At 40.7% G+C, this 66,867-nt stretch overlaps 1 protein-coding gene across 1 annotated transcript; it reads left to right on the forward strand.

Moving 5' to 3' along the window:
- The first annotated feature begins 18,070 nt into the window (after positions 1-18,070).
- GATB (glutamyl-tRNA amidotransferase subunit B) lies at positions 18,071-60,488 on the forward strand. Its single transcript, XM_084204055.1, has 13 exons — positions 18,071-18,262; positions 20,185-20,335; positions 34,066-34,179; positions 37,264-37,462; positions 38,433-38,555; positions 41,504-41,617; positions 42,700-42,784; positions 43,131-43,175; positions 45,066-45,255; positions 51,706-51,839; positions 52,213-52,291; positions 57,644-57,778; positions 60,032-60,488. The coding sequence occupies exons 1-13, from the start codon at positions 18,096-18,098 to the stop codon at positions 60,158-60,160; spliced, it is 1,665 nt and encodes a 554-aa protein (XP_084060181.1). The 5' UTR covers positions 18,071-18,095; the 3' UTR covers positions 60,161-60,488.
- Positions 60,489-66,867: the final 6,379 nt, after the last annotated feature.

Raw genomic sequence — 66,867 nt, forward strand, 5'->3', positions numbered from 1 at the left:
CATACTTCTAATAGGCTACTGAAGAATGAGATTCTACAAGTGCCTAAATCACAGTTGATGGGACCTTGAAACTTGAAGTACCACCAATCAAAATAAAAAAAACAACAGCAAAAAAACCCCAACAAACAATAAAACAAAAAAAAACCCAAAACCTAAAAAACAAACAAAGGAAAAAACCCACCAAACAAACAAACAAAAAAAGACCGAAAAAAAAACCAAACAAAAAAGCCCCACACCAAAACCCATGAAACACCAGATAAGACTGGGAGCACATATCTCACCAGCATTCTTCACCACTGATATTACAAGAGAAAATGTGAACAAACAGAACAGCAATCCAGGAAAGTAACACCTGCTTCTGCTGGGGAAAGCAAGAATAACAAATTCTTGAAGTTAGTAGGAATGTTGCCACAGCCTGGTTTTCGTTCATTTCCCCTTGGCATATAAAGCCAGGTTGTTAGTGTCCTGAAGCTTGATCTGATGGTGAGTGACATACCTCCAAAAAAATAATTTCTTGCTTTCCTCATGAATGTCTTGGATGTCAGAACACTCTCAGGCACAGGAGCCATGCCCTATGGAGGTGGCTATGAAAGAACCTATTCAGAATATCTAGCCATTCCTGAACATGACAGAACGGGTCTGAAGAGAGGCCTCAAATACATTTGAGTATTTCCGAGCCTTCTTTCTCCTTCAACCATTTTTTATTTCCCTTGACTTACAGAGAGCTAAAAAAAGCCAAAATCAAAAACAAGCCCGGGCAAGTGAGCTAAAGATTTGATCATCACATAAAATAATACAGGCAGGTACTGAAATGCTGCCCAATACTACATTTCTATTATCCACTACAGTACAAATCATGCCCAAAGAACATCTTTATAAAGCAATGCAAAACACTTAGAAAACAATATGGATTTTTTTTTTTTTTTATTGCATGCAAGCTGAGAAGAGTTTTATTTTTTAAAATCTGTTTAAATTCCTGGCTACTTCAATGGTCACAGTATTATCAGTCAAGTATAATAAGAACTCCACAGAGCTTCATGAGTCACAGTATTGGATATAAAGCCGACTGATGTCAAGGTGAAATATTATCTTCTCATTGACTTTAAAGGGTTTTGACTCAAGCCTATAGCAAAAGACATGAAGTGAAGCAATGCAAAAACACTTGGAATAAGATAAACCACATCTTAAGATTAGAGACAAATTATTATATGATACAGAATCTCCAGCACTTACTGCTTATCCTTGTAGGATTTAATGCTATTTTCTATAGTTTCTATTCTGCAATGAACTTAGGTTATCGCCAATAAAGATTTCTGTAAGACATTTCACCCTGCTTTTGCAGATCCTTAACCTCTTCCACCGGATTTTGATATAGACTTCAATATCATCTATCCTTTTTAAAAGCATACTAATTTCAGAAACTATTGAAACAAGCTTTAGCATAAACAAGTCAAAGTGCAACTTGAGGGCAGAAAGCAGTGACATCCAAAATATTTTCAAAATAAAAGTGATAAGAGGGTTAGCTTTTGTGGCTGAAGGAAAGCTGTTGCAAGTAATACAATGGGGTTCAAATTATAAAGGTGAACAAATACCTTCTACTAAAATCCTTCCTTTTATAGGTCTCAGAGTTTACTGGCAGAATTTACTGGGGGAAGGGGAGAGAATCCAGTTATTCAGTCCCAATAACCAAGTTCTCACTGACCAGCACTACCCAATGTGAATTCTAACTAGTGTCAACAAAGTATCTTAAAAGTTGTTTTCAATTGGTTGGTGATAGGCTCTGGGCGAATACTACAAGAGCTTTTTTAATTAATTTTTTTTAATGCATTCTTTGTGAATTAGAAAATCTATCCAAACTGGAAGAAACTTTTTCAAAGCTCATATCAACACTCATCTTCTGTTAATTGCTAAATAATTCCACTACATTAACATATGACAGAAATACTGTTGTAACTAATACTTCAGGTTAGTTAGTGCCCAGCAGTAATAAGTGAGGTATCAATAGAGGCAAGCATTGCTCTTCTAAGAAAAAACACAGCAAATGTCAAAACTGAAAACTACTGAGATCTGGGATTATCAGAGATAATATTGTCATGTGCCCTACTGTAACACACACTAATTCCAAGTTCTGCTCTGACCACACCATGCCCCTATTTTCTAATCACACTTTCCAGCCTGGCACTTCAGTGCATGTGAAATAATGCATTGAAGTGCAACAGGATGCCAGATTGACTGCCAAGTCCTGCCACTGCACAGCAACACAGTAAAATTAACATTTTTGGTTTGCTTTCCCCATGTGGTAGTCTCTGTCTTCCCAGTGACAGGCTTCCTGAGGGGGCACATGATAATTTAAGGTGCTGGAAGGTTTAGCTGACAGCAAAACATATACTTCTCACTACCACAGGAAGGACAGCTACTGACTGCAAAACTCACTCTAAACCATGCCCTTTAAAAATAACAGGCCAAATGCTAACAACTCCTCTGAATTCTCTGGAATAGAACTTATTTCCCCCTACGCTGCTACCACCCTTTAAGGTTCTGTTTGTAAAAATGGCACAGAGTAAGCAATTTAATTTATGCTGATATGGGCCCAATAAAGGAGTGACAGCTAGCAGAAGGAGCTAAGAGGAGAAAGGTGTACAAATTAATATGGATTACTTGACATCAGCCTTCACTAATGTATTCAGGGGACTCAAGACTTACTCCTAAAAGATTAAAGCTTGAGGGGGGGTTTGTTTGTTTCGGGGGGATTTAGTGGAGAGGGGTGTTATTTGTGCCTGATTACTCTATTGTTGGTTTTTTTGAGTTAAGATTCAGTAACACAGAGCAGTCAGCTTTGAAGGTCACTAGATAAGGACATGACACTAGAGTGTTTTTCTTCCTGCTGTTTTCCCTGTACAGTGCACCTAAAATAACAACATCATCATATGCTACTTAGTGGAATTGAATCAATTATATCAGATGCTGTGTTGTGCTCAAATACATGAAGCCAAATAATGAGCATTTGGCTTATTGTTCATCCTTTTCAGGAAACTTGGTCTTGTGGGAAATTGACAACCAAAACAAAACACCACGTTATAGCCTGTGGGGAGTGCTTCTGCTCCAAAAATATGATAAATACCATTGTCTTTCATTGTGGAGGTATCCCCCACTAGCACAGGCTACTGCTGATGGCAGGGAAGCATAGAATGAGCCACCTGTATGCCACACAACAGATTTCTGAACAATATCACTTTTAGAGAGCCAGAAGGATCAGGCCACAGATGGTGCTTTAAAAATCATTACTAGGGCAATTTGTTGCATCTCACCTCAATCTTTATTTTTGCAATTATGCAATAATATATGCAAATCTGTCACTGAATTTTACAACAGCTATCATTCTTTTTCACAAAATCCATGGCATCACAATCATAATAGTAAAAGATTAATAATCCACATAATTGTCTCTTGAGCCTGCAACACCTCCTCAGATCAGAGATCAGCTGGACACCGCAAGTCAATATGTCAGACATCTTGGTCCCTACAGAGGTCTCAAAATAACATCTTTTATTGATGAAATATGCTGATGGAAACACCCAAGTTACTGAGAGAGGAAAAGTGCTTTAGGTTTTGGACAGTTCCTGGACTCTTGGGACTACTGGGACCACTTCAGGCTTTTCTCTTCAGTGTTGCTGTCTGCTTGTGGTGCTGAGGGTTTTTTTGGGGTGGTTTTTTTTTTTGGCTTTTTGTTTGTTTGTTTTTGGTTTTGTTTGTTTTTTTTTAATTCCCTGCTTAAAGGATTTAAAAATTTGCTGCTGCTCTTTTTAAAGTCAAGGGTCTGAACAAAATCTATGTATGCTCTGAGCTGAGAGGAGGTCATATTCTTTCCATTAAATCAACCAAGATTGCACTGTAATGGTTTCCCAAGCACTTTGGGCACAGAAGGCCTTACAATCTATTTTTCATGTCAGTTCAAGCGCCCCAGCCAGGTGGGCAACAAAAACTTTGTAATCATTTTGCTAATCATTTTCATCCCTCTCTTGTTTTCCATAAAAGAATTTATTCTCTCTAAAACCAGCTTTTTAAATACACACGTTTTCTAACACTCAAATCTACACTTGTATTTTAATCCTATAAGGGAACATTCTGAAAATGAAATGGCAGAAAAAAAATGAGTTGAAAAGGTCATCACATCCCTAAAATTCTATTTGCTTCTGAAATTCTAACAGACAGTTTTGGACCTGACAGGACAAACCATATTGTGGTTGCTCCAGGAATTTTTGCAGTCACCACTGCTGCCTGTGAGCCCATTGTAAGCTTGCACGGATTTTCAAAACAAGTCTCCTCTTTCAACTGTTTCAGAGTATTGGGGGTAAAAAAAATAAAAAACACACTACTCAAAAGAGAAAGTCTAATGTGCTACTGAAAAGTCCATTCAACCTAAATACCAGAAAAATTCCCTAGAGAAGGCTGACTCGCCATCTATTTTTTAATTGCCATCATTAAAATTATATGTGTACTGCAAGTATTTCTCTTACTTGGAAATTAATAGAATCTGCCTTCTCTCAAGCAGAACAATTAGTCCATTCAGAAAACCTACATAATTTCTAATAGCAATTTGAAAGTGTTTATACTGCAGATTTATACACTTAGATAGGAATAATTAACTGCTCACAGCAAACAGTGGAGGACATCTTGCTAGGTATTACTACTGTTGGGAGATCCTGGTAGTTACATTGGATGACAAATATTAATTTAATAATAGTTTTAATACCATAAAATAAGCATAGATGTTTATGCTACTTATAGCCATAAATATTAGCTGTAAGAAAAGTGAAGGATCTCTATTCAGCACCAGTTAAGCCAGAATTTCCATCAAGGTGTGACATTTCAAGAAAAATCTAGGCCACATAGAGAGAGTTCAGAGAAGAACAGAGATCAGGAACCTGGAAATACCAGATATGAAGGAAGACAGACACAGGACTATTCAGCTCAAAGAGATCAATGGAAATGTACTAGTGAGAGTCTTACTGGATTATACAGGACTGCTGCAAAGAGGAAGGGATTCATTTATTCTGCCTACCCACCGTGGACAGGACAACAAGAATGTGTCTTAATCATGGGGGAAGAAAAAAAAAGAAAAAAAAAGAGTTTGGGGTAAACAAAAATTTACATTAGGAATATAGTGCAGGACTAAAAAAGGTAGGAAATACCTACTACCAGTGGCCCTTGAGAACAAGCTAGACAAACACCTGTCAGGAGCACCATCAGACTACAAGCCAAGACACAGATGACTTCACGTAATTCAACAGTATCTCTTGATTTTCTGCCTACTCTTTTTCCTATTTAAAATGTTTTGCAGAATGTATCTGTTATCATTTTAGCCCATTGTCACTTTTTGGCCTGGGGTAGTACCAGCGCTCATTCACTCACTGAAAGCTGTAGCAAGGAGAACCACTAGGCTTGAGGACTAAAACAAAAATGTCTAGTTTTAGTTGAAAAAAAGTCTATTGGATTTAAAAAAAATATAGGAAGTACCTGAATTTGGGAGGTGGAAAAAAGTAATACAAAAAAAGAAAGAAGTAATAACCTAGGGAGTACAATCCACTGTGAGATTTCTTGAGGGCTAGTACAGGCCTGAGAATATTCTTGCTAAAGCAAACATATGCATACTGTGGCTGCAAAGCAATACATCAGACTTGCCAACTTATGCAGCATACTGCATTTTATTTCTCTTTCAAAAAACTTGAAAAGCTATGTAAATTCTAGAAAGAAACATACAGCATCTGGCACCTGACACTTACATACACTTACTAATTGTACATAGGGACTGAAATAGAGGGAGTTAAGAAAGAAATTTCAAAAGTGACAAAGCAAGAACACAGCATTATTTGTATGCCCTATCCTTCTCTGGGTCCATTTTTCAAATAAGTCACTACATCCAGCAGATAATCTGACTCCCTTCTCAAAGCATTTAAGAATTTGTTGATGCCTTACACATGATTTAGCAGCTCTAGTATTTATTCATGGAAGGAGGAGGTGGCAGAGAAGCAGGAGTGAAGTAAAAGCTTTATCAATGGATAGCACAGTTGCACTAATAAGTTGGGGGCAGATGGTGCAAATACTTTGGTAATAAACAGTAATTATTTGAAATGCTGCACACAGACAAGAAGTCTCTGGGGGTCTCTATAAAAAAAAGCTCCTGCACCACTGCACTGATTAACCTCTTACTTCAATTATGTTATCTACCTTTCAGTAAGAAATAAAAAACTACAGGATCCTACAGGCTCCAGCAGGATGAATGCTACAAAGTTTCAGGCAACTACACACAACAAACCTAGCAAGTTTATGTTAAATCTTGCTGCATTTTAAGCACAGTTTTGTTGAATGTTTCAAGATACATGTGTCCACTTGATTAAATAGTCTGTGAAATCCTAACAGACTCTGTGCAAAGAAATCATCCAGGGCAGAAAAGACTGAAGATTTGATCCAAAAATATTTTTTCCTCCATTTTTGAGATAAAATGCGGAATAAGGTAACAATCCTAGTCCAATACTATTGTCAGCATATGAAACTTCATCTACTTTTGTGAAGGACAGTGTCAAATGACACATTCATAAAGAGTAGTAATTTACACCTCAGTCTCAGTGATTTAAAGGATGAGAGTGAGGCACAGAAAAAGTGAATAGCTTAATTCTACTGCTGGAGCAGATGCAGAAGCAGCACAACTGGAATGCCAGACAGGACGGCAAAACCACAACTATCTCAGCCAGCCCCAGCACATTAGCACAAAGCTGCCCTCTGTCATGGCTTGTGCCAATGCAGCACAGACACACATCCCGTGCCCTGCTGCAGGGAAGTGGTGTCTACACCTGGCACACAGGTGGAGAACAGGGCTCCTACAGCAAAGGCCACCTCCCCAGCGGCTGTGGCACAGGTGACAATGTTTCTGTTACCTACACCAGACTCATCTGGTGGCTGTATTCAGACTGGGTCAGACTGTGGGTCTGACTACTTATTTTTCTCTTGCATGAAAAGGGAAGAAGAGACAGGACCCTCAGTTCCTCTTTCATAAGGAATTTCCCTAAAGGCCCATATATATAAAAATACATATACATGTACACACACACAGATATATATGTATGTATACACATTTCAATAAGCCACATTTCCTCTGCTGACTATATTTTCTCTCTATTTCCATTCCAACCTAGTTGAATGGGTTGTCAGTCACTGTTTGGCAAATGCTGATACTTGTCCCAATATGGAAATCAGACTCCCCTCCCCCCTACTTTAATTCCCTAGAGTGGTATTTTTCCTGTATTTAAATAGTTTTGCTACTTATAACTTGGACAATGAATCCAGGTCTGGGTGTTTCCCCATGCTAATAAATATATAACAATGAAATGAAGATTTCTTATGCTAGCACAGTGACATGAGCTAAGAAGTACAATGAGAGTTCTAAGGTTTACTAATGATGTACTTATGAAACGTGTGGGCAAACTGTGAAACTGAAGGTTAAAACATCTTTGAATCTTGACCAAAACAAAAACATGCAATACCCAATTACTGTACTATACCCGTAGTAATTGCTGAGGCAAGCCCAAGCAGGATCAGCCCAAGCCATAGGACATCAGGCACTGCATTCACCAGTTTACTTCCAGGCAGCAGAGCAGATACAGTCCCTCTACCCAATAAACAAACTTTCTGGACTGAATCCCAACCCTGACTACATTCACCTAGCTTCAATTGCACCACAGGTCTGTTTACTGCCACTGATTATGGGAAGAAAACATGCAGCCACATCCACACTTCACTAGCACATAGAACTGTAGAGAAGCAGCATCAGTTCCATTTCTGCATTAGGACTTGACCAGTTTCTCTGAAATCCAGGATTATCAACACTTAAAGGAAGAACAGTGATGCTTTATTTCTTCAGTCAAAACCCATACCACCTCTTTAGCTTTTCACACCAACTTTGTCACAATCTGCTTACAACTGCAGTATCTGAACGGGCTTCCCTAACTGGAAAATCCTCATAGATTTAGTGCTTTTCTGAAGGACCCACTGCAGGGCCCCAGCATATTTCTTTTGCATTGTTAATGAAATCAACAATACTGTTTCCAGTGGCCTCTGAAATCAAGGCCACTGGAAACAATACAAGCCTGAGCCCAGACCTTGTGTAACTGTGCCAAAAAAAAAAAAAGTAGAAACAATTCCATAACACCTGGGTGGAAGATTTATATTACTATTATCCTCCAGATAATTCCACAGTGGGATATGAAAGCCTATATAAAGTGATTTTCAGCTATCTCTTACAGAATTAATCTCAGAGAAATAGCCCAATGGACAAATACTGAAGTTTTTTTGGGTTTTTTTTTTGTTAAATAAGCAGGTAGATTAATAGCATTAGACAAGCCTTGTTTAGGAAATCTAAGTAAGTCAACAGTACTTAAAAAAGCAGAGTGCTGGATAGACAGACTCAGATAACTTAGAGGAGACAGCATTTCTTGGCATCCTGAACCACTTGGTAAGTTATAGCAGAGGGACTTCTCCAGAGTGCAGAGTTTTTGAGACAGCTACACAGAGTCTGGGAAGAACTCCTGCTGTTTACAGACTGCATGTTGGGTGGGAGTGGCAGTAATGAAGATTGGTGATGGAAATCTGCTGGGCTCATCCATCCATCCTAAAAATCCAAGTAACATTAAGAGCTTTCAATTTTCTATCCCAGTAAGTATTTTTCTGGCCTAGCTTCGCCTGCCCTCCATCTAATGTTAGTGACTTCCAGCGATTGCAGGGGAAGTCCAGTGCAATTATTCCAGGTTTTTATCATTACTGTGATGGTTCTGCTTCTCTCTATCCCCCCTCAGATGGATTTAGAATAGCAACCTACAGATTTCTGTGCAGCAGCAAAGAACTATAAAGGTGCAGCTATGTTCTGACCTAGTTCCATTACTACTAGAGACATTTCTGTGCAAGTGAAAAACAGGATGGATGGCAGAGAAGAAACACTGTGCCACCACTATCATACAACTTGTTAAATTTGCCTCACTAATATCAGGGCAGATTGTGTAAATCACCTGCCTAGTAAATTTGGTCCCTCGAGTTTACAGTTTGGTATAAACTCCAGCTTGATTAATCATGTGGCAGTTCCCTGATCCTGCTCTGTTCACTCAGAGGATAAGCATTCGATATTAATTTAAGGTTCTCTTTTTACAAGCTTCTAGAGGCCCACGTCCACCTTTAATGCACTTTATTAGTTCATTCTTAAAATCCAAACATCTGACCAATTGAAGCAGGTTACAGATGCACTTGAACCCTTTGAGTAATCACAGTATGCTCCTGACTTGGTTTATTTCCACTTCTGTCAAGAGCATTAAATCAACAGCTTCCATTATCAACTGAAAATACCTAGTGCCAACCTGAGATCTCAAAGATTCAATTCTCTATACCCTCATTACACTTACTTTGTAACACTCATAAGAGTTAGTTCAGTATCTTGTAATTCTCAGATACCTTTTGATATTTGGTATTTCATTTTATGAAAGTCCCAGCTTTGAGACTTTAGCTGGGAGTTTGGTAGCTTCGTGAGAAATCACACACCTAAATTTGAATTTATATTGTGAATTAAAGTTAGTTTAAATAAAAACTGAGACTCTAAATCTTAGCAGTTTTGAAAAAATAGAAGCCAAGTAATTAACACTTGCTACTACTTAAAAAAGAAAGGAAAAAGAAAAAACATAGCCCTTACATCCCTCTTGATTTAAAGCCAGGCTTGTGATGAGATTTGGGGGAATTAAAACTCCAACACTTAGAACTGCCCTTTCAATGAATTCACATCCCATGAATTTGGATCCATGTTTAAATACACAATAGAAATTCAAGCCTGAACAGCTAAGTGAATACAGCAACACTGTGAAGAGATAAGCTATGAATGAATAGCTTAATTGGACACTTGCAAAATTAACTTGTCAAAAGTAATTACTCTATACATGATCCAACTGGAAATGTTTTATATCATCAACAAGTTGAAAGAGTATTTATGCTATTCCTTGGCCTTTAAAAGATACATTTACAATACGGTGATTATTTACTAAGCTGCTATCATGCATTTGCAAACCTTTCGAGCATTCTGGTAAAAAGAGACAATAAATTCATTTCTGTTCAGTTCTGAAGAGGTTAGCAGATACACTGACTATATTTTTAATGAAAATTCTCATACTTTCTTCTTCTTCTTACATGAGAGTAAAAACATCCTGGCTAGAGGTATATGTTTGTTTTCTGTGTGTAACAATAAAAATGGATTTAAAATTAAACAGATGGATACTGGGAAAGAGCAAGTAAACATAATCACACAAGCAAGTGTCCATATTTCAAAAGACTGTAAGGAAAAAAAAAAATCAACAAAACACAAAATTAGACATGCTTTGAGAAAGAGTCCAAGAGGAAGTAAAAAAATCTCTCCCTCACAGGACCTAAAAGAAACAGCAAGCTTTGCATAACCCATATAGAAGTAAATAAAATTCTTCCTGAACTAGACAGTTCCTATCTAATACCATGAGACAGGAGATCATAATTGGAAAAATAGAATGTGCTGATACACAGATATATGTCTTTCAGCCATGCATAAGGCAGCTGCACAGCTATTCAAAATAAGGTGCCGTTGAATTTCCACCTCAGTAACACAGGAAGCTGCAATCCAAAGTGGGCCTTTGAGGCCATGTAACCTTCAGATACAGCTGCTACTGCAGGCCTGGCCCACCAGAAAGATTCTTCTTTAGATGCAGTAACAACACAAGAATTGTCTCGTGCCTTGGCAGAGAATCTCTTCTCCTACAGATACCACCCTGATGGAAAAGGCTTCCTGTGCCATCACTCATCCACTGCCTTAATCTACATGGTAGCAGCAAACAACAGAAGAGAGATCAAAAGCATTGTTAGAACAAAAGGCAGCAATGGATTCTTATGCCATTACCATTACTTTTGGCCACCACTGTGAGCATCAGCAGAAAGAGAATACTTCTAAAGAGAAAGCTATGCTACCAGATTATAAATGCTAATATCTGGAAAGGAAAGGGAAGGACATATGGCAAAGCTGGAAAGGTTGGTCTCTAAAGTCCCTTTGGCAAAGTTGTTATTGCAGTTATCTAACACACGCTACCTCCTTTGGGTTTGCTTTAGCAATGGTTTGGGGAGTCACACCCAAACTCTTACTCATTCCCCCAGAGCTCTCTTTGAACAAGTCCTGTAGAAGCAGCCCTTTGACACAGTCTAAGTATCCTGCGCTGCTGTGAATTCCCTGCACGTGCTGCTATCCTGGACAAAGCAAAGAGGAAATACAAACTTCAAAGATTATCCAGTGTATTAAAACTTAATGAGCCATTGCCCCAATATGTGCAAAGCACACAACACCTCTTACATTCTGGCTTCAGACTGCAATTTACTAATCAGCTACTGAAGCTGAAGCACCTCAGTCCCAAAGCAGTTACTGACTGATTGGTTAAAAGAAGCTCCTACAGAGAGAATTTCACTTCCATAATGGAAGGATTTCATCTAATCTGAGATGATGAAATCACTTGCTGAAGCACTTCAGTCCCAAAGCAGTTACTGATTGACCAGTTAATAAAAGTTTCCATAGAGAAAATTTCACTTCCACAATGGAAGAATCTAATCTCATCGAAGGTGATGTTTAAAAAAAAAAAAAAAAAAAGGAAAACCACACACACAAAAAAAACCCTCAATGCCCCCAAACAAAAAAAAACCAACCCAACCCTACATACAGGAGAAACTTCACATAAAATCAAAAGATCCCAAGCCCCAACTTCTTTCCCCTCCCCACCACCACCAAAACCCCTTGAACAACAAAACCAAAACAAATAGCAGCACTTAATAATTGTCTTTTCATTTAAAGTAATACTAAAATAGGTATTCTGTTATCAATGTAATTTATACACTGCAACAAGACTTTAAAATGCCAGCTGTCGACAAGACTGCACAATTATTCATACTTCTTTTCAAATGATAAGTTGGAAAACAAACTCTGTGATATAATATGTGCGAAACACCAGGAGTCTTCAATGGGCCAAGTCATCCCATGAGCAAGGGATAACTCAGGTCAATTTCAACAGAAGGGAGAACTCCCAGGTGAAGTTCATAATGAAATAAAAAGGCTCTGGTTAGTTACCAGCCTGTTTCACATCAGCTGTGGTTACTGGTGGGCAGCAGTTCACACCAGTCAGCATGAACTGATGGCACCACAGAAAGCCCAAGGACAGAACAAATGACTCACAAGGAAACCCTTGACTGAAATTTTTTGGCAGTACTGTCTATTAAGACACTAGATACACAAGCAACTAAACAGAATATATGTTTGTACTGCTTCTGTGTGTTCTGGCCTATTTTATACCCAAAGGCTCTCATTTCTCCAGGTTGTCACAATCTGTCTCCACCTGCAAGCTCCCAGTTAATGCCTGTGACTAACACACTATCTTTACCAGTTCCATGGAGAAATCATAATCTGGATACAAAAGCAATGAGTCTGAAGGAAAAAAAAAAACAAAAACACAAACATAAAAACCCCCAAACCAACCCTAAACTGCATCAAATTAGATGGATGCTTAATTTCAAGGGCACTGCCATCCTCTTTTCATTCTCATGAAGAAGTGATGATTACATTTTTTTATTTCACTGTAAGAAAAGTTATCAAACACATAGGTATGGCATAAATACAGTACAGAGGGGGGAAAAAAGCTGAAGACACATCATAAACATTCTTGTCACTTATTACTAAAAAGCAGAACAAAAACCAGATTTTGCTTTGAATGCCACAGGCACTGTGTGAAGATGAAGACAGAAATGCAACTACACAATTAAAGAAAGAAAAGTTGATGTTCCAGAGTGAAAACATATCCAGCAGGACAAAGGTTTCAACATCAGGTGTTCTTCAAGCCTGCCTGGGTTAAACATAACACAATGTATAGGTGTATACATTTGAAGACAAGGAATATACCAAAAGTTTTGAGAATAACTAGCTAACTCCTAAATCAATCCTAAATAAGTAAAAAGAATCCTAAATAAGTAAAACAGAAGTCTGTGTTCCTGCAAAGGGAAAAGATAGGGCTGTCTCACTTCAGGATCTGCAACTTTATTCAAAGCTTTGGAACACTTATCTGCAGTATTTTCCTTCATTTATATTTCTGCTGTGCTTTTAGTGAAGTAATAAATCACAAAGTTCTGTCTGGACAACAGTTTTAGTTCACATCCTTATTGCTTTAGACAATTAAAATCAATCCTTAATGTTAAGAACAATAAAGGCAGCCCTTAGAAGCATCATGCTAAGTTGGGGAATACAATTTTTTTAAATATCACCTTTTCAGGTTGGCTTCAACCTACTACTAATCTCATGTTTTAAATAAAATTCTCTCTTATAAGCAGCAACTTGACAGAATTTAACATTTCAGACTATCTTTAAATTGCTTTTGATTAAAAAAATTAAATTTTAGACTAAACTAATGACATTATTATAACCAGCTTACTCCCAGCATTACGTTGCTTGACAACTCCTTCAAACTATTCCTTCACTTTATTCATGACAGAGAAGTCAATAATAATTGAAGGCTTTGCTGATTCCTAATACCATCTCTAGTCAGGGAAAACACTTTGATACATATTCCCATTTTGACTGTTCAGCTAAAATTTTTCTTCTTTAAAAAATTTAGCATAGATCTTTGTGTCTATTTTTTCCTAGGTTGGGCTGTCAGCTGGAATCTTACAACTGAGAATATGAAAGTTCTTGTTTGAGTATCAGTTATGTGAAACGATACACTGCTGAAATGTTAGATCCATGACTTTTATATATATATATATATAAAGTCATAGACAGCCTGCAAACCAAAAGTTATGGCTCTTAATTTAGGAAGCAACAGGCCTCAGACATAACAGCTCTTTGAAAATTAGAAGTAGAAGAACATTACAAAAAAATGCAATGCAAATTAAATACAAGAATAAATTAGTCTCACTTCTATAAGCTTTTCCCTATATTCTTCCTTGTTCTAAATGGACCAGGTAAAAAACCAAAAGCTAGAAAGACATTTTAAAGGTTTCCTTGCAGGTACCAATACAATTAGAGAAAACATACTAGTAAAATTTAGATTAGCTGAAACATTATCAAGCACTTCCTTCTACATAATAATCACAGACAGTCCTCACAATAAGTTTATTTGACTTTAATACAGATGATTTAGCCTGGCCTCTGCTGTTTCCAAATGTCATTTCCATTGCTGGAAAAATATACTATAAAAACAAACCACTATAACATATTCCTGATAGACTGAGCTATATCTAAGTATAAACCTGACACAGTTCCAGAATTACAACTCAAACATTTAGAAAACATTGTGCATTATAGCAGGTCCAAATCTAATAGAGTGACCACCCTCTAGGTAAATCATACTGATTTTGAGGTAAACAAAACAAATCCCTACACAACTAAGAATCATACTAAAGGTAACACAGGCTCATAATGTAGATATTCCAACAACTTAATCAAGATGCAATGCTGAGACAGCAGTGATATACTAGGAAATCCTCTCACGCCTATAATAATGGAACTTCACACTGGAAAAATAAGGATTTAATTTATTAAGCAATAAGATTAGGATAATACTCACCCCCAGACAAGGTTAGTGGCACTGGACTTCCTCAAACACTGCCTCTACCAAATGGGTCTACACAGACCTCAGCCAAAACAAGCCCAGTAGCTACTTCACTTCCAGCTCAGGGTCCCAAGAGCAAGGGCTGTAGTGTGCCCCTAAGTGAGAACTTTCAGGATTGCCAGCACCTGATTCAAACCACAGGTGCAGCTCTCCCAGGCAAGGCACACCAGGTGAAACCAGTACAGAAAGGTGGAAATACACAGGTATTACATGACTGATCCAAAGTTCTCTTCAATAACACAGCCTTGAGGAATAGTGAATTCACCTTCTACACCAGGACCTATATGTAACTTACATAGAGGTTATGTAACTTCATTACTGTTTATACAAACTGCTTGTGCATTAATATTTCTTGTGGTGTTTTATTTCCTACCCAAGTCTGGCCCTTATTTTTCAACTCATGAGTTATAGCAATTTTGCTAAATAAAATGGCACTATGCCCCAATTAGGAAATTGATGGTACTTTGACACAAGAGGCTGCTCATATTACCCAATCTACCACTGCATGCATGCATACCCACATGGTCAGCAGATCATACAAGGCAGCTCTATTAGGTCCCTACATGTTTTTGTATTTGCCATGTCCCATTACTGGTAGATAGACAAGTTGAATCCATATTCCAGACTAAAACAGTTCACTGCCACTATTAGTTCAAAGTTGCAGGAAAAAAAGAAAATTTCTCTCTTTATACCACCTCCCCCCCCCCCAAAAAAAAAAGCTTTCAAGGTATAGAGGTGATCCCAGAGGCCTAAAAGTTTGAAAACATCTCTTACCATAGTTTGCTTCCAGACTTAGAAATCTGCTTTGTCACTCTTCCTTGCAGACCAGTGTCTGAATTTTTGATAGACTATGGATCTACTCTTCCCAAAGTCACAACCTCTGCTTCAAAATCTAGCAGAGATTCCTGTCTGTTCCTTATTTCGCATGCTGAAACAAGACACTGCAGGCAGCCTGTGAAGTATCTAACAAACACCCCAGCCTGAATATCCCATTCCTTGCCATACCAAAAGGAGACCTCACAGTCCCCAAAATGAGTAAGTATGGGTGCTAAGGATGACTTGCAAGAAAACAGATTTTAGAGCTCAGACCCTAGAAACTAAAATGCAGAGGGATCTTCTTTCAAATAAATGGGATAGACTGCTTGTTTATGGCTTAAATGCTATGCTGTTGGGTTTTTGCTCTCTGCAAAATTCCAATTTCCTCTCAGACATTGGTTAAATTCCTGTAGTAACAAGAGACTCAGAGCAAACTGTCCCCTGGGTCTACCCTCTCTAAGATATGAGTCTACATAGTGCTGAACTATCATAGCACCAATCTTTATGCAGTGCTATTTTCCTATTCCAAGCCACAGCATGATCTATAAACACACTGCAGTAAGGAACAAATATGTAGCATTTCCCACCTCAAAGTAAGCTGCTGGGAAAGGCAATTATTCCCTGTGATTGTCCAGCTTCCTGCATATGGATGTGTGGTTTTACCTACTTGGTTACTGGCAAAAGGCTGCAAAAGTTCTTCTAATGGGATTTTTTTCTGAGAACAGAATTAAAACAGCACCGAGATAATTTAAATCACAAACAATGGCACTTCCCAATCTTCCTCCCTCTGTAAGACAACACCTAATACAGCTAAAAGTTCCAGAAAAATTGTGATGGATTTCAACCTTTTTTGTGCTGTCTACTCCCTTCTAAATAATATGTGCAAAGGGCAGAAGTCCGTGCAATCAAGACAGCGTAAGGCTTTAACTAACATCACTTTAATATTCATTAGGTTTTAACTTCTTAGCAACTATTTATGAAATCTTCTATTACACCAGGAGAAAAGACTTAAAAGAAAGTCAAATAATCTGAAATTTACAATTTTTACCCCAGTAAAAACACTTTGGAGCTATATTTAGAACCTATCCTGACAGCTGGGTTGAAGTGACCTGCCAATCCCTACACAGGATCAGAAAATAACTACATCCAGAGCTCATGGAGGACAATTGTACAGAGAATAAATTTGTTGCAGAAATAAAAACCACGTACTAAAGCTTCAGTCTGAAAAGCATTTTTCACAAAAAGACATTGCATAGGCCCCTGCTAAGTCCAAATGAAAATGGGGTTTTCCTCAAATCAGAATTATCAAAAGTTCTTAAATATTTCATTGGCTCAAAGACTGCTACACAGGGAATTATATTATATATTATATTAATGTGTGAAGAAGTTTCCTACAGGAGAGAAGGAAAAAGGCCACTCCAATGCTGTTTCCATCTCCACAACATGTACAAGATGACCTGTGGTCAGTTCTTGACTATTGGGAAGGAATTTTAACTTGGTCACTCTTTGTTGTACAAGGGGACGATATTTCCCAAGAAAAGGAATGTGACAAACTAATTTTAAAAAGATATATGGTATAAGTAACTATACATCAGTGTCTGCTGAAAGGATCTCTCAACTGGTTCTTATAGAGCGCTTCTAGGTAATATAAAATATATAAATATATAAAGTATATAAATAAAAATATAAAACATTTTATATCATATAAATTTAAAGTATCAGAAAATTAGAGCTAGGAAACATGGTTCATAAGACGTTTTCTTGGGTAAATTATCTTCTGCATGGAACCATTCAGGACCTCCTAATGGATCTTGGGAATACAAGAAGTGGTAAAGGTTGCAGGATACTTTTGAGTGCCTGTGTGCACCAGTCTCCTCTGCTGGAGGCGCTCAGCCTCACTGGTGCGTGTGTCTGACACTCGCAGTGTGTGACTGACAGTCGCGGTGTGTCACTGACACTCGTGGTGTGTCACTGGCCAGCCTCTGGTGGCAGCCGCTGCCTCAGTGCGCAGATGACACAAGCAACTACAGCTCACATTCATTCCCGTTTAAGCACCACAGGCCGGCGGCTTGGGAGAGAATGCCATTAACTCTGTTACCTCCGCTGCGTAAACACGGAAGATGTTTGCAGACGCCCTGGACAAGGCTCTTTATTCCCACAGAGCACCCCCAGGCCCAGACGAGCCTGAACCTTGCTGCCCTACTGGGAGAAGTCAAGCTCCAGAGCTCAGCCGCGTGGTACTGCAGCATTTGATGCCCACGGCTTGCAAACGGCCGCCGACAAAACGGCAGCGGGTTTTGTAAAAGCGCGAGCCCAGAAGAAAACCACATCCAAAGCACTCTGAGGACCTGAGCCACTTAAGGCGTTTTAGACAGCAGCCAAGCAGCGACGGCACCGCTCGTTCCAGCATTCCCGGGATAACCAGAGGACCTGCGGGCCCAGCTCCCGCCGGCGGGGCGGGGCCGGCGCCAGGCCAGCGGCCTGACGGGAGTTGTAGTCCGTCCGCACAGCCCGCACTCCGCGCAGCCATCTCGGACTGCACTTCCCAGGGGGCGCTGCGGGCGCCTGGTCGCCGCTAGCGGGGCAATGGCGGCCCTGGTGGCCGTGGCGGCGCGGGGTTGCGGCGGGGTCTGGCGCCGGGCGCGGCAGCGCAGCGCGGGGCAGCCGGGGCCCGGGCCCGGCCCTTTCCCCCGCGGGCAGCGGGCTGTCGCCTGTAACGCGAGAGCCGGGGCGGTGCCGGCGGGGAAGAGCGGGTACGGTGCCGGGACGGCGCGGGGAGAAGGGCCGGTGGAGCTGGTTCTGCCCTGGAGCCCGGGTCCGGGGCTCCAGGCTTGGGCACGGCAGCGGCAGCGGCGGGGCCCGGTGTACATTGCGGCGTGTGAGCGGTGTGAGGCAGTGGTGCAGGCAGCGCCTGCTCAGCAGCACGCTTATCCCGCAGCCCCCCCGGAGCGCGGTGGGTGATTGCCGCGGCGGCGGGGCCGTGACCCTCCGGCACGCCGGGCTGCCATGAGAGCCCGCAGCTCGGGCGGCCCGAGCGCTCCCGTGTGCCGAGAAACCACAGCGAGCGCTGCTCCGGCTTTCGTGAGCGCGTTTTTCGGGGTTAATCTAGCCCAGAAGAGGCTTTCTTTGCCAGTGGAGTATTGTGAGATACGGGCGGTGTGCCTGAAGCAGAGCGGTTTATTTCTGCTGCAGCGGAAAGTCACGGCCTGAACAAGTTCTGTTCTCTGGTGTCCCACGAGGGTGTGCACAGCTGATCACTTCAAGAAAGTTGTGCGGACAGCGGCAGAAGCGTGCTGCTGATTCTTTAGAGACACAGATAAACATAATCCTTGAACGAACACGGCAAGAAGCTCCAGGTGCCTCATCAGTGCTGTCAATAGGATTGAAGGACTGACTGGTGCACGTACCTTTATCTCTAAATGTACGCCAGCACACTGATTTGGCAAAACCTGCTGTAATTTTTAATGCCATGATATGGCAGAAAGGCATTTCTCAAGAATGCAGGAAAAAATGGAATAAATTTCCCTCCAAAATGTAAAAGAAAGCCCACATTATTTCTCAAACCTTGAAGCATTTGTATGATCAGCTGAAAATACTGAAGAATAATACTATTTCAATTAAAGAAATTCTATTAGCTCCTTTAAATATCTGAACCTTAATCTTTCATGATAATATTCTTCTTCCTAAAGCATCAATGTAAGTGGCATCTGGATCACTAGTTGGGTGTTTGTAGGGATGTCCTCAGCTGTTGGAGGACAGATGGAGAACTAAAATCTTGGCAATGTAGAACGTTCACCTTTGGAAGGAACACTGTACTTGATATATTTGTTTGATGTTTTTCCATAGCTTGCTTGTCTCCTATATCTATCTGGGTACTCATACTGCTGAAGTGTTCTGCCACAGAAATGTGATTTCATCAGTGAAATATTATTTGTGCCACTTCATTTGTACAAGGCCAGATAATTACTTACAGAAACTGTCAAGCAATTCATACTGTAAAGGTGACCTTTTTCTCTTGTCCATATAAAGGTTATGGATGTGAGAATTGCAATTACTTTTTAGATGATATGGAGAAGCTTTATTCTGCAGAATACATTCAGAGAACAGCAGCTCTCTAGTTGAAATGATGATTTCTCTATTACCAGATTACTAATGTTTATGCTAATATTCTACTAACGCTGCTCTGGAGAGCCACCTTTCCCAGCATGCAAGTGTCTATCTGACAGAGAATACATAATTTATTATGCCACCTGTCTGTTGGAGATTTATCAAACTACCTGAGAAGTAATTCATATTTATGATGATTTGGGGATTTTCACAAGGCACCAAATTAGGGTTCATCCAGCATGCAAGTGTGCCTCATTAATTTCTCTGAGATTTCTCATGTAAGGAAAAGTTAAAAGTTTTAAACCATTACATTTTTTATTACATTTTTTTTTGCATATAATGAACACTGCCATATATTCCCCGTAGCCTCTGTTCTCCAGTATCACAGCACAGCTTTTTCTATTACAGTGTAGATGTATTTGAAACATTGTTTACAATTTTTTTACAATTACAGTTTAATTTTTTTTCCATAAATTAAGCGTTCCGGATTCTTCTGTTTTTAGGTTGCCACAGTTTTTAACATCATCCGTATTTAAATTGTTTCTCCCTTCTCCTCTTTCCTTTTCAGCCTTCCTCCATGGGTACCAGTTGTGGGTCTGGAAATTCATGCACAGATCAGTTCCAACTCAAAACTCTTCTCTGGTTCCCAAGTCCAGTTTGCAGCACCTCCCAACTCTTTGGTATCTTTCTTTGATGCCTCTTTACCAGGAACTTTACCAGTAAGTTAAGCTGCAATTTCATTTATGCCAGGATTAAAGTCAGACAATTTTGCATTTGCTTCTAATATTTTATTCTTCCCACAATTTGACTAAAGTCATATATATGACTACTTTTCCTTACTTTTATAATTTGTTTGTTTCATAACATTAGTGCCTAGAACTGTTTCTTTTCAATTTCCTCACTCCCTAGTTACTTCCTCAGATATTTTATGTCCACTCAAAGGAGAAAAATCAGGAGTGTCTCTTCAACATAGTGAATGGGCTGTGGTATTTCTTTGAGGCCAGGGTGGGTGTGTTTGCTTAGTATGCCACACAGGAAATTCCTTAAATATGAGAGATGCCTAAAGCCCAGTGAGAGAAGAACATCTTAGATTTCTGAGTGGCCGTTTGATGTTATTTTGCCATGTGTTTGTTTATGTAGCTGTCATTTGCCATTTGGAATGTCTCACTGAGGAGTTACTTTGCTTCCTGAGCAGAAAGTCTCCAATTTAGGAGTGTCAACCATTCCTATTTCCAGAGCAAAGTAATTATTAAAAAAAAAAATAATGTGTGTGAGACATAGGGGATTAATAGGTCAGAATAACTAGCTAGCACATAGCAATAAGGTTTATTAGTGAAAACTTAATAAGTGTTTGAATTCACAGCTTAATTATAACTGTGATGGCTATGACAGTACTGCTGTGGAATTCTCTGAGTATCTAACAAGTTTAATTTAAAAATAAAAGTTAAAAAATCATAACATAAGCTCTTACAATACAGTGAAAATAAATATTTAATAGACTTAGCATTGCCACATGCAGCAACTCTGCAGAGACTAAGATGGGGTCTGATTATTTAAAGCAGAAATGTTTCACTGACTATATTCATTAAAGTGCAGATTTGAATTCCAGTTATAGAAATGTATTTTTAAATCTAGTTGAAGCTTTTCATCGCCATAAAACAGCCTCAGATAATCTAAAATTGAGACCTAATTTGTGGCTGGATTTCTAGGGTCTTGATAAATGTCATGATCCTTAAAAGGAAAAATTAAGTTGTTATTATTATTTTATTTTTATTTCTGTATTTGCAAAGGTATTGAAAACTAAGGAAGCAAAGTTTAGATGCTGATAAAATTGGGACTTTGCTCTGGTTGCAGTGGCAATTCAGAGCTGAGTTTCAGATCTAACTGTATGGAAATTCTGAAAACCTCCTGGAGATAATGGGAATCTTATGCAATAATTTGGTTTTAGAAGAGTCTAGCTAGACTTAAAGGCAGAAAATTAGTTCCTTTCATTTGGGGGCAGGGCTAGGTTAGTCAGAAAATCCAAAAGAGTTCAAGATTCTGGTTTTGGATCTTCTATTTAACCTTCTGTTAATGCACAGAAATTCTCTTAGATTGTCTAACGCTTATCTTCAGTCAAGTAGAAAAGCTGTTCTTGAGTGAACAAAAATGAATATTTATGAGTAGGTTAATTTTTCTCTACATTACTGTATTTATCAAGGGTTCAATGTATGTGTGTGTGTCTTTTTTCTTTATTAATGAGGCTTTAAAATGAGACTTGGTATATGACCTTTGTAAGAAGACCCCAGTACCTGTGGGCTTTGCTAAAGAAAATAACTGCACCTGAGAAGAAAAAATCCAGAATGGTTAGGTTAAGTTTAAAGTAGTGATGCTATGTTAGGTTCTACTAGCTGCTTTTATCTAGACAAAGAGAGGAAAGATTTTTCTTACTGTAGTACTGGTGAAAACAGAGTTGAAAGTGGATGTTACAAAAGACGCATTCCTGCATGTTAGAATGGGATGCAAAATCCAGTCAGTAGTTATAGCTCTATTTTCCCGTTGTGTGTGCTACTGCTGAGACCAGCATTTATTCTAGAATCAGATGGGCTTGTTTTCTCTGTGTAAATTTGTACATGGCAATAGTATCTGAAGCAGAATTGAATTTTGGTAAATTTTGAGAGATGGAAGGTCATTTTTGAAAATTCAGAGTATTTGTAGAATGAAAACAAACCAACAAAAGCCATTTTAATAAATGTTTGGTTATTGATTAATGAGAGTACATAGAAGATAGATATTTGGCCTTTCATTTGGACTCCATTTTGTTGAAAAATGAATAAAAATACCAGCAAATTTTTTATACAGTGGTGGTGCTGAGTCTAGAATAGAATGACTTGTTTTAACCTGAGAACTATAGGAACAGTTTTCAGTGTCACAAGGATTTAAATTTACTGTGTGACAACGAGATGGCTGTGATAGAGAACTGTCCTAGCATTTGCTCCTTCACAGTGGGACCAGAAATGGTGGTGCTGAAGGGAGCTTTTCAGGTGGCTGTGCATTTCTGGGTCACAGTAAGTGTTGGTATAAGCTTTTGCTGTGCTCTATACAGGAGAGGTGAAACTAAAAGAATGTGTTTAGTCCTCCTCCTGCTTTCCTTTTTATATTTGCTTCCTGTAAGGTTAATACAGCTTATTTTATCCTTCTGCTGCAACTAGGCCTTGGGAGGGTCATCACAGTGGAAGTGGCATGGCCATTTCACTGTGTTGTTCTCATAAAGCACCTCTGAGACACAGCTACAGGCAAGAGGAGCTTTGCAGGTGCCCTCCTATTTGTCATGAGGCAGAAAAAAATTATTATAGAATCATAGAATATTGAGATGGTTTGAGTGCCAGGGGCCTTACAGCTCATCTGGTTCCAGCCCCCCTGCCATGGGGAGGGACTCCTTCCATTAGACCAGGCTGCTCAGCTCTCCATCCAGCATGGCCTTGAACACTTCCAGGGATGGGGCAGCCACAGCTTCTCTGGGCAGCCTGTGCCTCAACACCCTCACAGTAAGGAATTTCTTTGTAACATCTAATCTAAACCTACCCTGTGTCAATTTAAAACCATGTCCTGTCATTACAAGCCCTTGTAAAAATGTCCTTCTGGCTCTCTTGTAGGCCCTCTTTAGGTACTTGAAAGTGCTGTAAGGTCTCTCTGGAGTTTTCTCAATGCTGAACAACCTCAACTCTCTCAGCCTCTCTTCATAGGAGAGGTGTTCCAGCCCTCTGGTCATCTTCATGGCCCTCCTCAGACCCTCTTCAGTAGGTGCCTGTCCCTCTTATGTTGGGGGTCCCAGAGCAGGATGCAGCACTGCAGGTGGGACCTCACAAGAGTGGAGTAGAGGGGCAGAATCCTCTCCCTTGCCCTGCTGCCCACGCTGCTTTGGATGTAGCCCAGACATGGTTTGCTTTCTAGACTACAGGTGTGCTTTGCTCGCTCATGCTGAGCATTTCCTCAGCCAGCATCCCCAAGTGCTTCTCCTTGAGGCTGCTGTCAATCCATTCTCTGCCCAGCCTCTATCGGTGCTTGGGATTGCCCCATCCAGGTGCAGGACTTTGCACTTGACCATGTTGGACTTCATGAGGTTTGCACAGGCACACTTCTCAAGCCTGCCCAGGTCTCTCTGGATGGCATCCCTGCCCTGCAGTGTGTTGGCCACACCACACAGCTTGCTGTCATCAGTGAACTTGCTGAGAATGCACCTGATCCCCCCTGTCCCTGTCACTGACAAAGACATTGAACAGCTCTGGTCCCAGCTGAGACCACCTAACACTGCTTGTCACTGGTCTCCACTTGGACGTTGAACAGATGACCACAGCTCTTTTAGTGCCACCACCCAGCCAATTCCTTGTCCACTGACAGTTCAGGACTATATCTGACTACATACATTTCATTTTGTGTAATTAAATTTGCAAAAGCCTAGGGTTTTTACCTTGGGAATAGACTTGGCAATGATCTTGGCTTGGTATCTTCAGAAGACCTATTCTATACATGGTAGCAGATAGTGCATTACACCTTCAAACTGGACTAAAATTCTTTTGAGGATCCATAAACGTGGTTGCCCTCCTAATCTGGTTTAGGCTCTGAAAATTCTGAGAGGCTTTAGAAAGGTTTTTAAAGCTAAAACTGGGCTCACAGAAAAAGAATCTATGATTATCTATTTTCGTGATGGAGGTGGCTGACTAAAAGTTAATTATAGCTCAGCCACAGAAATAAGATAGTAGATCTAGCAGCTAAAGGCTGAAACCTTTTTGTCGGTGCTTAGTCTTTGTCGCACATTTTACATTTGTTTCTGGCATGACTGAAGTGAAACCATGATCCTATTGTAGGCAATCCTTTGTAGGTAAGTGTATAAAGAAATAATCTAGGATTTACATATCCAAAGTTTAAATTAATAAGATTTGAATAAATATTACCCCTACAGTCCTAAATATTTTGAATTTTTTATCTTCTCATGCATTTAATTTCACTCTCCTCTTAGTGTGAACAGCATCTGTTTTATCTTCTTATTTTTACAACAGACTTTTCAGAAACACTTGGGGCAAGCAGATCACTCCTTTTCATGGAAGAGAGCAGTGCTAGCTAGCAGTGCTCTCAGCCCTTGTTCCTTCTGGCATGACAGCTCTGGCCCCCTCAGCTCCAAGCTCGGGCTTGTGCGAAGCTGGCAGGCTCGGAAGCTCTGCAGTTGCCAGCGCAGCACTGGGAGCACCTGGATCCGGCTGTTGCCTTGCCGTGCTGGGCTGCTGAGGGGCTGCCCAGGCACATCAGGGCTAATACCCAGTTTGGGATTATAGAGGGTGCTTCCGTCTGTTCTTGGCAGTGGCAGGTACCCAGTGTTTCTCCAGATGTTTTGGGTGATGGATTACCAGACTTAAATAACATCTAGAATTCATCAGAATATACAAGATTTATCTGATGCATTTGCTTTCAAAGGCTCTGAGAGGTTTATATGAGGTTTTGGTGGATCTGTCTGTCAGCCATTCATACTAGAACAGAAACAGCATTTGAGACCAGAGTTTATACTTTACAGCTTGAAACTAGATTTTTTTTTTGTATCCTGTGCCTGTTAAATCTGATGATTGCAACAGCTGCTTTACCAACTTGTGATTTCAGTTTTGTTTTGACATTCCTGCTGGCATGCATGTGAATTTACTCCCTTCTTCTACTACTTTGTTTTGAAAAAAAGCCTGCTTCTTAGCTTGACTTTTGATAACTACAGTTTTAATTGCATTTTTCATGGGGAATTGAACAATCTTCTGATCTTTGTATGGATTTTTTTTAGCTTCCATTACATACATCTTCTTCTTTTCTTTGAAACTATATGATGGCTAGGTTTTTGTATCCATGAGCTCTCCTCTTAAAATAAATTAGTGGCAATGCCTCATGGAAAAAGTGAGTTCATGCTTGTTTTAAGCCATTTACCTATGTCTAGGTTCATTTAAACCCCTCATTACTTATTTCACTAAAACTGTAGTAATTGTATTTAGGAGAAAAAAGAGGACTTTTCTTTTTAATAGAATTTGGTGGTACCTTTCTGTTGCAATCCTTTCTTTCCTGGTAATATTTGGATTTGTAGCATGCATTGTATGGTCAGTGCCTGGGAGTCTTTTCTTGCTCACACAGTCCCAGCTTGCTGGGCTTGCAGTCCAGAAAGCTTCTATAAAGAAAATCCCAAATAATTTAGAAAAAGACTAGAGGAGTGAATTAGGCTTTTAAACCATTGCTCTCTGAGGATGCTTTTGTGGTTCACAGACCCTTAAATGTCCAAGTTCATGCTGAATTAAAGCCTGCCTACCAAATTTCAAACTATTAATCAGTTTAAAGCTGTTGTACTGGTCAAAAGGAGCCTTTGAAAGATGATTAGATGGTGGCTTCAGGTGACTCAGGACTGGGTTATCTTGCAGGTTGTTTCTCATTCTGTTTCCTTGTGCTCCATAGGATCATTAACAGCCCCAAGGTTACCTTTGTACCAAACTCCTTCACTGGGGTCTGAGAAATGTTGTATTTCCTCCATTACTGCAGCTGCTTAGCTCAACTTTTTATCATACTTGGGCCATATTTTTCTGGAGACTCTCTGCTCTTGTGTATTGAAGTATTTTGTGACATTTGTTGCTCTTCTTTCAACTTTGAAGATGTCTCTTGTAACTTTTGCTATGTCTCGTATATTTGTGAGTATTTTTGACCCTGATTCTGGGTGTTTTAATCTTTTTGTTAAAGCTAACAATTCAGGTTGAGCTGTCTCCTTAGCACCTCAGTAAGTGTTGAACTCTCTGTTTGTTCTTGGTGGCTTTACCGTTGGTCCTTAACAGGTCCCTGTGGCTGATGCAAACTTGCCTGTTAGAATAGCATTGAGTTGATACATCTTGTTATCTATTTCAGTAGATCCTTCAGTGCATCAATGATGCTGCCTGTGTATTTTCTCTTACCTCCTTTTCTGTTGTTTCTTTTTAATCTCTTTACCTTTTGTTTTACACATGTTTTTTTCGACTTCTAAGTGGGGGAAGAGGAGTTGCCAGTATCTTGTTTCCTTTCTTTCACGCAGTCCAATTACTGCAGTTATTCTGCCATCTTGGACACTGCTGAACAGCACAACCACTGCATGATGTGTCTGTGTCCCCTCTTTCTGAATTCATTTGGAAATTGCTGTTGAAATGCACATAAGCTTTCTGCAGTAGCTTTTCTCAGTGGGTGGGAATTTCTTTAAGTTGGACCTGAGAGGGGATTTATTGTTGCAAATTTCTATTACCTCTGTTATACTATACATAGTGTGTGTGTGTGTGTGTGTGTGTATTTATATATATAGTATAATATATGACTAATATATACTATGCGCTATAGGTGTTCTGGCATCCTTTAGTTTTTGATGTGATTTCATTTCCTCACAGTATGTAGACAGTCTGTTTCCAGGTGACTCCATCTGAGGAAATCCAAGGTGGCATGTTAGCAGTGCTCTCTTATGCAAAGGTTTCGTGGTTGTACCAATTTCTTGGCATTTTAACTTTGCAAACAGACCTCTTGCTACTTCATTCTTCTTCTCAGCAATTGTTTAGTTCAAGAGTTTTTCATTAAAAGGTGTTTAGGAAGCATTGTCTGACAGTAATGACAGATAATTGTAGACTGGGTCTTTGTTATCTTATGGTTAGCTGTCTGCTGAGTAATGTTGCATAACTGTCAGGTTTTTGTATTTTGTTTGAAAAATATCTTGGTGCAATTAGGCTGTAATCAGTTCCTGGGGTAAAATTAATTTCTTTGTGTTCTCTCTGATTATCAGTCACCTTAAATATGACTGTATTTGATTTTGAGATTATTATGTAAACTTCTGCAAGTGATTTTTATTAGTTATATACACAGATTTTGCCAGAAGGACTATTGTTTTCTATACAAAAATGCTTGTTTTGCAGTTTTGCTGCCAAGTTCAGCCAAATTTTACTCCAAAATATTTTAGGCTTGTAGAGGGTTGTTATGACTGTATTAGCAAGCATATGAAGAAGAAGTTATTGATTTAGTCTCCCCACTGATCTCAGGTTTTTTTGGGCTGCTGCTCTTCAGATACTTGTGACACTTTATACTCATTTTGGGATGTTTGATGAAATAAGGAGAAGATGGGGGAGTCACAGGAGAGAGAGTTTTGGGGTCACTGCTTAGGTAAAACAAACTAGGGATATTACTTAAAGGAAATTAGTCTCTGTTGGTTCTGCTATTGCAGAACAAGTTTGTTAAAGGCAAGTAATTTCTGTTTGCTCCCTTAGAATTTCTTACAAATAATTTCTTAATAGTTCTTTGCAAGACTTGTTGCATTATGTTGCCTATTGTTTTCTGAAATTAATATAATTTTTAATCTATGTGTAAAAGACCACTTCTGGTTTACTTCTAATTTGTATATTGTGCTCTCTTAAGGGATCTGGGTCAGCCTGCAGGGAAAGATGGCTGAGAACAAATAAGCATGTTTTGGGAGATAGCTGTTTTGGAGAAAAGAGGATGGGGGAAGTCTGAGCAAAGGCTGAGAGTTTAGTGTGGGTTTGGTGTGGGCTCTCAGACACACAAAAATTGCAAGGAGCAGAGGGCAGATAGCCAAGACTTTGAAATAATAGAAAATGACAGTAAATGGGGATCAAGGGTCAGAATTTGTTACAACTCAGAAAACCACAGAGCTGGCTCTCACCAAGCCTATGAGCGAAGGAACATCTGCAAGGAAAAACATGGTATGAGTTGGTTTACACACTATTTTGTCCTAAATGCTCAGAGTGTCTTTATTTAAGAAATTAAACAGTCTGTGTTGTGTTGAAGAAGGCAGATGATATTCACATTCAAAAGCCTTTTTTTTTTCTGGAACTCAGTGTAGGAAGAAAGGTCTCCTTTAAGGAGATGGTTCTCCTTAAACATGTTATTGCCTTTGAATTTGATCATAGCCTGTAACTCAAGTTTTAGCCATTGCACTGTGCAATGTCTCCTGCCTCCAGCAGCAGTGAAGTGTTACTAGTTGATTTTCCCACATTAAAGATTCCCTGGATCAGATAGCATTAGCAGTGATTTAAATTCCAGCTGGCATTAGAGAAGGAGCATCCTTTTATGACAGGTCAAAAAACGTGATGTGGCAGATGCAGAAGACTAGTGTCAGCAAGGAGAGCGTGGATGTTGGAGAGGTCCTGGACTTCTTTATGGGAACACCCCATATGCACAGCATTTGGTTATGAATTTCATGAACCAGTGTATCACCATTGCATTGTCCTGTCTTTTCTGTGAGTTCTCCTGCTTGGAACTGGGCCTGCAGGGTAGAATTTTATTTGTTTTTAGATGCTGCTGATGGGATCAAAGATATGATCTGGATTGGCTGCTTCCGAGAAAACAAATTTATTCTATTGAGACCATTGAGCACTTTACCCACACAGTGGTCTGAATGGATTTTTCCTTCTGTGTTTCTTCTGGCAACTCCTGTTGGGCTGAGAAACCTTAAATTCTGTCATTACTGAAATATCTTTGTTCCTGGTGTTACATTCCATTTTTCTTGCTCCCAGGGGTCAGCATTTTTCCCTGCTGCTGCTGCATTTTTCTGGTCATCACTGACACTGGAAGATGCTTCCTCCATCCTAAGCCTTGTGATAAAAGTTCTTCAGCTTTGAGAAAGTGTGCCCTCTTATTCTGTTGCAGTAGTGTGTTTGGGAGCTGGGTACTTTTTGATAGCAGAACTGCCTAGTTTTTAGGTATGACTGGAATCATTGTGTGCTGCATCACCACAAGCCAATTTTGCCACTAGACAAGGTTAGCAATGATACGTTTTGTATAGCAATGTATGGGTTTGGTACCAGACTGTGGAAAGGTAAATTTACAAAGTGTATTAAGTATGTTTAATGCTCCTCATAGCCTTTGCTGTTGCAGCTTCTGAGTTGCCATTTTGTTCTCTTAAGCTGGAATCTCTTTTGATAATGCTAAGATCTCAATTTAAAATGTCTGGTGCTTCTTCCCCTTCTGTCTTGCCCCTTTCCTTAGAGATAAGAATATAATGCTCATACTGGGGCAGCAAACATTCTGTGAAGTAGATGCTGGAATAAGTGCAGAGGACAGTAAACTGAAGTTTTAAAAATTTTCCCTGAAATTTTAAAATTTCAGAGACCTCAGGTTTTGGAATGTGTGGTTTTTGAACAGCTAAGAAATGACAGGGCTTAAGTTGTCTTGTTTTTTAAATTTTACTTCGTCCTTCGGGGCACAAAGCCTGATTGTAACCCACTGAAATGATTTTGGGAAGTGGTCAGTGCTTGATTTATTGTACCTCCATTCTGTACATGCATAGCTCCAGTTGGTCCCTTCTCTGTGTGTGGGAAGATGCCAAGGCAGAATGCTGCAGAGCAGTAAGTACTCATCTGCAGTGTCAGACTGAACAGCCTCAGTTACACTGGGACTAAGTACATATAAGGGTATTCTATTTTGAAGTTTAACTTATGATTGCACTTCAAAGAACCATTTATTGCAGCAATTTGGTACTTTTAACACAGCTAGAATAGTAAGACTGGGTATATCCATTAGTAGAAGCAAATAAAAATCAGAGTGAGATGAAATAGGAGTACTTGAAAATGTGATTAGATATATCTGTTGAGGTTTCTAAAGATTGGTGTCTGGTCTACAGAGAGCTGGCTGAGTACATTGTACTACTTCCTTCTTTCAGATATTATTTTGAATGAAAAGGAGCTAAAATTAAATATTTCTTAGATAAACAGTCCTGTAGTTAATCTGATTAATGCTGATTTTTTCATGATTGTAAGTAGGACTGAAGGTCTTAAGATAGCCAGTGAATATGAAATCTACTTTATTAAAATGTGTGACCTAGAATCAAAAACTTCACAAATTTCTGGGGAATTATTTTGATTTTACCATTTTTAGTACAAGGAATATTTTCTTCTGTAAGATAGGCTTCCTGGGTACAAACGTTATTTCAGACATTATTGGTAAGAGGTAGCAAAAATAAACTTTTTCCAGGAGAGTTATTTAGATATTTCTTCTTTTTTCCCCAATTATCCTATATAATACTCATTAGCAAAACAAGAAGCTGCATACCTACCCTCTTTAAAATCTAAACATGGTAATTTACTAAATATAGAAACATATATTTTTATGTAAAAGGGTGCCAACTTTCTTTAATATATTAATATAAGGACTAAACCTATTGTTAAAGAAAAATCTATTAGAAAATTGCTTTTGGTGGGAATTTGTGCTGTCGAAGGTATTGTGTATAGTTTTGAATACCTATTGAATATTGTATTTAAAACTAAGGTCTTGACCAAAGTGAACTTGCAAATAAAGATAAATTCTTAAAAGGAGTCTTTCCACTTGTGGTCTAGATGTAAAGAATAGACAAGTAGCAGAAAAAGAGAGATCTTGGTTGGACTGTTCTTTCATTCCTTTAGTGCTCAGTTACCATGGTGCTGTAGCAGGAGACCAAAGCTAGAAGGGAAATGGTGCTGGTGTTGTGATGCCATTGTTAAGGTTTTTCATGAGTTTCCAATACAAACAATTTACATTTTCTTTTGTGATAGCTCTGTAGGATTTTTTTCAAATACTAGGAGGGATGCTTCCCATTTAGAAGAGTATATTGAAGTAGTCTTTATAGACTATTGTGTTTTGTCCATAGCTACTACAGGAACTACGCAGCTTGCTTTCAAGGCCAGCAGTTTGCTAACATAGCAGACAGGCAGCTTGTCAGTTCAAGCCAGTAATTTAAATCTTTGGTGCTAGTCAAAGCTGTCAACTTAATAACAGTTTACTGCATAAACAAGCTGGAGGGCTTACTCTAGGTCATTAATATGGGAAGTTTCACGTACTGAATTGATGTTTATCACTGCAGATTATTTGAAAAGCAAGGCTTGTTTGAAGGAAAGGTAGTAGTGCTGTGTGCTTACAGCCTTGGTCATGGCAGTGGGTACTAAAAGTCACTTCAGACATGAAGCAGTTAGAAGCATTAGATAAGTTTTGATTTTTGAAGAAGAGGGTCATCTGGTTGGGTTTGGACTGTGTTTTCTTAAAGGCACACAGGGCAGAGGAAGCAGATTGGCACGGTAGCCATCTCAGTGTGCCGCAGCAGGAAGGATGTGCTTTGCAAGGCCTTCTCTCACCACTGAGATGGGTGAAGGAATGGCACGGGAAGTTCAAGTTGGCAGGGGAAGTTGAGTGAGTAATGGTGCATATACAGTGATTTGGCTACTATGATCCAGTACACTGGGGACACGCACACATCAGAGTCATCTAAATGCTTGGTAATACTACATAAAAAATAATCAGTACTTCATGTTTTTATGCCTCTTTTTCCCCAGAGCCGCCAAAATGTTTCATCAGCAGTAGAGCAAAAGATCTCTCTGGTTTAAGTAGTGTATATATGGGGATTATTTTTTTCACCTCAAAACAGTGTTATCCCTTAGGGCAATGAGTAAGATACATACTCTCCTGTTTGAAGTAAAAATTGAAGAGCAATGAAGTGCTATGAAGCTTTCAGTGACTGTGACTCGGGAGTTGGATTTTGTCTTGTTCGCTGATTGCAGTCAGTCACAACCCCTGCACCGTCAGGAATTGTAGCAAGATACTGGCTCACTGCTTTGAAGCTGTGATGTTTTGAGTCTACCAGTCCTTATGGAGGCTTAATGGGTTTCTGGTGGCCAGTTATATTAAAGGACTGACTGGCAAGGTCCTCACTAATTTGTAAAGCTGAACAGGATTGTGCCATAAGGGTTTAGTAAGAGGAAATTTGCCTGTGTATTTATAAATATGAAGATATTTTAAACATTGAACAGTTTGACTACCACTGTTACAGAATTCCTTAAGCAGTAAAAAAAAAAGTGTCCATACTGTCTGGAAGCATTTAATTATTGAAAACAGGAGCATCTACTATATAATGAACTGCAGTTATGCTGCTAAAATAAATTCATATTTTGTAGTTATCAATTTTCTTTAGATTAGAGTCAGGACTAATTGCATGCATTTTGCTGTGGATTGATATTTCAAAGAGAGATTGTTCTTCCTTTTTTCTTGTCTGGAATTTGCTTTATGTATCTCTTAAATTTTTTAATAAGTAAAATATGCCTGAACAGATGATGTGTTCTAGTTAGCCATATATAGCTACACTAAAGATCAAAAGTTCCCTTGTTAAATGTCTTAAATATTTAATTTCTTTTCTGTATAAGCAATTTTAAAGTTTTTGTTACAAAAAGAGTCGCCCATATCCTCTCTTACTATTTTGATTTTTTAAAACTAAATGAATAAAATAAAGAGATTTGTTTTCTGGCTGAAGATGTGGGATGATGGGAAATGTACAGCTGCTTCATATGTTTTCAGAAATCAGGCTGGAGAATATAAAAAGTAAATACTGTCAGAAACATGGAAGAAAACATTATTTAAGCCTTTTATGTTCTGGTCAATGCAGATGAAGTCATGTACATTCTTTACATAATGTGCTCCTTTAATGGTCCTGCTGGAAATAGACTTCTTGGCAGCTGTACAGTGCAGAACAAGATGGATAAAGTTCTGTTCCTGTTTCAAAATGCTGTAAGTGTGAGCTTGTCAGAATTGTAGTAAGACAAATTCAGTCTTTTTTCCTTTTCAGTTCCATCCATTTGATGTTAGTTAAACAAACTGTTAAATTAATGAGAGCACATCTGAAAAAAAACATCATTTGTCAGTAGCTTTTGGAGTGAAATCCTCTGGATCCCGACCCTGCTGAGGAGATGGAAGGGTGTAGTGCTGAGAATGATGAATCCATGGTGAAAAACTGCATTTAACTCCTTTGTTTCTTTGTGAAGACCTTGCTGGATCTTTAGATCTCATGGCATTCTGTAAAAACCTTTATCGCATGGGTTTCTTAGGTGCTGGAAACGTGTACTTGTAGCCATGGGATCAGTTGTTGTCTTTTGGTTTCTGTTTTAGCAAAGATGTAAGTGTGCATTATTTCATCCTGGTTAAGGAGAGCATTAAAATCTATGGTATGTGTATATACTCATAAATTCACTGTGGTTCTGTGGTTACAGGTGTTCTGAAGTGTTCTACTGTAACAGCACTGCAGTCCCTAATGCAAATCCCCTGTGTTTCAAATTCCTGGTAGGAGCTGACAGCTGGTTACAAGTCAGTTATCATGTGCTGTGATTTGTCTCCTGTGCCCTGAAAAGATTCAAAAGCACTGAATGTTTGCAAAAGTAGCAAGCCAGAGCAGTGCTCACCTCCATATGTGGTATGACAAAGTGACTGAATAGCTTGTATTTTCATGGTAAAGCCTTGCAGATTTATAGCTGCCGCAACTTTAATGATGAATAAGAGCTACCCACACAAAGAAAGAGATCTAATGATGACTGAAGGCAAGTGAAATTGAATATATGCTCCTTATACGGCAGTGTGTGGGAGACACATTTGTAACATACTGAGTATCTGAGCAAAACCATGTGTCATGTTTCCTTAGGTTCTCAACAGGAGATGTGTAGAAGCAGCAGTGATGACAGGCCTGGCTCTCAACTGCAGCATAAACAAGAAGTCCTTGTTTGACAGAAAACACTACTTCTATGCAGATCTGCCTGTAAGTATGCAGTATGGCTGGTCCTTCCTGGGCTCTGGGAAGGACAAGTCTGCAGTACAGATGGCAGTAGGGGAGGAGTGCAGAGATGCTGCTTCTGTTTTCAGTCAGTGCTCTGCTCACCCCAGCAGGATGCTGCACTGTGCCCTGATGGAATAGGCAGCTGTACCCTTGTGCTCACTGGTTGAATATGATTGCTCTGATTGCTGACTCCTTGCTTAGCTGCACAATTCCAGTAGCCTAATGTAATTGGATTGGGAGCTGGAGCTGCTTTGTCCCTTAAGTTGTCCATTCCTGGTGTTTTGTACTAATTGTCTGTTAGGATAAAAGCAATTTGATAAAAGTCCTTCATTTAAAGTGAATGTATAACTAACACAGGCTCCAGTGGAATAAACACAATAGGATCTTTTTTGTGTGTGCTTAGGGACCTAAAAATATTTAATTTCCCTTCAAAACTTTCCCAGTTGTGGTTCCAATAAATGAAAAAACAAGTGAGGAATTTAGTCTTTGCAGTGTGGTTTGTTGGTAGATTTCATGTGTACAAGGTGCCACTGGAAGTCAGATGTATTTTGCTGCAATTGATATGGATTTAGAAATACTGAAATAGTTTAAGAACCTGACTTCTGTCCTTGCAACAAGATGCAGCAGTGTTTGAGCCTTTTTTTCTCTCTAATGACATTAAACCTTTCTAATTTTTAACTTATTTTTGCATGAGCTTATTTCTACTGAATGTTCAGTTTGACACTAATCTGTCAAAGAGAGAAAGCCATTTTTAGTTTTTTTGGTTTTGGGGTGAAGATCTGATGACATGAAAATAAAAATATGTGGGTTTATTTTATTTGAGAAAGGTCAGGCATGTTAGCTTATCCTCTCTTTAGGTGAGGAGTCTCACCTAAACTGAACATCCAGACATCCAGAGAAGCAGAGTGGGAGACCTCTCTAATCCCAGACAAATCTGTAGAGGTGCTTTATTAACCAAATTACTTTCTTTCCCACTCTTGTTCAGGTATTGAAAATATTTTGAAGTTGCAAAAAACATTTTCAAATCCAATTGCTTCCCTCCTTAGAAAGAGAATTGTATTATAGTTGTCCAGTGGAGACCTGGATCTCAGAAGAGATTTCTGTTTTATTTTTTTCTAGGTTGTGAACTTGTGGCTCTTCTGTGAAGTTGCTATAATTTTTATTTGGTTTCTGGGGATAGCTTTGCAAATATTTGTAAGCTATTAAGAGGCCCTTTTATTGAGAGTTGTGCAGTGACCTGCTGGGAATGTGAAAAGCAAACTTAGCAGTTTGAATTGCCAGTACTTTTTTTAAACATGTAGAACTATCTTAAAGCCCACTTCAAGACCTGAAGGGGAAAAAGGTGAAATAGCAGGAAATAAATATGACTTTGGAAATTCCTTTGCACATCATGAAGGAACATCAAAAACATCACAGACAAATTGTTTGCAATTTACTTTTAGTGCTTACTCTGTTAAACTGAAATCACTCTCATGTTCGTGTGGTGTCTGCTGCTATCAGTCTGCTGATAGCAGATTTATGGGTGAATTTGGGTGAATGTTGTCCCGGGAAAGAATCCACATCCATGTGTCCAGAAGAAGAGTTGAGGTGGAAGAAACTGTTGGGCCCTGAAGACATGAATTACAGGGTCCTCTGGTTACATAAGCATGGAGATTTGGTCAGGGAGATGCTGACATGTTTTATTAGTTGGAAACACATGTAATTCTGGCTTTTAACTGACTGACTTCTGCAGTTTAAGCACTGACAATAAACTGCTCGACCTGCATTTCATAGTGAACAGTCTAGTCAGGAATCCTGTAATAAGATGCAGATTTTAGGCTAATGAGCTGAATGGAACAGATAAATCCAGCTCTTAGGGTCATTTGACAATGGGATTATTGTTAGCCCTGAAAACGGGGCTTTGGATGGGAAATGGGATTCATATTATTTATTGTCACTCAATATTTCAGACTGTAAAAAAAATTATTTTAATGAGAACTTCTAGGAGATGAGAAGAGCCTGTGATTAGCATGGGCTGCAGAGAGTCAGTTATTTTCTTTTTCTTACAGTGATTATGTCTAGTAGGTCATGCACTTCACTGCATATATAAATTGGGGTGTTGACAGGGCCAGACCACTGTTCTCCATTCCAGTGCCCTGGAATTCACCATCCCTACATTTTGGTGTACGCTCATCGTCCCTGCGAAACATGCAAATACTCCTCCCAAATAATTTGTGTCTGGCAGACTTTTTTTTTAAATTTTCACCACCAGTGCCATAGGCAGGTGAGGAAGGAGAAAGCAAAGGGGACCCCATCTTAGCTGTCATTGACTCACTTCTCTATTTTTACATCTTTGCAGTTATTCGAATACCTTGTCACTGGCAGCCACAGTTTTGGCCAGCAGTTTCCCCTTTGAGTGGAGTCCCAGGCATGAGGTGTCATTTATCAGCCGTGTGCCTTGTGTGGGGTTGCAGTGTCTTATCTTTTAAATTGCTACATTAATGAAATAGAGCTTTCTCATTTTCTTGATTTCCACACCTCCACCCCTTTCCTCTCCTCCCCTCTAATGAGTACAATTTGGAACAGACAGAGGGGATATGCCGCCTGTTGGGAGGATGAGTGAGAGCCCCAGCTTGGGGATGGAAGTACAGTAACTGGTTTTGAACAACATGTAACTTGATCGTGGGACCACAGGCACGGAAGAATCTCTCCAGTCCATTTCCTGCCCCAGGGCAGTATCAGAGAAGTTTGTCACCCTTGGCAAGAGATTGTGCAGTTGATTATTGATAATTTCAGCATTAGTATGGTGTCGTATATTTGTCTGTTATTGCCAAGTCCTTGTATTTTTTCCAGACTTCCAGCTTCTCACTGTTATGTTGAATTCTAGACTCGTTTTCTAGCTTGCTTCCTTTCCATTTAAGCAAAGTTACTTTTGAATTTACATGTGCATTTATTCCCTCCTCTTATCTAGGTCACTCTGAAAGATGTTGCATTTTCAGTTTTGTTCTTAGTCAATTATATTTGCACTTGGTCTGCTTTCTGAAAAGTGAATGTTTCAGTTGCATATAAAGCTAATTTTATTGACAGGCTGGCTATCAAATCACTCAACAAAGAGTTCCTATTGCAGTGAATGGAAGTCTGTCATACAGTCTCTGCATAGACAACAAGATGAGCCAGATGGTGACCAAAACTGTGAGGATTAAACAAATTCAGTTGGAGCAAGACAGTGGAAAAAGTCTCCATGATGATACGAGGAGCCAAACCCTTGTGGACTTGAATAGGGCTGGTAGGCTTGGATTATTTTCCTATTTTTCTCCTCCTTTTGGGTTAAGATGAGTCTTTAAAGGTAAGTAGATGACAGGCAAAAAATAAAAACAGCTTTATGGTTTTAGCTTCGAAAAAATAATTAATGAAAATGACTGTTACACTGGAAACAGATGAATACTTGATTTTTTTAATGGCCAGTAAACCTTTCCTATTTGCTGTTGGTTGATGGCAATTGGCAGTAGCAAGTTAGAAATCTCTTGGCTCCAGTTTGCTCAAAACTGTGTCAGTCACAGAGCCACTCAGCTATTTAAGCTCTGTACTGTATGTGTCGTTAAAAAAAGTTAAATATTACAGATCTAGTGAATCAAGTTTGTGTATAGAAAGAGCAGCTGTTGGAATCTGTTGGTACATAAGTCAGACATTTTCCTTAATTATTAGTTTTGAAGAAATGTAGATTTCTCTCTTTTAATTTGGAAATTGTAAATGGAGTCATCCAAGGAGTGCACAACATGGGCAGCAGCCTGGCTGGCCTGGCCTAACTGGGGCAAAGTACTCTGGTGTCCATTAGAGCTGAGGGCTGTGGCTGCTCAGGTTCCTTGAAAGCTAGGTCCTGAAACTAAAAACTAGACTGCATCTGTTTACAGTTCTGCCTGCTCCAGAATTAGTTTAAGATAAATAAACTTGCATCTGGAACCCAACTGGCTTTAAATGAGAGTCCTTCTAGAGGAATGGGTCCTCCTGATCTGCATGTCATCGAAGGGAGGGGTTGTCTGCAGTTGTCAGTTACTTTAAAAAAATAGCACGAAAAGTTTTTCTAGCCATCTGCAGCTGGGCCCATTGTGACAGGTCCTAAATAATACATGGAGGTTTATGTGGTTTTTATATATTTTTTAAAGAAGTCCAAGTTCTTTTATGTGTTAGCCAGTTGCACTCTCATATGCCAAGATCAAAAGCTGTTGTTAAAAATCTCCTGTCTCTTTTCCTGGTAGGAGTTGGTCTCATGGAGGTTGTCATGGAGCCTGATATGTGCTGTGGGGAAGAAGCAGCTGCAGCAGTCAGAGAGCTTCAGCTCATTCTGCAAACGCTTGGGAGCAGCCAGGCAGTCATGGCAGGTACTGAGGGGAGAAAAGCATGTTCCCTTGTAATTCTCTGCATTTGTAGGAATTTTGCAGCTTCCAGTTATGTTGCTCTATGGTTGCTTACAATGCATTGCCCTTTCTAGTTGTTGTTTTACAATCCTCAGAGTCTGTCCTAAAGTCTGCCATGCTTATCGGCCTGCCTTGTCTGCAGAGCTTTGCCATTCTAGATGTTATGTTTCCTCACACAATAATTTTACAGGATAAAGCTAGGCAGGAAGAAACGTCCCCAGAGTTCTTGGGGTGCTTCTCCCCATCTCTCTATCGTGCTTGCCACAGCACTGCAGCACAGAAGATCTGTGGCAAGGGTCAATTGTAGGGTATGGAAGGGACAAAGTAGTGGGAGCATGGATCATCTCCTAAGCATCAGGTCTCAGCTAGTCATAACATTGATGTAGGCAGTAAACTTGTGCTGGTGTCATGGATGAGATGGAGTAAACAACAGCATGCACAGAAATGAGTGCTGGGGTTAATTTTAGCCAAGATTACCTGTCTTTCTGAGACCACTTCCTCTTGCAGGAAACATTGCTTCTGGCACCAGCTCTTTCTGAAATTTTAAGGCCCCAATTTACACAATAGATGATGTGCAGAAGCATAGCCTGCATTCAGCCTCCTCACTGGTGATTTTGTCTCATTAATTGTAAGATTCAGATCATGCCTTTTTTCCTCAGTCCTAATGTTACCAAAATTTACAACCAGCACATGGTTACAGGTAGCATATAGCAGACATCTGCTTAAGAATTTAAAAGTGGTTTCAGGCATTCATCCCCTTCACACACATCCACAATTAGCAGCTGCTTATTAGTGTTCACAGTGTAAGCTATATTTTTGCCTGTGACAGTTGGCCTCACTGTCTGGCAACAAATTCAGTCCATTATACAAGTGGATATCTCCTGGAAAACTGAGTCAGAGTGGTCTATGCGTCACACAATAAATGGGATAGAATAAATTTTGGCTGCTGATGCAACTTTAATTTAATGTAGCGGGAAATAATAATAGCTGGGCATTATCTCTTTCTCTGAATCTTTTCTCACACAAGTGTCCCACATGTCAAATAAGGCACAGTTGTCAGTATTAAGCAGCCAGTTTGGATGCTTCTTCAGGGGCCTTTGTGGGCATACATATATACAATCATTTTTCACTACTGAATTTGGCCCTAAGATTGCCATTGGAATTGCATTGTGGTATCTTTTATTGCAGGGAGATTTCTGACTTTATATGAGAACCCCAGTATTGGAAATATTTCTCTTCCAGGAAAGGTAGCTATAAAAGTATGTGGGTTTTTATTTTTCTTTCTAAGTGAAGGTTTTAGGGGCTTTTGCATGTCCAGTGAAGACATGTGCCCAGTTTTATCAGATGTTATTTCATTAGCAACAAACAGATGAAAAGATGCTTTCATTGTAAAGTGAAAGAAAAGTAAGCTGGGCTTAAAGAAAAAAGCTCTTTTTTGGTTTGTTTGTTTGGTTGGTTGGTTGGTTGGCTTGCTTTTTGTTTGTTTGTGGGGTTTTTTTGTTTGTTTGTGTGTTTTTTGTTTTTTGTTTTTTTCTTTTAGGAACTTTTGCAGCCTGGGTCTTTTGCTTATGCCTGATTAAATTCATTGTCTGGTCACACCGATACCTACATCCAAGTAGAAACAGGTCACGTCTCAAATGAAGCAAGGGCACGACAAGGCTATTCCTTGTTTGGAACAAGGCTTACCCCAAAGAGGGAGCACATGCAAAACACTTCCCTTGAAAAAGATGTTGGGTCATTTCAGCATCTTTGTCTCATTTACATGTCTGGCAAGGCTCTGTGAAGACAGAGGAAATTAGTGTGCTGTCATCCAGCCTGCTTTTACAAATTGTACCAAGGCTTCATCAGTCAATATAAATCTATTGACCAGAAGGGATTCTGAAGCTGTAGCATCTTCACAGTTTTAACTCTGAGCCATTTTGCACTCTCATTTATAATTCTATAATATTATAATGTATCCAATCAGTAGGCATTTGTTTCTTTTTATCTGTATTTAAAATTTAAAAAATGAATTTAAAATAAAACACATGGAAAGGCTGCAGATGCTCAATGTGTAATATGGGAAAAATAATGTTTCTTAACATTCCAGGATATAATACAACCTCTCCCTTTTGTGTATTCCCAGCAGCAGATAACTGTAGCAAGGCTTTTCTTCTCGGAAGAGATGTCTTTAGAGGGACAATACTTAGAAAGATACAATTATTATATCCTTGTGGTTGAGTCACTAAAAATTTTTAAGGACATTGATCCATTTTGGACTGAGAGTGCATGAGATGCTTTTATATAAAACTTTGTACAGTTTTTGGCAGCCAGGGACATTTTGGGGGGGGGGGTAAGATTGCAATTTCCTGAAGGAGAGGAAGAAAATTACAAAAAAATCCACTGCTGCTCACATTTTGTCCTTGAGCTGTAAATTTCCAAGTACACCTTAGTAAATCTGTTCAACATAACCTTAAGTTCTTGTGTTCCATGCTAGGGTAGTATATATCCATCAAATTGTAATTCCAGAAGGTATTTTTGTGCTGCTTTGAGAGGAATGGAAGCTCACAATCCACCACTTTGCTTGTCTAATTCTGCCCTTTATTTAAGATCTGTGAATCAGAAGCTCTTTTCACTGTATGGCATAGAGGATCTGTGCTGCATTGCATCATGCAGTTTTCTGAGAGAATTATGAGCAATGATTTAAAACTGTTTTGAATGATTCAAGGCAGTCCCTTGAGATGGAATCACATACAGAAAGCTATGATTAAGTGGTTGTTACTCCTTTCTGAATATAGAGAAGTCTGCTATTAACTGCTATTAACATAGAGAAGTCTGCTTTGCACATAACATGCAGTTTATTAATGCATGCCAAGGTTTTTAACTCCAGTGTACAGGGCAGACTGTTCTGTTAATAAAATTTCCTTTTTCAGAGGGTCAGCTGAGAGTGGATGCCAATGTTTCTGTGCATCACCCTGGAGAGCCTTATGGAGTGAGGACTGAAGTGAAGAATATCAATAGCATACGATTTCTGGCAAAAGCAATAGGTAAATTATGGTTGCTTCATTACAAGAGCATTGTAGGTATTTTATGTGATCTGAGATGAAATATGTCAGGCTTCTGAGTGGAGTAATTGGCCTTAAAAGGCCTGACAAACTTGGCATCTCTGACAAGGGTGTCTCTTCCATATGCCTTGCCTGTGGGTACAGGAGTCTCATTTAGGCTCAGGCTGGGGCCTTCAGACTTTGCCTAAATGGCTGTGTCACCAGTGTGCCAGTTTTCAGTCCTGTCTCCTGAAGGACTTTGGACCTGTTCTGTAGTCTTGTTCCTAGAACTTAGCTCCTTCTGCTTCTCCCTGAGCTCCCTGAATGGGCCCTGGACTCAGCTCATCCCCTCACCTCCACTGGCACTGTCAGAGGACTCTGTTGGTAGCACCTGCCCTGCTCACACTGTTCAGACTAGTGGGACTGCCTCAGACCATGAGGCTGTGGCCTGGGCTCTGGTCACCCTTCACTCCTGGCTTATCCCTCTTTATGGAGCAGCCCCACTCTTGCTGCTCCCTGACAGAATAAATCTTAGTATGGGATACGCTGGGAAGAGTAGGCATGTTAGTCTGCAGGTTTTTTGCAGTAAAACCTCTGCCTATAAGAAGAATGAATCGGGTGGTTCAGTGCCTAGCATAGACTAAAATATGGTAGCAGTGGTTTTATGTCCTCCAGTGGAGATGATTGCTTTCCACTGAGTATGGTGTGTGATGTGTGTGAAGCTCAGATGCAGCTTGGGTATGAGGAAAAAAAAAAAAGCTGATTGTTACATCTCCAAAAGAAAACTGAACTGGGTGACTGCAGGGTCACCAGGAATATATGATTTGACTGCAGTGCCTGGGAGAAAATGGTTTCCATTTAAAGGAAATGAAAGCAGATGAGGAAAACACACAAAGGAAGAAGCAGTGCTGGAGAGACAGACAGTGACTGATAATTCTGCCCATAACTACTGCTGTTGATTTCATTAAGGTTAAAACAACTAAGTCTTCCATTATGGCGTAGCAGTGAAAAATGAAATAGTGGAGTGCACTAAAGCTAATAGTGTAATCTAACAAGCTTACTCTCTTTTCTTTTATTACTGTCAGACTATGAAATACAGAGGCAAATTGAAGAACTTGAAAATGGAGGGACAATTTTGAATGAAACAAGAGCTTTTGATTCCAAGCTTGGGTGAGTTTTTATTTTGGAGGAACATAGGAATAGCTGCTTTTGAGTGCCCACATATACCTAGTGACATGATCAGGAGCTGTAATATCGTGTTGCTCAACTTGTGTCTTCTAAAGTTAATGTTCACAAGTCTCCTCTTAGGGAGTAATTTAAGACTGAGGCTTTTTCACAACAGATTGTGTCTTGGATCAAGCAGTGTCAAGCCTCTTACATGCACTTAAGTCTTTGAAGTGGTTTTAAGAGGCTCTCCTAATCTTCATGAGGCAGAGGTTTTGGGTTGTGGTTTTGCCATAAAACTAACTCTGTGGTGTATCTCTTACCACATCTTGTTTTTTTTTTTTTATTTTAGGTGCACAGTACCAATGAGAGACAAAGAAGGAAAACAGGATTATCGGTATTTTTTTTCATAGACCTAACATTTCACAAACTGAGAATTTATTAAATTTCTGAAATGTAGCCAATATAATAAGGATGTAAAGTTAGTCAGTACAGTGAGTATGTGTTGGAAGTTTACCTTCCACTGGAAGGGGCAGAGATCTATCAAAATCAGTGCTAGTCTGAGCAGTTCAGATCTGTATTTGTGTCTCATTTCTGGTAAAACCTCTGGACCTTTCCCAAAGACTAGGCTGGGAGTACTTCAGCTCAAAGTGGGAAAGTTGAAGGTTTACTGTATGGCCAGTATAAGTGCATTCTTAAGAATGCCTGACACAAAACATCAGAATTTCTGAGTTCAGCATTGTGCCTGCTTTAAGTAAATACAGAGGGAAGCAGTTTTCAGCTACCAGGTCCTGCCTCTCCATGCTTAGATTCTGTGATCACAGATCACAAACACTTTGAAAATCCTAGCCGCTATTGAAAGGCGTCAGCATTCCATGGGCAGATTTCTACCTTGAAGTTCTTTGTAGACCTAATGAAGGTGTTACCTTGCTAAGTACTTAGCCTTCTACAACTGTGAGATGACAAACACTGAACCATAAAGTCACCCAGGAAGGATTTAACTGGGAGGCTGAGGGGAGAAGGCAGCAAAAGTCCTATTTGCAAAGCAGTGCTGCTGGGAACAAGTTCTGGGGCAACACTGTAAGGCAGCAGCACAGCTCCTTGGGGCCATTGTAGTGCCAATCCTCCCAGTAGTTCCCTAGCTTTGCATCCCTGAGAGAGCTTTCTGTTACTCCCAGAGTTCACTTTCTAGCAGGAGAACTTCCGAAGCCTCTTAGCTTTGTCAGCTCTGTGTTCCTGTCAGATCTTATATGCTACCACTGATCTTGGTACAGCAGAGCAACAATTTTGAAAACATCACACAAACTTTGAATTTAAATCTGCTTTTTAGTTTGTTTTTGTAGAAATGCAGCAGTGATCATTTTGTGAATTCCTTGTTATGAGAGGGGCAGGCATGAGGTTTATTTGAAAAGACTAATTTGAAAAAATGCAAAAGAAGATTCATTAAAACCTAGACAAAACTGATGAGTCTAAGATATTTCAAAAAAAAGACCATAAAGATTATTACTAGTACTAAGATTATGAACTGTATTGAACTGTAAACTATGTTTTTAGGGTTTTTTGTAACTTAGTGCTGCACATTATGCTTTAATCTTAAAATCTGTGTTTAGGCAGATTTTAAATCGAAATCATTGTAGCTCAATGCCCTTTATTCTAGTGGTTTTGAACCCCTCATTTGATCATGTAAGAGTGAAGTTTCTGCTTCAATCACAGTTATTTGAGTCATTTGAATTGGCCTTCTCTTTAAGGGAGCCTTTTGTTCTGTGATAGCACCCTGCTGAGCACAGTAACTTTGCTTTTAGCACAGCATGAGATATCATCAAGATTTTTGAAGTTTGGCTGGAAAAGGTTACAACCTGCCCAGATCACTCCTCGCAGTCGGCTGTCAATCCAAGTTCTTCCCTGCCAGCCCACTCCCATTTTTATCCAGGTCTGTAATTCATGCTTGGTGCCAAAAAAGAGTGGGCTGTTTCCGTATCTTTTACTGGTGCTATTGGGACTTTTTATTGTTATTTTTGGTGCAGAAGTGTTTGAATTATCCCTTTTGTATTATGAACTCTAACAATTGGTGGAAAATTGCTGAAGGAAAAAAAAGAGAGGCTTTTGGGGCCTGATCTCTTTCTACTTACTAGTGATATACCAAGTCTTTAATTTTCAAAATTTTGTGTAGTTGAAAGGGAAGTATAAGCTTTCAGGGAAGTATAAACTTGTGATACAAATTTTATTCCTTGTTGCTCAGCTTCTGAGTGAAAATAATTATAAAGGAGTTTTTCTTCCTTTTTACTAGGTTCATGCCAGAGCCAAACCTTCCCCCATTGATTCTGTACGATGCAAAATCTTTGCCAGCTAATATGAACCATCAGCAAGTGATAAATATTGATTGGATTCATGAGAGACTTCCTGACCTCCCCAGTGTGAAGAGGAAAAAGCTTGTTGAACAGTATGGGATTCTTCCTGAACACAGCTTCACCTTATTGGTAGGTCTATTGACCAAGTGCTAAAATAAACCTAGAAACTTCAAAGGTACATGATTCTTGAAAAGATTTACAAATGTCATATTAACCAGCTGTCAGTCCTTATGAACATTCTAACTTGGAAGTTTGTCCAATGCATACTTCGTACCATGAAGCCATACACATAGAATGGTGGAAAAAATGAACACACACAGTGTGCCAAGAAGTGTTTCTCATGCAAAGTGCAGTCAGATAACTGGTACTTAATATTGATCTTGTCTGTCTAGACATTGCTGCACCCCGACTGACTGCAACAAATGTACAGCTTCTGGATACTGTCCCTTGTCTGCAAGTGTCTGCTCTTCAGCTGTGGGCCTGCTGCAAGGCTGGGCACATTGACCATATCTAATGAACATGAATCAAATTCCAAAGTCTAAATCTTTCAGCTTCATGTGCTCCTTGACCTACCTTCCACATTATTTGAAACACTTCCCCTCCTTCCCCCCAGATTTATTCTTAGGGAAATATACCAAATGGTTGCACAGTATCAACTTTGACCTCATAGTGCAGTTTACCAGAGATAGGTTCAGAAGAGGGGATGAGAAGGGAAACAATGTGGCAAATACTGTTATAAATAAGGAAGTGACAGCAAAATCTCCTAACTCCCAGAATTACTCTAGAGGACTATGAGCTTCTTAAATGCAAAGTGTCATCTCTCTTTGCCAGTGGTAACTCTGGGGAGGAAGTTAGTATACTCATCCTTGATTAGACATTTCACATACCCAGCTAAGCTAGGAGAATGTCCCACTTTGGTTACCACTGTCATTAGTGGAGACAGAAGGAAAAAGACTTTTTCAGAGCGAGATTCAGAGCAGAACTGTAAGTACTTTAAATTGTCCTCTGGAGGACATCCTTTCCTTTGACTATAAATGAAGGGAGAACAGTGCAGATAACTACCTCATATCGCTTCTTTGTATGTCTGTAATTTAATACACTTGTACAGAGGCTGATTCCAGAGGAAGAAAATTATTCTGTGTTCTGAGGAAAGCTGTTAGGAAAACTGCTTTTGTGCTGCTGTGCCATTTTAGCGAGTTGCAGACTGTGTGGTGGGCAGGTGAGTCATAATTCTCATCAAAGTCACAAGACTGCAGTCACAGTATTGAGAGGTGTCAGCAGTTCTTACCTTTCTATTTCATTGTATAAGCTACAAAATATGATTTTGCTGCCAGCATTCCTGTTCATGCATGCATTTTTTCACGTATTTCTAACATATTAAGTGTAAGAGTAGAAAGGGTGGATAGGTCCTGCATCCTTTTTTTCTGAATTTTTCTACTTCTTCCTCTCTGTAGTGCATTGGTCCTTCCAGCTGCTAAGTACTACAGCTGCTTGTTCATTTTCCAAGCCAGTAGTACAGAGAGGAGATTAGGAAAAGCAAAAGTAAGGCTTGTGGTTTGAGAAAAACACCTAAGTGAAGGAATGGAGTAGGGGAAAACCTAAAAATGATGCAAATACAATCACTCATCACTCCACAAGTAGACTGATGTGCTGCCAGTCTGCAGCCAATGACAGTGACTACATCCCCCAAAATGCCCTTCCCTCAGTTTTCCTTGTTGAGCAGGGCAGGGAATATAGCCAGTTTGGGTTGGCTGTTAGACTGTCCCACCTGGCTTTGTGCTCATCCTTGGTCTATTTGCTGTGGGGGACAGAGTGGAGAAAGTTGCTCAGCAGTAGCCAAAACACCTGTGTGTTGTTGGCGTTGCTATGGTCACAAGTCCAAACTATGGCACCCTCTTTAGAACATAAACTTTATGGCAGCCACACCCAGGGCACCCACTCCTTTCACTTGGCATCAGCCCACGTTTTGTGCATATCAAGTTGCTGGTATGGGTGGCTTCTGTCATGTCTGCCAACTAGCCCTATATATTTGCCTCATCAACTGCCCTTTCTTTCAGCTGTTCTCTGATATCCTTTATTGCCTTTGCTTTTCCCCTTCTCCTTTTTGCGACGTGGAAGACAATTAATGAGTTCCAAGCGGAAATTTGGGATTCAGCTTGTAATAAGCTAATGCATCCATTTGAATGCATGAAGCGAGCACATTCTTTGTTGCAGGTCTCCTTTTATTGTGCATTAGAATGTCAGCCTGCACACTCCCCACCAGAGCTACTTGCCTGTGCACTGGGACACCCGTTAACCTTAATTCATCGGGAAGCGCTGTGTCCGTCGCTGCTTTCAGCTTGCATCAGAGGCTGCACAGGATTGCTGATAGGGCCAGATGCACACATCTAATGAGCATTCTTTCAGGTTAGAGTGCCCAGGAGTGCTCATTAAATAAATGGCAGTTGTAGAGGAATGGCTCTAAAATGCAAAGTCTGTTCTGCACCAACTTGATAGAGAAAGCATTTTGTGCCAAAGTTGCAATTAAACACACATACTCTGGCATGCAGGCTAGCTCCTGAGCTTGTTTCCAGAGCTTTATACACAGGAGCTGCCTGTACATACTGTGGTGTTGGGAAACTGAGATTCCTCCTTTGCCTAATTACAGGATGTAATGAAAGGGAAGAAGTACCCTATTAATATCTTCATATCTGAAATGCCTTATGTGTAAATGGCTTCATTTTTGGCAGTTTTATATAACTTGCAGAAATAAATTATGTTTCTGATTTTTCTTCATGCAGAATTATTCTTACTCATAATTCTTTGAGCCATGTGCACTCCATGGTATTTGGGTACTCAATTTCTTCATGCAATTTCTACCTTGCTCTGTAAACTGGTAAGCTGGCAAATACATTCAGTCAAGAAGGATCTCTGACAACTTTGCCAGTCATGGTATTACAATATTTTCATCTTTCTATCTGTTGAGTAAAAAAGTAAGCTATATTGGCATAGACATTAGTGTATTAACGCAGACATTAATGTATGAAGGTGTTAATGCAATGCTTCATTTTCAAAATGCATGCTGAGGTCCAGGGAGGTCCAACCAGAAATACATAGATTGTCACAGCACAGCATGAAAAAAACAGTCTGATCACTTCCTTTGTCGTGTGAATTCCAAGTCTTCCTGTGCATCTACTAGTCCTCTGCTTACTCAGATAAAAGTGGCTGCTCCACTTTGGCTGATTGCCCGGTGGACAATCATATTGGTGACTCCTTCAAACAGTCAGAAGTGGGTTGCTGGAGAAATAGGTTTTGACCATTTTGTTTCATGCCCTTCCATTCTCAGACATGTTAGTACACAGGTGCATTTATGCTTCTTTTAGAATACAAATCATTTTAGAAGAAGCTTTGGGAAAAAGTTTGAACTTTCTTTGACTGGTCTGCTTTTCTCCTGGATGTTCTGGGTTTTTTTCCCCTGACAGTCTGCAGCATTTTTGCAGCAGTTGTTACCTCATGGTTGGTTATTGTAGGAACTGTGATGGTGAAAATTGGAATAACAAAGCAGCAAATTAATTTTATTTGTGAACATTGAAGCAGTTTTCTTCTTTAGTTCTTTGGGAAACATTACTGGTCTTTAAAAGTTTGCATTACAGTCCCAATGTCCCTGGTATTCTGTAAAATAAAGTATTGTTTTAAATTTGTTTAAAAGGTACCTGAGATCATTACACCACTAGAGTTTTTTACATCTCACTGCTATGAAATCATAATTTTAAACCATGTTTAAGAAAAAAATTTGCATCTGATTGAAATGTTGGTATGTCAGGTTTCATGCCAGTGAGTCTCGCATGAATAAATTACAGCATATTGGGTGTGTAATGGGAGCACGGAGTGGCCTGGATTACAAACATGATGCTGTTATTCCAGATTTCTGGTTTCCTTTCAATGAAGTTGAGAGTAGAGTATTCAGAATTAAGAGATAACAGGCAGTCAGCATTCCTGTAAATCCAGCATGTTGGAGCGTGCAGTTTTTAGCTCAGATTTGCCGCAAGGGACAGGTCTGTGAGGGTGTTGGTAGTTGGAGTGAATTTTGGAAGAAAGTTTACCAAAATGTAAACCAAATTGAAGTCAAGTAGTGCAGTATCTAGAAATTGAAGCTAATCAAGTTATCTCTATATTTTTTTAATATGACAAGAAAACAAGGAAAATGTTTCATTTCTGTCAGTCATTCTGCTGTTTTGACATTCTGCCATAGTCATTTCAGTCTAGCATTACTGGGTTTTTCTTCTCTTTGGCTACAGAAAATGACAGTCTCTTTAAAAACCGCAAAATGAAATGCAAGGGAATTTTGGGGAAAGTTTCTGGTTACGTGCACAAGTAGTGAATATGGGGTTCAGAGACTTGGTAGCATATGTAAGTCTGTCTCCCTGAGTTTTCCTGGGTTTTTCTGCACTTGCCGCCAGGAAATCATCTGATTAAAATGCGAAGGCTGCATATGTTTGTCCTTGATTTTTCAAAGGTCTGGCAGCAGGATCAGAACGGTAACTTCAGCCAGGCTGTAAGTATCCAGAAATTGGGATGTGCCCACTGCTAGGGATACACTCTGTAGCCTGTACATGTGCTGGATGTGCTGCGTCTGAGCCGTGTAGCTGCATTCAGACATGTGGCATCTGCAGACATTATTTGCCTGTGCATAATGTTGTAGCTAGACCTACTCTGCCTGGAATGTTTGTAAAACCTTCTGCAGCATGTGTAAAGAACCCAGCATTCAGACATGCTCACTTTTTCCTACGTAGATTGGACAATCGTTGCTGTGTAAAGGAACCTGCTATGTAAATAATGAGTATTTGTTTGTGCTATTGAACCCTGAGGTGAATTAGAAAGAGTACTGTACTTGGCAATACATCATTCTAGGAATTCTGCTTAACCACACACAGTTCTTAATCAAGTTTACTGTGCTTTGGTAATCATGTCATTCCTTTACTGTTTTTTTTAAGTCAAATTTGTTCCTCTAGTCTATTTAGCCTTAGTTTTGCATAATTTGATTAGAGAGTAACTGCTAGTTAAATTAGAATAATGGAGAAGACTAGAATTATGTAAATGTGTATTAGATAGATAACTAGTGGGAGTTAGAAGGTTTACCTTGGTTCACAAAAGACCTCAGTGGTTTCCCAGGCTGAGAACTTAGTTTCTTTGGTCATGGTCTCAAGGTGAAGGGGATGGGTCTGATTTTTGTCACACCAGTTTCTCAGCACTGACATTAATCTAGGTATATTTTATTTTGTTTCACAGAACAGAGATCAGTAGTTTGCAGTCTTCTCAAAAGCCATACATTATTATCAATTGAAAATGTATCTGGAACTTTTGGAAGTTTGTGTTGTGAAAGTTTGGAGAAGGAAAATCTAAAATTCTGTATTGCTGTGGCAGTAAATGGCCTTTAAAAACAAGGACAAGTGAGACTGTTCTGATGGGATGTGAGTGGAGAACTCAGGCTTTTTGTGGTTACCCTGCTCTCTTTTTACTCATAACAGTTCAGAAATCTGGCTGCAGTCAGTATGTGCTTGTGAAATGTTTTTGCTGTGATGACTGTATACTTAGAATAGCTCCTTGGCTATCTCTAAGCTGTTACCTCCTGACTTCTGAGAGCTGGCTTGTCGTCCTGTGTGTTTATGGCACATACTGCAGAAGTCCAGCATCATGCTGGATTTGGATTCCTCCTTTAAAAGGTAGGAACTGCCACTTCATAACTCTTCAGCCTTCAGTAAACCTAATGAGTTCTGTGCTGCATTTAAAGGTCCATCAGTGCCTTGATGACAAACACTACAGCATTCAACAGACTGTGCAGTATTGGTTCTTCTAAAAACAATCTCAGATTTCACTTAGGCTATAAATTGAATCTCCCACTGTCATATCTTCTGAGCTGTTAGTGTGTTGTGTAAAAGCTTACCATAGCTTCTCAGAAAAAAAATGGAAAATAAACCCCTGCTTCTTACATATGACCTTTCCGTATCTCTGAAGGGTAAATGTAAGCTAAACTTACTCATTCAATCCAAAATAAATAAAAGTGATTTCAAGATCAAGAGTGAAGTAGTTGCAGACAATTTCAGGAAAAGGCTCTTCTTGGTAAAAGGTAGCATGACAGCCTGTGAGAGCATTGTATTTTCTAGTATTATACATAAAACACTTGCAAAGATGAGAAAGCTTCTATCCAAATGCTAATTTTAGGGAGGCATTAAGAGAAAAATGATAGCTCATTTGTTGGAAGTTCCACTGAAACAGACAGGCTGACAGATAAACTGTATATTCCTGTTCTAGACATAAGATTGTTGGCTGTTATGTTAATAAAATTACTCCAAAGTCTCATGACTTTGCATGAATTCACAGCTGAAGTTTACTTTAGGACTGAGCATTTATATGCTGAGTGTAATTGTATAATTAATTGTAACCTCTAACCTGTGTCACCTGCTCCAGGTGACCCTGCCTTGGCAGGGTGTTTGGACTGGGTGATCTCCAGAGGTCCCTTCCAACCCTAACAATTCTGTGATTCTGTAATCATGTTTGCACTCCAGTATCCCTTTGCTACATTTAATTTTTTATAAACAGAATGAAGACGGACTAGCAGAATTCTTTGAAAGTGTGGTAAAACAGACCCAAATGAAGCCAAAGAAGGTGATCGGCTGGATTCTAAAGGACCTGCTCAGTTACTTGAAACAACATGCCCTTACAGTAAAGGAAAGGTCAGTCTTCTTCATTGCTGCAGTGGTGAGACAAAGTGATCCTTTTCTCATGATTGGTACCATGTCACTCCATTGCTTGCAGCTGCTTTAGTTGCTCCCTGTGAAGTTTGTTACTCCAGGCAGTCTTGCACAGGCCTTGGTTCTGTCCTGCTGAATGGCAGACAAGAGGATCATGTAGTTAAGAGCAGCAGTCAGTGTTCAGTCTTTGGAGCGTAATGATGATAAGGCATAGTCAGGCCTTACCAATTAGTACTGAACATGAGAAAAAATAGCTTGTCATACTGAACTGTGTGATCTTTAGGCAAGCAGCAGTAGCACAGATACATTACAGCACCTTATTCTCTGAGGTAACTTCTGCCCACTTTTTCCCTAGCCCAGTCAGTTCTTTTCTCCTGGCTGACCTCTTGAACCTTCTAGAAAAAAAAGAAATTTCTTCTACAGCAGCAAAGCAGGTAAGTACCTTTATGATTTTGCTGTACTCTGCATCTGTGGCTGCTTATTTCAGTTGCATAGCGATTTTATAATCGTGTACCAGTACTATGGTTGCTTTAAAGGGATATTATCTACACTGTTGATAAAGGACAACTTCTGTATCTATGCTATATACATACAATAGAAGCAAATGCCTTATGTTTTTATATAGAGACATATGTGCATATTCACTTTTAGAAGAGGGCAGAAGCTAAATAGTAGATTTAAACAATGTGAACTGAACTCAAATAAATCCTGCTTCTGAACAGAGCAGACAGTAGATCTCAATTTCACTATTCCAGTCAGGCCTGCGTGAAAGGTCAGTGGGAGCTAATCCATGGCTTGCAGTTAAGATGAGAGTATCAGTTACTAGATTCCTAGGGACAGTAAAGTCTACGTTCCCAAGCATTAGCACATGGGAAAGGATAGAATTCATCCAAGTGCAGTCACAAAAAGAGTTCTGCATTGGTGTACCTGAGTAAAAGGTGGCAGAGGTCTGGCCTTTCTTTTATCCTTGCTACTTTGAGCAAGTGCTGTCATGAAGCTCTCAAGCAAGTAAAGCTGGGGTTTCGGGTTTTTTTTCATCTTGCCTAGAGGACAGTCTGAAAAAGCAGCTCTTGATGATTTATATCTAAAATTGTGAACTGGTTATGATGGGACCAGTACTGCTGTATTTGTAGACAAAATTTAGAGGCTTTTTTGTGATGGGCCATAATCAGTCATAATTCACCTTAATTGTTGCAAGCTCATATATATGGAATGATTTGTCTTTTCAGATTAATTATTATACTCTAGTTAAGTGCATTAGGTGACTGTTTCAGTGTTTATCAGTGAAACTGTTAATGAACTGTGAATGAACTTTCTGGTTTGTTTTCTTTTTTTGGAGATGCTTGTGGTTCTTAATTAAGTTGATCTGTGTCTGTGGACAGCCAGCTGCATAAGACAGGCATCATAAATAGGGATTTAAGTGCCTGGCTTCAGGCATGTGTGTTTGGAAATTTTGTATTGGAAAAGTAAAAGCTTCAAAAAGGAGATAAAGTATTAATAGGAAGAGCACTGGGATGCAGAGCAGCTCTTTGCCTGCGGGGTTGTGGCACACCCATCAGTTTGGTGTCTGTGTTTGAAAAGGAGGCTTCAGAACTCCAGTCTGAAGTCTCTCTTTTGCGGAGGTAGGGACAGGGTACTAATGTTCTTCTATGGGGTTTTCTGCTTTGTGATATATTTGTTTGCCAGGCATTTCTGACACGTTGTGAAGTGTCAAGAATTTCAGAAATGCATTGTTGTTTAATTACCAACTCCTTGTAACATGCATGTTGTCCTCAGTGATCTGAAACTGGACCCAGAAGTTACAGTAGTTTGCCCTCACCGAGTGATGATGCTATCAAACTGCAGAAACCTTGCCACATTTAGAAAAGTATTTTGGTTGCCTGGATGTCAGAAGAGTAACAAATGTTTATAACAATTCTCAGCAGTAGGCAGAGACGCTGGATGGCCCGAGGGCAGAAAGAGCTATATATACACACCAGCAGATGAATTGCAGCTCCTGGTGAGGGGAGCATGATCTGCAGTGGCAGACACCGATCCAGTGGGAAAGGATGGAAGGGTCCGATGGGGTGAGCACACAGACGTGTACACATATGTGCTCGCTGCGGGAAGCTGTTAACCACTTAAATTATTTAAAAGGTTTTGTGTTTGGGCTCTGCTGTCTAAGGCAGTAAAAGAGGCAGATAAAAGCCGTGAGCACTGGCTGTACACACTGAGCATTGTGTGGTAGGATGCAGTGCTAAGCTAAGGGCACTGTGTGCTCACATAATTACCATGTAGGTAATTACAGAGCTCATGCCCAACTTGCCATCAAACATAGCATCTCGCTCCAGAGGTCTCCAAAGCAGTTCCAGGCTGGCATGCCTGGAGCTGCTTCCAGCTCTGCTGGCACGTGGGCCTGTGGGTGAGCATGTCCTGGATCAGATGGATACATGTTGCCTACAGCCCATTTTGAAGCCCACAGTGTGAGGAGTCCAGTGCTGCTCACCCAGGGCTGAAACCAGTCTGATAGGGAGTGTGCCTGTCATGGGCCTTCCTCCTCAAGTTGCCAGGCTGGCAGCAGGTCTATGTCTGGCGTAACAGACCTGCCTGTGAGTTATGGCACTATGGGAGGAGGCTGATTCCTGGGCCAGGGAAGTGGAAATCTGTCCCTGCTGCCAACAGCCATCCTGGGGCAACTCCATATGGACACCCTAGTCACTGGTTCATGGGGGATCCATGCCCAGCAGGCCATGGAGCAGAGCAGACCTTGGGTTGTGCTGGCTTCTGCAGTTGCGTAGGTCACCCACATAGGAATAACTTCAACAGATCTGCTTGGCACCCCTACTTGAAAGTGGATAGCAGGGAAATGAGTACAGTACCCACATCTAAACAGAACCATCTGCTTTGACAATTGCGATTACACCATCTGGAGGATTGGACCCAACCTGCCCCCCGCTTCTCTGAGAGGCTGAGGGACACCCACCAGACATGACAGCTTCCGTCACTGTAAAGGAGAGAGAAAGAGCCCACAGGACTTGCTGGAATGGTGCTACCTGCTGCTTTCCTCCTGTCCTTGGCAGCAAGTCACTGCAGATAGGGTTTCCAGCTGGAGCATTCTTAGGCACAGCAGTCAGCTGGCACGGTCACCAGCTGCAAAATGTTTGATATGATGCCCATGACAGCCAGACGTATAAGTCCTGATTAATTCATCTTGACCAATGCTGCTAAGCCTGCATAGGTGGAGACCACAGAACATCATTAAAGTCTAATCACGCTCAGGTAAGAATCAATAGTAGAAGCTACTGAGATTTCAGTAATGGAAATGAGGCCTGAGATTCATGTTTTGGCTCTGGAGACTTCATAATTTGATCCTCCTGTGCTAGTGCAGGCAGTTTGTGTAAATGAGTTGAAATCGTTTTTTAAACTGCTTTCTTTAGATTTGTACTCCTTGCCAAGTGGAGAAACACATTTTTTAAAAGTGCATCTTTGACAGGTCTTGGCCAATCTCTTTCTGCTTTCCTACATACCTGTAAACAAGCGAGGGCCTTGATAACATTGTTGCTCTACTAAGTGGAGATGCTTGTTACCAAATGGGAAGGGACACATGATGCTGCTGTCACAGAGAAAATCTGGTGCCTTCAAGGTTTCTAATGGGCAAGCTTTCCTCAGTGCCAGGAAATATTTGGCATAGGCATAAGAGGGAATCAGAGCTGGATCTCTGACTGTCAAGCTGTCCTGCCCCTGATCTAAGTCAGCCTGATGTACGTGTTGCTCCTGGGTAACTCTGCCATGGTTGGCTGCATAGGTTTTGTTTGTTGCAGATTTCCCATTCCTGCAGCCCATGGCATCCTGCCTGAATACATACCAGTCCTAAAAATCTCATCTGCCTTTTTCCAGGAGAGTGAAAAGGCTTATTCATTGTCCACTCTGATTTGTGCAGTACTTTAGACTGTCCAGGGTGTTTTGCTAGAGGTTGTGCTGTGCCTGGCAAGGACAGGGCTTATTCTGACAGGTGACATACAGTATGGTTGCCTTGGGAGGCCTCCAGGACAGAAACCTTCCTGCTTCATCCCTCAGAGAAGAAGCAGAAGGGCTGCCAGGAGCAGCAATGGAGTGCAACAACAACAATAACAACAAAAAAAAAAAAACAAAAAACCCCCAAAAAAAACAAAAAACAAAAAAAATCCTACAATCACAAAGAAAGCCAAACAGCTGCAGCCAGGCTGAATCTCTGTTGGATATGATAAATTTATTTCTAGGGTTATTCCAGGTAGTACTGGCATGATGATTTTTAAATATCACACTAGAAGGAAGATCTTGTAGAAGACATCATATACAGCACTGATTTATTCAGTGTAAAGATCTGAAAGCTTTACTTATAGCTATTGTATCTCTGGCTGCCTATCAGTAACTTCAATATTGTGATCTGCCTTTGGCCTTCTCTCAAGGAAAAATTAAGATGTAGATGCCACAAAACAGCTGTGTGTTATTACCCTCTCACAAGGTCTCCAGAAGAGTTGATAAGATCCCATAAAAAGCTTTAGAGTGCCACTGGCAAACAAATATCCTTTTGCAGCAATTGTATGATTGCACAGTTCTTGAATACTTACTGTGAATAGAGAACTCTTTAACCAAAGGTCTTTTGTACCCACAAATTTGTCATGTGAAGCAAATTGCTGGGGTAGTTAAGATCCCATCCCCTGTCCATCATTCTACCTTAGTTCTCTTGGTGCACTGCAAATTATTTAACATGCAGTTTGAATGCCTCTCCTTGCCTTCCCATTGGAACCTCTTCTTCATCTTACAGGGAATATTTAATGCTGAAATTTTGACATGACATGCATTTCCATATTGGGACACAGCAATAGCCCAAACATACAATTATATCTTCAGCTCAGGATAGAGCACAACGAGCTGCTTTAATAAGAGTTTTCTTACTCTCCTCCCACAGCCCTGAAATAAAAGCAAAGGGAATACAGAAAATGACTGCCCAAGGAAATTGGTTTTTTATAAATGTTCTCTCCTCTCAAGTGTATTCGAGGGCAATAGTCCTGCTGCAGTGTAAGAAAACACTAGTATTAACAACTGATTATTCCACAGGCCTGGGTTTGCCCAGCAGTCCAGTACTTGGAGATGATGCATAGGTGGGCTGGAGCTGCTGCATTCATTCTGCTTGGCACCATTTTTCTTCTGCTTTGTCATACATATCCTCATTACAGCCTGCTGGCGAGGACTGGTAATGGGATGAGTTACCTGGGATTGGACTTGGTACAATAGTCAGCTAATCGTCAGTTCCCGGGCAGAGCCATTGCTCATGGAGATGCATTTCCTTGCTGCTCCCAGGCACTTCTTTGAATGATGTGAGAAGAGCAGGAGTACTGGCAGAGGAGCAGCCTTGCAGCCATCCCTGCTGTGGTGGCTCCTCTCCCAGCCAGGGAGCAGCAGCTCTGGGCTTGCCAGCCCAGATGAGCAGGGGGTTGTGCTCAGCCATCCCCTCTGGAGAGACCCCAGCACTGGGGGAGCGGGCAGGGCCGGGGCTGTGGAGGCTGCACAGCACTTGCTGCCAACCATTAACCTGGACTCGTGCAGGAAGTGGCAATGCTTTGTCTCAGTACAGGAGGCAGAAAAGGAGGGAGGTACAAGAGCTCTTTCAGAGAGGCGCATGATTAAATCTTGGGCTTGTTCACGTTTAGACAATCCGCTCTTAGCAAAAATAGGGCTTCTTGGATCTCTAACTGAAATACTGCATGTAAACAATGTTGCTAAGTCAAGCAACTGACCTTTGCTGCTTTTATTGTGATTTTCAGGTGCTTGCAGAATTGTGGAAGGGAGAAGGGAAGACTCCCCTTGAAATTGTTAAAGAACAGAAACTTGAACTGTTACAGGATCAAAAAGAGCTTGAACAGATCTGCCAGGCAGTGATTGATGGACATGAAAATGAGGTGATTATGATGGTGCTGGGAACCTTCTGCACTGTGGCAGTCTGTGGCACTGAAAGGGGGTTAAAATAGCCTCTCTTTTTTTCCTTTTGATGGCATTTGAGCTCTAGAGCCATAGCAGTAAAGCTGCTGCCAAGATATTATCAAGCTTTTCTTCTTTCTTATTTTACTAAGTGGGTTTTTTGAAACTGAAGCTTACACAAAATGATCTGCAAAACAAATTACCAGTCTGGCTAATGTGCTAAGTCATTCTGAGAGCCCATAAAACTTTAATGCAGGAAAGCAAAACTGCAGGGCCCTGTCCCTCTCCAACTGTACTGCCATTAACCTGACCCTGCCACCCAGCCACATAACTGATTTTTATGTCATCTGTTGTGATATTGGGGCAACACTGTTAAACTGTTCTGAAGCTTATGTTACCTGCTAGCAAGGCATATATTAGTTATGGAATTACAGACAGTATCAGAGCTGGCAAGGCAGAAATTCTGCTTGCATCTCACTTTTTGCCATGTCCCTGTCTCTGTCCACTGCCAAAGAGAGGAGCTGGCTCTCCTGCCTGACAGTGGCTGTGGGGTGGGGAGGAGCCAGAGCCCTGTGGCAGCAGCAGCAGCTCCAGAGCCGCTGCCCACTCTGCTGTTCTGCTGGGCTATGGCAGCAACACAAATGCTCCCCTGTGGGGGATGATTGGCTCTTCCCCATCACCTTGAAAGACACACAGCAGCCAGTGTGGCTCAGTCTAACGAGGTCTGAGTTGGGAAAAAAGGGAAAAACCTCTTGTGGATCACGAAGGGGAGGAGTGGGAAGGGATCTTGACAGAGTCTATATAATCTGCTTTATAAAAAGCAAAATGAAAACAAGTGCTTATATGTTCTCTGGAGCAAAAATGTAAAAGCAGAAGTGAATAGCCTACTTCTAATATAAACAATGTCTAGCTCCATTTGCCATTTGGAAAAAAACATTAACATCTTTTGAGAACAATACCGCCCACTCCAGATCTCATTGGGGGATGCTAACAGCTCTGCAAGAGCTTTTGATAAAATGAGCTTGCAGTAGGTCGGCGTGACCTCCATCCAACTTGACTCATTTGCAGAGCCTGATAAAAGTGCTGCTGTGTTTCCAGGCTGGTATGAAAGCACAGGCAGGGAGGGAGAGAACATTAGAACTGACTGGGAAGTGCAGGAGCTGGAAGATCCATAACCACACTCCCATTTCAGTGTGTTTTGAGAGTAACTTTTTGCAGAACAAAATAGCTTCTAAACAGCTGCTCATACCAACACTGAGCACTTTATGACAGCGCAGGACTAGGACTGTACTGCACTCTGCCCCACATAGGTAATTTCTAGCAGATCCAGAGTAATGAGTCCTTTCCACTGTGCAACATAACAGAGAAGATTTTAGACTGACAATAATTCAGATACTGTAATGAGAAGCAGTATTTGCATCTGAATTTGGTATTGGCACAGTGCATAGCTCCTATGTTTGCAACCTTTCCCTGAACATCTGCAAATATGTAATCCTGTTTCTTTGCATCGATTGTGTTCTGCCCAGGAACTTTGACAAGGTAGAGAATGCCTTCCCTACCACACAAACAGTAGCCAGATGCTTGTCTTTCAGCAGTAGCATCTCCTTTAGGAAGGCCCAAAGGTGAAATTTCTGATCCTTTCAGCTTTTAAACATGGCCCTTGCAATATAGCAGGTGATTGTGCATCAAAGGCTGTCTGATAGGAGGTTGTATTTGACCAGTTAATTAATCATCATATTGCAAAGGAGTACTTGCTTGAAGGGGAAAAAAAAAGCACCTACATCTGTGCTTGAAGGACCTCACCAATATTATCAAAGAGATTTTGATTTGATTCAAATTACCTGTTATAACAGGACATTATATTCAGTAAAATGGTAGATCCTATTAGCAAGGAAAGTCCATCTCACTTCTCTGGCTTTTTTCCAGGAAGTTGCTGTTCAAGCTGCAGACACTGTAAAATCCAAAAGTATTTTCTGACTCTTTCAATAAGAGGAGCTCTCTCTATTAGTTGTAAAGCCCTGATGCTGTAGGGACTTGCTGTTCTCTCATGGGAGCAGAGCAGGAGCTTATTGCAAGGCTGAAGGCAGTTTTTATAAATAATACTTTATCCCAAAATGTAGTCTTTTATCACAATAAGCCAAAGAACAAAAATATTCATACCTTGGTTGGGAATGAGTGAAGATATTCAGTTTTCATGTAACAATGGTGTCCATTGCATTTTTTTTTCTTTAAAGGTTATGGCGATAAAGGCAGGAAATCCAAAAATTCTAAATAAGTTAATTGGTCTGGTACAGAAGAAAACACAAGGACGGTCCAATCCTGTTCTGGTGAAGCAATTACTAGAGAAGAACATATCAGGGTAGCCACAAGAGAAAAATCACACAAGCAACTAAAGAAGCACGTACTTCATTCTGTCTGCAAATGAACTTTGGTGTCTCCTTGTGCAGCATTGTGCTTGTTGGATATACTTCAAGCAGCTTGAAGTCCCAGCCTTCCCTGGATGCATCAGCCAAAGGCAGGTGGGCCAGAGAAAAGCAGGATACATCCATTTGCATCTCCCATGCTTTGATGTGGCACTTGGAAATGTGATTTCCACACAGCCCTGGGAAACAAGCTCCCAGAGGTGTCTGTGAGTACACAGAGAGCTGAAACTGCATGGGTTAGTTTTCCAATAAAGGGGGTACAAACTCAGCTTTTCTGTCTGTTTATGAGAAGGGGGATTCACAGTCTCGAATACTCAGTCTGGGCGTGCACACTGTAGCTCACTGTCAGGGTGAGCACAACATGAACAATTATTAAAACACCCAGAAGTCATTGACGAGCCCACGTGTGCCTCGATGCCTTAACAGAAGAGAACAAAAAGTTCACTGCTATCATTCTGGTTTCTGAGGAAAGGGGAAAGGATGAAGCCACGAGCTGCTTCACTGTGGGCCTAAGAGTAGTGCCACAGACAGAAGCGCCGGCATCTCACCCTGTCAGATTGTTTGCTCACCTTCTCCCAGGTCTGCACCCACGTACCTGCTGTGCCTGCTCTCAGTTCTGAGGAGAGCCTGAGGGGTGTGTGCCTGAGCCCTTCTGAGGGTCACATCCCATTTTGGCATCAGAGGCTCAGAACAGCAGATGTGCTTCTGCCAGTCCTGTACAATCTACAGCAGAACAAGCAGAATCATAGAATAGCTGGAGTTGATCACTGGAGTCCAGCTCCTGGCCCTGAACAGGACAGCCCCAGCTCCAGTTTGGTTTTTTTTTTCTCTGCAGGCAAGAACTTGGCCCCATGTTACAAACACCCAATGCCCAGGGCTGCTGCTTCTCTGGCACATGGTTTTCTCCTATCATCCAGAACTGTACTGCTTTGGATCATGCAGTTTGGAACTGTACTGCTTAGGAATGGAAACGCAGTTGGCTGAGCTGGATTCAGCTGGGGCTCAGTCCTTCTCCGCTACTTAATCCTAAGGGGTGTTTTGTGCTGGTAGTTTTTATTTTGGAGTTTTTACATAGTTTGCTTTTCAGTTCCTGGCTTTCAGTAATCACTGAAATGCAGGGATCTATAATAAACTTCCCCATCCCAACCAGCTTTAGCTGATTGAGCCATTAACAGGAAATGCAACAAGAAGGAGCCTGTCAAATTTGCATGTAGTGGGGAAATAAATCCCATTTAGTACCAGATGAAGTTCTTAAATCCCTCCTGGAGACTGCTAAACCATACTTTTTAAAGATCACACCTACCTCAGGCCTCATAGCTACTTCTTCAGAATTGTTCTTTAGGATGTGCCTGCAGGGCAGACATTGTCACAGGAGTGCAGCAGGAGTGGCCCTGGGACTTCAGTCACCTTTGGCAAATGTGGTGCTTGCAGCACTAGTTCAAAGTAGGCTGATGGCAGTTCTTCCTCCTGAGTGGCAGCGCTGATGTTATGTTTTGAGGAGGACGTTGCTGTACAAACTGGCTGAGGTTCAAGTGCAAACTCCTTCATTAGAAGGAAAAAAAACCCTTTGGTTTTCAATACATTTAATGAATAAAATGTATACCCATTATTCACAAAGAAGTACCTTTACAATTCAAACATAATCATACAGCTTAAAAAAAGCAGCAATACAACTGCAGTCAAAAACTGTGACCCTTCAAAAACCAATCCACCAAACAAAAAGCCTAAACCTCCAAAGACTCCCCAAATCACACCACGCCCAGGATTTTCATGCAATTTGACCTTCACACTAAGACTTCTACTATCACTTTTCACATCGTGAGCAAAACCTGCCATTTTTACTTAAGAGTGGTGTGAGTTTTCTGTATGTGTTCAGTCAGTAAAGGTTTAGATTATACAACAGACTACTGGGATTGTGTTCAACTCTTGCCATGGCAGCAAGAAACAAGAAGGCACAAGGGTTTCTCCATGAAATCTTGAATCTTAGAGATCCTCCCTCAGTTTAGAAAAACACAGTTGTTTCCCAGAGGTGGTCCTCCAAAGGTCGGTGTTTGTTGTGGCACAGCTGGATGCTGCTCTGCTGAGTTCCCCACGGCTGCAGTGGGTGCCTTTTAAAAAGAGAAATCAAACCAACAATGTATTTGGAAGAGTAATAAATGAGGTGATGAAGGAAGCATCCCAATTAATGTAGCAAGGCTACTGCTGATAATTCTCTCTATGGGGAATTCTTAGCCACTCTTTTACTATGGAATTATACTTTACTAATATGTGCAAAGCCTGTTAAAAATCATCAGCCAGGTTCTCTCTGAGAAGAGTCTGTGTCAGTACATCATGCACCTGAGCCTGTGCAAAACACTGGACACTGTCCTGCATAGCATCCTTATCTCTCCAGTTTAGAGACATGGATTTGATGGGTGGACTGCTCAGGGGATAAGGAACTGGCTGGCTGGTTGCACTCAAAGAGCTGCAGTCAATATCTTGATGTCCCAGTGGAGGTCAGTGATGAGTGGGGTTGTCCAGGGGTTGTGACTGGGCCTTGCCCTGTTTCACATCTTTGCTGGTGACAAGGACAGTGGGACTGAGTGCTCCCTCATCCATCAGCAAGTTCTCTCATGACAGCAAGCTGTGTGGCATGGTCACTGCAGGACAAGGATACCATCCAGAGGGATCTGGACAGGCTTGAGAAGTGGGGCTGTGCAAAGAAGTGGGACTTCGGGGTGCTTGGGTCTGACAAACTTGACATCACCTGGCAATGTGCATTCACAGCCCAGAAGGCCAAATATGTCCTGGGCTGCATCCAAAGCCCTGCGGGCAGCAGGACAAGGGAGGGTATTCTGCCCCTGTGCTCTGCCCTGATGAGACCACACCTCCAGCTCTGGGGTTCCAGCACAGGAAGAACAGGGATCTGTTGGAGCAAATCCAGAGGAGATCATGAAGATGATCAGAGGGCTGGGCCATCTCACCTGTGAGGACAGGCTCAGACTGTAGGTCTGTTCAGGCTGAAGGAGAGGCTCTGGAGAGACCCTATAGCACTTTCCAGTTCCTCAAGGGGGCCAACAAGAGAGCTGGAGAAGGACAAGGGCATGCAGTGGTACGATGAGGGGGAATGGCTTTAAGATGAGAGAGGGCTGGTTTAGATTGCATATTAGGAAAAAACATCTCTACTGTGAAGCACTGGAACAGGTTGCCCATAAAAGCTGTAGATGCCTCATCACTAGAAATGTTCAAGGCCAGGTTGGATGGGGCCTTGGGCAACCTGTTATAGTGGAAAGTGGCCCTGCCCATGGTGGGGTGTCGCCCTGTTCTTCTAAAGTTCTTCTAAGCCTTCTGATATTTACATTTTTGTAATGGAGTTTCTCATGCACTTTTCATGTAAATACTGATTGTTTTGCTTTCTTTTCTAGAAAAAGAAAAAATCGATAAACTGTTAGTTTAACCAGTGTAGTTAAAGAAGCAACAATTTCATCCTCCAATCCATAGTCACCTTTAGAATTCTATAAATATCAAAGTAAAAAAAATAAACTCGCTCTTTTTTGCCTTGAACATCTCAACATGTAAGTGTCGTTCATTTTGTGTAGTATTGCAACAGTGGGGGGGTTAGAATTATATTAAGGTCCCTTCCAACCATTCTGGGATTTAAGTCTCCATCTATTTTCACCTCCAGCTGCCAGACACAATGGATAACAAGAAAGATTAAAAAGGGATAATTGTAATATTCTTCCCTTCCAGGGAAGGTATAGAGCAGCCATAGTCTATAAATTTTGCACTATATTATGAAACAGTCAGTTCTGAAATTTTTTAACTCTTTTGCAGACACAAAATGTAAATTTCTTTTTGATATGAAAAAAAAGTGGTTTGAGCCAATTGAGATCAAGATAATGAACCTTTTTAACATTTGTGGAGATACCAGCTACCAACTTCAAAGCCGCGGTAGTTGGCAGTACTCAGACCTAGCAATGGGAAGGCTCAGTTGAGCCAGCTCACATTGCTCCCACTATCCAAGCCTGCATTAAGGGGCTCATCAGTCACCTCACACCCTTTCGACTGAACCAATACAGCCAAAACATGGGATCCTTTTTGCCTGCCAAGGCCCTTATACAGCAGCCTAAATACAACCACCACCTTCCCCTTCCCTGAAATGGAGCTCACAGCAAATTCTAAATACTCAGCCAGTGGAGCGCTCTACTGGGAAAAACAAAGAGCTTTGGTTAATATCTGCTTAGCAGTAGTTGATGAGCACATTTAAAAAGCAGAAGCAAGAGCCTCAAGGAATTTAGTTTCTTCTATTTAAAGACAAATAAAACAACTCTACAGGACAGGTGGGCCTGCAGGATAGAAGGCAGAGCCTGACTCTGAAGTGTTCGATGTAGAACATCCTGCAGACCAGGACGCTGTCCCAAGTGTGGCTGTATCAAGGCTGGAGCTCTGGAATGAAGATTGAGGCTTTGACCCCAACTTGGAAGTCTCATTTAGCTACTCCAGTCCTCTCTGATCTAATGATTACAGATGCCATCTGTGCAACAGCATCAGGCAGGGTGAATTAAGGACAGTTTCATGCAGATTTTCAGCAGTTACTATCCACGAACAGAGGACCAAGGAAAATGCTCACAAATTACAAGCTGACACCAGACACTGTCACGACCATCTCATCTACTCATTGCTGGAAGTCTTTTAGGAGGTCAGGCCTGAGGGTGGAGAGCTGATACTTACTATCCCATATAGCTGAAGTATCCTGTATCTGAGGCTGCAGAAGAGGAGAAGAAAGTCGTCTAAAAAGATGCTGGCAATGCTCTAAGCAGTGAAGAAAGAATTTCTAGCACTCAGCCTTGGCTGCAGAGTTTAATTTTAACTGTGTTAAAAATAGAAGCACACGATAGGAACCTTAACTAAAAAATTATAGCAGAGCATTCAGCTGTGGTTTCAGTGTGGCCCCTTTCCACCCTGCTTTGTGGTGTGGTGTCAGGGTTCTGGGATGCTTTTGTGTCTCTTCTGAGCACCCTCTACCTACACTTACACAACCACTGACCTCAGCAGCACCTTCCCAGGAATTTATGGCCTTGTGTGCATGCTCAACCTGGAGAGTGTTTGTTTTTTCACACATAAAGGAAAACAAACTGGGTTTTCAGTCAGCTCTCTGTTCTCAAACTGTGCAAGGGAGAAGAAGGAATAGCACACTCCTGGGTTAGTTTGCCCTCATTGCCAGCATCTTCTTAAAACGCTATTTACACATACTCACGCACACACTGGATTCTGAATCAGGCAGTGGCCACTTAAAACCAAGTTACAGCAGACAGGAGGTCTCCATTAATCAACCGAAATACTCAGAACCTTCCCTGCATTGGGTTGGCTTCAAGTACAAGTTGTCCCCTGTCCCCTCAGAAGCTGCAAATGTACAGACTCTATGGACTCTATGGATAAACAGTGTGAGGAATGCAGTAAAATACAAAATCCCAAGTTGTCATGACCTGTAGTTTGCTGGGCATTTTTCTGCCCATTGTGATGGCAAATTTAGATTCCATTTTCAAGAACCCCTGGGCCAAGCACAATCAGTAACTAGAGATGACTGCAGTAGAAACACAAAACCACTGGGAATCACTTCTCTCCTGGCTGTACTCCAGCCCACATCCCACATTAGGCTAGACAGCCTGAATTTTAACAGAAATAAAGCAAACTGCAGAAATGCTCAGGTGCTACCATGAGAGAACAAAGCTGCAGAAAGAAGGTAGTTTAGTGAGCAACACAGCTGTGCATGCTCCCAGTGAAGCTGAACCTTCCCTCTAGGACCATCCCAGCCCCAGGTCCTTAAGATCTCCCGTAGGGCGTACAGGCATTTCACAACTCTGGTTGTGAAATTTGCTGACCAGCTGCATAACTAAGTGGTGAGGGATCCTGACTTTTGGTTTCTCCCCTTTATCTGTTTGGGGGAGACCAATTTATGACCCTGTGAACGATTCCTGTCTTTGCCTGCTGACTTTGCCCAAGAAAAAGACTGGTGACAGCTCTGCGAGATCCCATGTTATCCCATCTCACACACAGGCAGCAAACTAACCCATGCAACATTTTCTGCCTTGTCATTGCAGCCATTGGAGAAAGGTCTCCAAGTCCAGTACTTGAGGCTGCAGAGCTGCACTGCCATCATCCTCACAAGAGCCAACAGCTTCACTGTAGGGAATGCTCCCTCCACGCACACCTTTTGTCTAAGCACAAGGCAAAATTTCTCCCAACTGGTTGCATCAGCCACAGCTGTAATTGTCTAACCCACTAATCAGGCATGACCATCAGGAAGTTGTATTTTATCTGCTCAAGAGGCCACACTTTCAGGCTGGTCTTAGAGGCTGCTAGATTTTTTCCACACTGAAGCTCAGAAACCGATGTTATGACCCCAGAGATTTACAAAAGACACTGATCGGTGTTTCTAAACTCCAAGTTGTGCTTGTACACCAAGAGACACGAGTTGTTGGCACAAGCTGCAGCAAGGGATACTGAGACCCAGAGCCACTCCCTCTCCTTTGAGTTCGAGCTGGCATTTCATCTGAGCTCTGGCCAAACTGACACAGCAGCACTGAGCTGGACACAGTTTAGTTGTCTTGGATTTGACTTGTCCATGTTATTTTTTGATCTAAATCCAAGCTAGTTATTTTTAAAGT

Source organism: Fringilla coelebs (genome assembly GCF_963513975.1).
Source record: "Fringilla coelebs genome assembly, chromosome: 4".
Taxonomy (NCBI): Eukaryota; Metazoa; Chordata; class Aves; order Passeriformes; family Fringillidae; genus Fringilla; species Fringilla coelebs.

Bases quoted from the DNA above. Each gene is read 5' to 3' on its own strand.
- GATB (XM_084204055.1), top strand. From the start codon at position 18,096: ATGGCGGCCCTGGTGGCCGTGGCGGCGCGGGGTTGCGGCGGGGTCTGG. The intron at 43,176-45,065 runs GTATTTTTTTTC...CCTTTTTACTAG, and splicing joins GAAGGAAAACAGGATTATCG to GTTCATGCCAGAGCCAAACC. The intron at 57,779-60,031 runs GTGATTATGATG...TTTTCTTTAAAG, and splicing joins TTGATGGACATGAAAATGAG to GTTATGGCGATAAAGGCAGG.